General features: G+C 39.7%; 2 protein-coding genes and 1 long non-coding RNA gene across 3 annotated transcripts; 1 reads left to right on the forward strand and 2 right to left on the reverse strand.

Moving 5' to 3' along the window:
* The first annotated feature begins 27,319 nt into the window (after positions 1-27,319).
* On the forward strand, positions 27,320-33,366 carry LOC131229466 (formin-like protein 4). The gene is made up of 2 exons (XM_058225429.1): positions 27,320-28,693; positions 31,782-33,366. The coding sequence occupies exons 1-2, from the start codon at positions 27,357-27,359 to the stop codon at positions 33,082-33,084; spliced, it is 2,640 nt and encodes an 879-aa protein (XP_058081412.1). The 5' UTR covers positions 27,320-27,356; the 3' UTR covers positions 33,085-33,366.
* Positions 33,367-51,786: 18,420 nt separating this feature from the next.
* On the reverse strand, positions 51,787-52,939 carry LOC131228780 (DNA topoisomerase 2-like). The gene is made up of 4 exons (XM_058224646.1): positions 52,587-52,939; positions 52,288-52,476; positions 52,155-52,204; positions 51,787-52,074 (listed from the first exon to the last, which is right to left on the reverse strand). Exons 2-4 carry the CDS (start codon positions 52,421-52,423, stop codon positions 51,787-51,789), a joined length of 474 nt encoding a protein of 157 aa, XP_058080629.1. The 5' UTR covers positions 52,424-52,476; positions 52,587-52,939.
* A 75-nt stretch (positions 52,940-53,014) lies between these two features.
* On the reverse strand, positions 53,015-55,013 carry LOC131229480 (uncharacterized). The gene is made up of 3 exons (XR_009163360.1): positions 54,716-55,013; positions 53,210-53,332; positions 53,015-53,117 (listed from the first exon to the last, which is right to left on the reverse strand). It is a non-coding gene; the product is annotated as an uncharacterized LOC131229480 (long non-coding RNA).
* Between the last annotated feature and the right edge of the window lie 5,935 nt (positions 55,014-60,948).

Consider the following 60,948-nt stretch of genomic DNA (forward strand, 5'->3'; position numbering starts at 1 on the left):
CTTGAAAACATAATCCACACTAACTAATATATAAAGAAATCCAAAAGAAGATGGAAATGGGCCCATAAAATCAATACCCTAACAATAAAAAAATTTCAATGGTAAAACATGGGATAAAGGCATTATGTTACACCGAGACACTCTTCCCAATCTTTGACATCTATCACAAGTAACACAGAAAGTGTGGGTACTTTTAAACATGGTAGGCTAGTAAAAACAACACTGTAGAATTTTTGCAGTAGTTTTCTTAGTAGAAAAATGGCCACCACATGCTTCCATGTGGCAAAAGAAAATAACCCTATGAACTTCATCCTCTGAGATACAACGTTTAAAAATTAGATCAGTCCCATATTTATAAAAATACAGGTCATTCCAGAAAAAATTCCTAATATCGGTTTCAAAATGCTTTCTATCTGTGACTTCCAATGATATGAAATTTTTTCCATCATAAGATAGTTCACTATATCCGCATACCAAGGCAATTTGGAGATCGCAAATAATTGTTCATCAGGGAAAGTATCCTGGATATGAATCTATTCAATGGAATCATCTAACACCAATCTGAAAAGGTGATCGACCACTGCGTTTCTACTCCTTTCTTATCTTTTATCTCTAAGTCAAATCCTTGGAGTAGGAGGATCCATCTCAAAAGTCTCGGCTTTGCATTCTTCTTAGATAGCAAATATTTCAAAGCCGAGTGGTCCATAAAAATGACCACTTTGGATCCCATCAAGTAGGACCTAAACGTATCCAAAGCAAAAACTACTACAAGTAACTCTTTTTCAGTTGTTGAGTAATTCACTTGGGCAGAATTTAGAGTTCTACTTGCATAATGAATAGCGTAAGGCCATTTATCTTTCCTTTGGCCCAAAATATCCCCTATGGCATAATCACTTACGTCGCATGTTAGTTCAAAAGGAAGTATCCAATCTAGTGGAGGCATGATAGGTGCAGTGGTAAGGGATGATTTAATTTTATTAAAAGCACTTACCACTCATCCGTCCACTTAAATGGGACATCCTTTTAGAGAAGATTAGTCAAAGGTCTAGTAATAGCACTAAAGTCCTTGATGAATCTTCTATAGAAACCGGTGTGCCCTAGAAGTGATTTAATATCTCTAACAATTTGGGGAATAGGTAGATTATCAATAATGTCCAGTTTTGAGCGATCTACCTCGATTCCAATTTTGGAGATAACACGGCCCAAAACAATTCCCTTTTGAACCAAGAAATGACACTTCTCCCAATTTAAGACAAGGTGCTTCTCTTCATACCGAGATAAGACAAGAGATAAATTCTTGAGGTATTCCTCAAAACTACTCCCAAATACAGAGAAATCATCCATGGAAACCTCAAGAAACTTCCTAACCATATTTGAAAAAATACTTAACATACACTGTTGAAAAGTTGTTGGGGTGTTGTATAATCCAAATGGCATCCGTTTGAAAACAAACATGCCAAATGGACAAGTGAATGTGATTTTCTCTTGGTCTTCTAGGGCTATCTCTATTTGGTTATATCCAAAATATCCATCAAGGAAACTATAGAAGGAGTGACCTGCTATCCTCTTTAAAACTTGATCAATGAATGGTAGAGGGAAATGGTCATTCTTTTTTACCATATTTAAATTTCTATAGGCAATACAAACATGCTAACCAGTGGTAACATATGTTGGTATGAGTTCATTATTAGAATTTTGCACGATAGTTATTCTGAATTTCTTTGGGACTACTTAAGTTGGACTCACCCAAACACTATCTGATATTGGGTAGATGATTCCTACATCCAATAATTTGATCACCTCATTTTTTATAACTTCCATCATGTTTGGATTGAGATGCCTTTGAGGTTGTCTAATTGGTTTGGCGTCCTCATCGAGATAGATCCAATGGGTGCATATGGAAGGGCTTATACCCTTAATATCAGAAATAGTCCAGCCCAAGGCTCCTTTGTGGTTCCTTAGAACATTCAATAATCTAATCTCTTGATTATTGTCTAAAAATGAAGAGATTACCACAGGATAAGTTCTATTTTCACCCAAGTATACATACTTAAGCTCATTTGGTAGTGGTTTTAAATCAAGCTTTGGAACATTGGTTGGTGATGACAGAGGTTGTGAGTCCTCGATAGATAAAATTTGAGTGCGCGGTCTCCATTGGTACATACTAATGTCCTGGGTGGTAGTGCTCTCATTATCATCATAAATTTCAGTAAGCAATTTTTCTAAATCAGAATTTTTCAAGTCCCCAAAGACTTTAATCAATTCCTTAGATAGGCTAGGTTTCAATTCTTCATTCTCTATCAAGCAGTCCATAAAATTCAGCTCATGGATCTCATTATTTTCCATGGGCTGCTTACATGGATTGAAAATATTGAGTTCTAGAGTTATGTTGCCAAAAGATAACTTCATCATTCCATTCCTACAATTAATGATTGTATTTGAAGTTGCTAGGAATGGACGGCCTAAAATGATGGGAACTTGAGCGTTAGCATTTATACATGGTTCAGTGTCTAGTACAATAAAATTCACGGGGAAGTAGAATTGCTCCACTTGGACTAACACATCCTCTAAGATTTTCATTGGTAACTTAATGGAGCGGTCAGCGAGTTGGAGTGCAGTCGTGGTTGGTTTAAGCTCTCCTAACCTCATTTGTTTGTAAACTGAATAAGGTACTAAGTTGATACTTACACCCAAATCTAGCAAAGCATGCTCGATTTGAAAATTCCCAATAATACAAGGAATAGTGGGACTTCTCGGGTCTTAATCCACACCCCCAAAGACTATGAGAATATCGATTAGTTTACCTAATCCACAACCCCAACCTAAAATCTACATTGTCCTCAATGTAAAAGATATAAGCATGCAGTGCGCATGAGACAACGAAAAGAAAGGCGAAGTGATGGAAAGGTAGTACCTGAAGAAGGAGAATTGAAGCTTTTCCAAAGTTTTCAACATGTATATGGGTTAGCAAGAAGACTAAACTTAATGAAAAAAATTATTTTAATCTTAAATTCTTTGAAAGCAATAAACCTAACTACACTTCCATCAGACTAGGAGGTCAATCTTGGTACAGAGTTTAAACAATTGTTGGGAGATAATTTGCAATGTCAGCAAACTAAGGTAGTTAAGAGAGTTTAAACAATTGTTCTTCAGGGAATATGTCGGCTCAAAGGAATCGGGAAGGTCAAGCCTAGAGAGATGATTAGCCACTACGTTCTCTGCTCCCTTTTTGTCTCGTATTTCTATGTTGAATTCTTGGAGTAGAATGATCCATCTTATCAGGCGGGGTTTAACATCATTCTTAGAAAGAAAGTACTTAAGCACTGTATGATCATTGTAAATGATGATCTTGGATCAAATGAAGTAGGATCTAAATTTGTCCAAAGCCTACGGCTAAGAGTTCCTCCTCCATAGTGGAGTAGTTCACTTGGTCAGAATTTAGAGTTCTATTTGCATAGTGAATCACATAGGGCTTCTTCTCTTTTTTTTAGCCTAACATTGCCCCAATAGCATAATCAGACGCGTGTACATTATCTCAAAAGAGATGCTCCAATTGGGTGGCTGCATGATAGGTGCGGTTGTGAACATAACCTTAAGCTTAGTGAAAGCTTCCTGGTATTGCTCAGTCCACTCGTAAGGTATATCCTTTTGAAGGAGATTACATAAAAGACGAGAGAGATGACTAAAGTCCTTTATGAATCGTCTATAAAATCCGATGTGCCTTAGGAAGGATCGCACGTCATGTATGCTCTTTAGTGGAGGTAAGTTAGAGATAAATTCAATTTTAGCCTTGTCTACCTCAATTCCCTTAGGCGAAATTATGTGTCCAAGAACAATTCTCTTGGGAATCATGAAATGACATTTCTTCCAATTAAGGATTAAATTCTTTTCTTCATATCGTTTCAACACATTTTAAAGATTTTCCAGACACTTGATGAAGGATGGACCAAAGACAACGAAGTCGTCCATAAAGACCTCTAAATCTTGCCCCACCATGTTAGAAAATATGCTCAACATGCATTGTTGAAAGGTGGTGGGGGCATTACATAGTTCAAATGACATCCTTCGGTAAGCAAAGGTGCCAAAGGGACATGTAAATGTTATCTTTTCTTGATCTTCAAGGGCTTCTCTATTTGATTGTAGCCCAAATACCCGTCAAGGAAGTAATAGTAAGAGTGACCAGTTAGCCTTTCCAAGATTTGATTAATAAAGGGCAAATGAAAGTGGTCCTTCCTTGTGATGGTATTTAACTTTCTATAGTCAATACATATTCTCCAACCAGTCGTGACTCTATTTGGCACGAGTTCATTGTCATTATTGGCTACAATGGTGATTCCGAACTTCTTGAGAACTACCTGAATTGGACTCACCCATTAACTGTCAGATATAGTGTATATGATACCTACATCCAATAACTTAAGTACCTCAGCCTTAACCACTTCTTTCATGTTTAGATTTAATCGACGTTGTGGTTGTCGGGTGGTTTTCGCATTATCCTCAAGATGAATGCGATGAGTACGAATCAAAGGGTCGATTCCCTTAAGGTCCACAATCGACCATGCAAGGGCTCTTTTATGCTCAATGAGAGTGGAAATAAGCACACTCTTTTGTTCTTTCTCAAGGTGGAAAGAAATCACCACCAGGTATGTCTCTTCTTAACCTAAATAGACATATTTAAGATCAACGGGCAAAGGTTTTAAGTCAAACTTTGGTGCTTTGAGGCTAGACAGTAGAGGCACTACATTAGTTTAGGGCAATTCTCAAATTGTGGCCTCCACCAGTTAACTTCAAGTACTGGCACAAAATCAAGCATGACATCTATCTCCCTAATTGTGTCATCATCTAAATTAGGGAGTAGGTCAAGCACGTCTCTAGAGGGTCAGAATATAGAGTCAGAAGTGTTTTATCGTCCACGAAAGAATCTATCAAGTTATTGTTGTGGATATCACCAACATCCTCTGACTGTTTGCTCATGTTGAAAAAGATATTTAGCTCCAATGTCATATTTTTAAAAGATAAATTCATAATTTCATTCCTACAATTGATGATTACATTTGATGTAGTAAGGAATGGACAATAAAAAATGATGGGAATTTGAGTGCTCATATCTACAATGGGTTGAGTATCCAAGATAATAAAGTCTACTGGATAGTAAATTTTATCAACCTGAACCAACACATCCTTAGTCATCTATCTCGGTACACAAACTGAGTAATCAACAAGTTGTAGTGTGGTCCGGGTGGGTTTTTAATTCACCTAGACCCAATTGTTCGTAAACCAAGTAAGGGATCAGGTTTACACTCGCCCCCAAGTCAAGAAGTGCATGCTCAATCTGGTGATTCCCAATTATACAGGTGATAGTTGGACTGTCAGGATCTTTATTTTTTTGTGACACATTACTTGAGGATGGCACTCACCTTTTCTTTCAGAAAATTTTTCTTTTTAATGTTTTGCCTTCTTTTAGCAGTGGATAGATCTTTCAGAAATTTGGCATATGAAGAAATTTGTTTAACGGCATCCAGCAGAGGAATGTTAACCTTCACTTATTTTAACACCTCTAGAATATCCTGTGAGTTAGATAGAGGTTTAGGTGCAATCAACCGTTGAGGGAATGATGCAATCGGCCTACTTTGAGGTTTCAGTTCTAACCCATGTGGAGCTTTGATAGGTCTATCATTCTTAGTTTCTTTCGGGTCCTTAGGCTTTTAGCCCTCACTGAAATAGTTTTGTCAACAATCTTCCCACTCCTAAGAGTGGTGATAGATTTAGCCTACTCCATCTAATTTGAAGAGCTTGGGTCGCATATTTCATATTACGATTTTATATTGGGGAAAGGCTGGGCCGGAAGGATCCATTTTTCCCCAATTGAATTTTTTATCTCAAGCCCTTGTATGGCCTTTGTAAGGTCTTGAAAGGCTTGTATCATACATTGATTAAAAAGCTCTTAATTTTAAATATGTTTTAAGACCGGATCCTCTTGAGGTTTCCTTTGATTCAAAAATTGGTTAAGGATCCCTTGAAGAGTAGCAATTTATCCATTCCTCCAACTGAAATTTGGATGGTTCCTCCAACTTGAGTTATATGTATTTGAGGTAGGTCCATTGAAAGGTCTTTGGTAGTTGTTTACAGCATTTGAATGCTCATTTAATATCTCTTGGAAAGCAGAATTGTTAGACAATTCTCGATTGTATGTATGTTATAAGCACAAATACCAAAAACAACTTCTGCACCCTTTTCAGGTTCTACCTTCTTAAGTTTCATGGCCTCAACTTTTCTTATGAGTTTGGCTAATCTTACATTTACATCATCTTCCTCTTTTAAGACATAAATTCCTCCCCTTTCCTTTGATTAAGTAGGCTTAGAAGTGGTAGTTCTTAAGGAGGTATCCCATAATTGCACATTTTAAGCGAGTTTATCAAAATAATCCCACGCATCATCGGCTTCCTTGTTCATGAATTCCCCATTACACATCATCTCCACAAATTGGCGTGTGGATGAGGTCAATCCCTCATAGAAAAAGCTCGTTATCCTCCATGTTTCATAGCCATGTTGTGACATGAATTTATGAGATCCTTAAATCGCTCCCAACATTGGAAGAAGGTCTTATCTTCATTTTTCACAAAATTCATAATTACTTTCCTTAAGGTATTCATTTTATGATATGGGAAGAACTTTTTAAGAAACTCTCTTGTCATCTTAGCCCATGGGCCAATGGACCGTGGTCTTAAGGAATGTAACCATGATATAGCCTTTTCTTTCAATGAGAAAGGAAACAATTTCAGTCTTACCGTGTCCTCAGACACATTTGGGAAGTGTAATGTAAATATAATCTGTAAGACCCGTATCCTAGATTGTACCATTTCGTAGACTTTTGCTGTCCTCCCGGTCGAATTTTGGCAAACCACGACCTGTAATCGGCATTTACGCATGACCCTGAGTCGCGCGCTGTCATCTCGAGTCGACTCGACCTAAGACTGGTACCCTTGCAACCGCACCGTTGCCGCAGTTCCAACGCCGCGTCTCGCACACTGATGCAATACCCTAACCAGGAGTTGTGGGCCCGCATTCATTTGGAGGAAAATGTCACGCGTTGTAAATTCTGAGAGAATCTCTACAACCTTTCACATCAATCAATCAATGTATTAGTCAAGTACACACCCATCCCTCTCTCACCCAAAGTCAAAGCAACCCATGCTTAGCCCATTCTTTTCTTACCAAAGTCAAGAGAACCCATCCCTTTTCATCCCATCACCACTCGTTCATCTCTCATTTCTCACTCTCCCAAGCAACTCCCAAGGAGAGAAAATGTTCAAGCTCTCCATGAGAAGAGTCATGTGTGGCCCACTCCCTACCACCCTATCTCCCATCTCCACCCTTGAATCATCATCTCCACCATTGAAGGAGAACTTTTGGAGCATTGAAAGGCTAGGGAGGAAGAAGAAGCGGAATCGGTGGGTGATTTGTAGGTTAGATTATATTTTTTGATGGTGGGCCAAGTGGGGCCTACTGATTGATGGTATGGATCCCATTTGGGACCCATCTTGATGTATGTATTGTATGATCTAGGGGAGCTCATAGTGGCGGAGCTCCCCCGCCTCACGTCTCTCTCTCTCTCTCTCTCTCTCTCTCTCTCTCTCTCTTTATTCTTGATGATGATGATGATTGTATGGCCCACTTGATCCACGCCGTCCACGAGATGGACCCCACCTTGAAAGCTGATTGGCTGGAGTACCTCACACCAGCTATTTTGTTGCTGCTTGTGACGTCAATAATTTCTATGTGTCCCCTTTGACGTGTATGTTTTAAATCCATGTCGTTCGTGATATGCACGTGGGACCCACCTTGATAACATGTGTTGTACCTGCACCGTTCAATCCTTGGATAGTGGGGATCTGATTGGCTGGGGCACCTTATACCAATCAGTAAGTTCTGGTGGGCCACGCATGAGGGACCCACCTGATATGGGAAAACGGGTTAGCTGGGTACCTCACACCAGTTACATAGCTGGTGTATTAATGCCATCAAGCTCTGTGGGACCCACTGCTGTGATGTTAGCAAGGTCTGTGGGACCAGCTGGTGTATGTGTTTTATATATGTCGTCCATCCATTTCTTCAGGAACGATGGGTCCCACTGCTGCTGAAACATCAGCAAGTTCTGTGAGCTACAACCACCGTCCAGATGTTTGGACGGTGGACCACACCGTGATGTATGGGTCAAATTCCCACAGTCCATCTATTTTGAATCCAAACCGTCCGTCTGATATACGGTGAGCCAGTAGCCACTGCAACAGCTACTGTACGTGCAGTTGTGAGACCACCTTGATGTGTGATTCCATCCACACCGTCCATCTATTTTTATTTTCCTAATGGTGAAGCCCACCGATGTATGCTTTGTCCACATGTGATGTAGCCCACACGATATATATATATATATATATATATATATATATATATATATATATATATATATATATATATATATATATATATATATATATATATATATAGATCCGACATTAGTACTGTGGGACGTTGGATGAAGTGAAAACACAAACATCAGCTTTATCAAAGCTGGTGGGTCCCATACGTGTGGACCCACCTATGTTATATTTATATATATTTTTTATTTTTAATTCATGTCTTCCACCGTCCAAGGGTCTGGACGATTGAGCCTACCTATGATGTATGTGTTTTACTCTCATGTCGTCCATCCATTTCTGGCGTGGGATGAGGGACCCACCTTGATGAAGATGTTGTATCCACTCCGTCTGGCCCTTGGGACGTTGGGCGACCGTAATATATGTGTTGTATATTCATACCATCTATCCACATGACTCCCACGTAATGTACGTGTTTGATCCAAATCATCCATCTGATGGGGCCCATTTGGAATGTGTAGGGCCACCCCAATCTAATTAGTATATGAGGCCCATGTGTAAGGCCCAATCTGATTTGTATGAGGCCATGTTTGAGGTCCAATATGATTTGTATGAGGCCATGTTTGAGGCCCAATATGATGTATACCCGGCCCATGTATTGGGGCCCATTGTGATGTATATCAAGCCCATGTAATGCGGCCCAGTGTGATGTATATTAGGCCCATGAGATGTGGCCCATTGCGATGTGTAAGGCCCATGAGATACGGCCCATTGCAATGTGTAAGGCCCAGATGTCAAGCCCGTTGTAATATATTTATGGCCCATTGATGAGGCCCATTATGATATATTTGTGGTTCATTGATGTGGCCCAATGTGATATATATTAGGCTCATTGTGATGCCGCTAATTGTGGTGTATGTTAGGCCAATGTGATGTATGTGATAAGGCCCGATGTGATGTATATTGGCTCATATGTTGAGGTCCATTATGATGTATATGTGGCCCATGGTGATGTACATTAGGCCTTTGTATGAGGCCATGGTCCCACTATATGTTTGGCTTTATATAGGCCACTCCTTGGGGGCAATGTTGGTTAAATGTCCACATTGATGGGCAATGATGGATGAATGTCCACATTGTGACCTTCCCTTAGGCCCTTGTTAGGCCGATTATCGATGTCAGTCATCGATACCAATTATGAGTATGTGACAGCATAGCATCATGATACATGCCCATATGCATCATCTGCATGTTTGTTATGAGATGTGGATGACTATTGCATATGCCGTAGGGTAGGTTGTTTGTGGGACTCCCTGATAGTCAGAGTCGTCTCACATGAGTGTACGGTATGCGCAGGATTGATGCATAATTAGACTGTGTGACTCATGCATCTCGCATTTTGGGATATGACTACTGTACGCCCTAGCAACATCAGGGTCGTGGCCTCTACAGGCATATCGTGGATAGTCAGATGGGACACCGAAAATCTTTTTCTACATGGGGTGCCATAGATGTCCCTGGGTGAAAGTCTCTAAACCTCCGTGGCCAGGAGACGCTCCACCGTCTAGACCGAGTAGATACATGAGCGCCCGAGTGCCGAATACCAGTAGGTCGTGTCGTAGTCGGTTAAAAAGGGGTATAGCCTTACCCGCCTGAGGGTAGGGGGCATAGCTAGGCTGAGTTTGACCAGCTCGTAAATGGGTCAGCTACCGACGTGCTAGATAGATATTGGCTGACTACTAGCCAGGCGGATAGTGAGGTCTCTTTCACTTGCATGGTTGCGCGTCCAGTGGGCGGCAATCGTGTGTAAAGTATACTAGACCCCAATGATGATCTTAGAGATGTACAGTACTGATATGTGAACTTCTTGAGCAGGAGTTACATATTCATTCATTCACTCATTCACTATCCACTCGGGCTAGTGGTGCACAACTAATTGTTATGTGTACTTTCATTATGGTCAAGATTTCGGTTGGGGCACGTGACCAACCTGAGATCAGGAGTTTACCACATTGAGTCTGACTATCCAAATTTAGGTATGGGACTGGTTTGGATAGAAGTCCATTATGATGGACCCCGTAGCCTGCGATACTACATACTATCATCCCGACTTCACACCCCAGCTTGTTCATTTCATTCACAACGCATATTGCATTACATCCGCGGCATATGATATTTTGGATTGCTATATTTCTGCATTTACATGGCCTAGACATGGCTAACGGTATTCGTGGACTAGTCAGAATTTACATATTGCATTGCATCCTTAATATATGATATTTGGCTTACTATGTCTCTGCATTACATATAGCTGATCTACGTTGCTTCCTCAATATATGAAATTGATTTATTACGTTTTGCATCACATGGCCTGGATAAGGCTGATGGTATTTATAGACTTACCAGCATGTTTTCACATTACTCTGATATTGTACGATTTATGGATTGCCAGTATTTCCACTTACTTTGTTATTTATATGTTTGGCACGTGCATTGTACACACTTACACCACCCTCTAAGCTTTCTATAAGCTTATACACGATAGATGCGTGCAGGTGGCATTATGTCACAGCAGTGTTGAGCTTGAGGCATTCAACTGTCTTATGGAGATTTGATTTTCAATATATGATTTCCCTTTCAGCACTGTATTCAAATGTTTATATTAGTGGATATGTGATGAAGATTTTACCTTTGTGATTTGGGTAAACTTGTAGTTATACTTCTTACGAGATAAATGTACATTAAAAAACCCTCCTTATAGGATCCCAGGATCGGAATCTGGCATATGGGCGCTAGGAGCCAAGAATGGAGTACTACGGAGGCTGTGGCGCCAGATTCAAAGATTGGGAATTTTGTAAGCCCAGTTTCCGAGTTTGGGGCGTGACGTAATCTCATCAAACTCTTTCATTTACAAGTATGGACTTTCATATTCAAGTCCATGAAACTTAGGGAGGAGTTGAATCACCCCCAGTTTAACATCCATAGTTCTTGCATTCAATGGAAATATCATGCAGGACGGTGTGCTCACCCCCGCTGGTTGTAAATAATTTCGTAGAGTACGAGGCGAGGGTGCATTATGCACCTCATTTTCATCTTGAACTTCCTTAACTAGAGGTTGAGGTTGATTTGCAGCCATCACTTCTATTGACTTAGAGGGTCTCATGTGGTGTCTAATCCTGTGATGGATAGGCAACCCTTCGACTAATCCTCCTTCACTCAAAAGACATAGATTGTTGTCACGGACCCACTTGGGCATGACACACTCTCAGCCTTCAAGTAACTAAACAACTAAACCTAAAAAAGAAAACTAGAAAAACTAAAACAAATAAGAAATCTAGAAAAGATAAGAGAGAATTGGAAAGAGGTTACCATATTGGAGTAGCTATGTTAGGATCCTATAAAACAGAAAACAATGTTAGTTTCTAAAAATAATTTCAGAAAAAATACTAACCTAAAAACATTATAGAAAAATAAACCATAATCATAACCTAATTCTAATACCAATTAATCTATAAAAAAAAAAGGAGTCGTAGTCCCCGGCAATGGCGCCAAAAACTTGTTCACAACCCTAAGTGTAGGGTTACAATGTAGTAATAATTTCAGTGAGACCGAGGTCAAATCTACAGGGACTAATCTTGTACGTATTCTAAGAATAACTAGAATTAGAACTAGAAGAAGATCTAAATCTAAATCTGAAATATAAGGGAGTAATTATGGATGGTGCTGATTGAAATTATTAATTAAAAGGTAGGAACTAAGGTGCCAAGGATCCACATGTAGTTATCAAGTTGTTACCTTACTTGATTCAAGAAACACAATTGGAATCAGAGTCCCATCTTATCCAATTGGAAGATGAGATAATCAAATCTTTAAACTTTTCATTGATCTAGTCCTCAATGGAGGAGAATTATGATGATTGGAAGGGATTCCATCACCCTACCATACCTAGGAGACAATGGTGAATAACAGAATTTACCAATCTCACAATCTCAAAACAAGAAAAGAATATATCCAAAGCTATCACAACATCTATTGTAATTTGAGTCACAATAAATCATAGAAAACAGAAAATATTCTTTTAATATCAAAGTAAAAATCAATTAGGTACATCAAGAATAAGAATCAAATCAAGAAAATCATCCCAACGTGTTACAAGCTTCAGCTCTTAGCCCTAGCCAAGAGGATTAGCCAACCATAGACATTATTAGATCTAAAACCATAAAAGAAAGCATTAAAAATAGAAAATGAAAGAAGAAAAACTCTTGGGAGGCTGCTCCACCCTTTTGCTCTGCTTTTCAAAACCTAATTCATGTTTAGAAGTTCTTAAGAAACCTATATTTATAGCCTTGTCCGCCTAAAATCGAAAAACCGCCTCAAATTTACGCAGTCCGCGTAACTCTGCATAACACGTTCGATGTCATCAAACGTAACTTGAATCCGAAAGTCACGCCTTTTTGCACTACATAACTCTTCTTGTCATCAAACATACATTCGATGTCATCGAACTGCCTTTGAGCAATCGAGAAATGTGTCCAGAGAGTTCCAGCGAGTTGCTCCAAAAATTCACCAAAATATTGATGTCATCAAATTGCCTTCGATGTCATCAAGTAGGTCTTCAAGCAATTGAACGGGGCTTCGATGTCATCGATAAATACATCTAATTTGTCCAGCAACCAGACTTGATTTTCTGTAATTCTTCAATGTTATCTACCCGTGTTCGATGTCATTGAACATTGGCTTTCATGTCATCGAACGGTGGTCGATGACTTAGTGTGAATTTTTGCACTTTGTACTTTCAACTTCTTTCCTTCTTCACTTGGTTTCCTTGGATCTTAGGGTCTTGAAATCTTTAATCTTAGTCTCCTAAAATCCATCACTTGCCTTGGTGACTCTTAAGCATCAAATCTATGCTTTTAAAATTCTTTTCAATCCAAGCTCTCATATTCACCTCGCGATACAAATATGTATAAAACATACAGATTAAGCGTTATCATGTTCATCAAACCAAGATATAAATAGGGAGAAATATGCAATATTTAACACTCAACAATGCACATGTGGAGCAACAGAGATTTTTGATGAGGCATTCGACCCATTGACGAGAAGTTCGATGGCCGATCTGTGGCAGTCACTATCACACAGGACACGTGGCAGGGAGATATTATCCAACACCGAGGCAGATAGTGATGCGGTAGGTGGATCCGCTAATGGTGATAAGTCTAATGACAACGATGTGGGTGATGGTAACTCTGGCGATTGTAGTGATGATGGTGATGATGGCGACGGGGATGGTGGTGGCGAGGGTGTGAGTCAGTCTCAGAGGCCTCTTAGCCCTTTCGATGGGGTGGGGGATTTCAATCATGCCACACAGGACCCTGACCATGGTTCTTGTCCAGGAAGATCACTACCTCGTCTTATATACAATAAGACATACGAGTGCCAAAGGTTACAAAAGAAAAAAAAGACACAAAAACTTTCTGATTTTTAGGAGGAGCTTCTAGTAAAATGCATGAGGGACACAAGCATTCGTGGGAATTGAGGTGGCTTTAGTTCCGGTTCACGGACAAGTGAGGGGATCTCGAGTTATAAGCCACAACATGGATATGGATCACAAACATAAGAAAGTATCTTGAGCTCTATACCACAATATGGGTATGGATATGGAGTTAGTGGATATGCAAGGAGGGAATCCAACAATTATAAACAATCAATTTTCGACTATGGTCAAGACTTCACTTTCACATACGGGCAAGTATATGGGAAGCAGTATGGATGTGAAGAGTAGTATGGATACCCAGTAGCTCCATCTATGCCCATTCCAGATCCATATCAGCCACAGGCTATGACTATTATATAATACCCACGAATGGGTGTATTAGTTTAGTTCGGAGAGGATGAATACAAGAGTTATGTCAAGGAGTATCTTCATTGGTACCATTCTACTATGACCTGGGCACAATATTGTCGATTTGTGGAGGAGCGGTATTCTTTCCAGCCTCGTCGAGATGAAGACAATGATTACGAGACACCACCTAACTCTATGTGGGTATAGGCCATAGCCAGTCACATCATTGGTAGGTATGTTTTATAATTTCTACTACATCTTTTGTTTTTAAATGCACTGGTTGTGTTTTCTACATATCTTGATACATTTATAAATGTTATGCATCATATTTGAATATAGTTGTCTTAATTTAATTGGACAGTGCATAACTTAGGATCTTATACAAATGAAACCTATTATGTGCACTTTTTTTTAAAGATTTTATGATTTAAAAGTGTGTACTAAGGTCTTTTTTAATAATTTCTAAAATTTCGTTTAAAAATTTAACAATTTTCCCAATGTTTCCCCATATTTTCCAAAAAGTGCGATAAATAAGGCGATACAAATGATATATTTCGTGCAATAACCGATACATATTTGTATCCCAAGGGTGTGATATATTATGCGATACCGATATTTTGAACATTGGGTATGCATAGTACTCATTCTCACTGTAGTTGGGAGGAAGAGGGTTCGAAGGAGACCTATATTATAAAGGGGTAAGAAGTTGCTTATGCACCAATGTATTCATAATTTGGCTATAAACTTTGTGACTAGGATGAACTTCCTATGCTCCCTGGCCATCTGCATGTTCTGGTACAGGTACTAGGTATTACCCCTAGGCTATGGTTACGGTGGTAGAAGTAGTTCATATCTTTGTTGGTGTTGTTAAGGTTGGTATGGCCGATGTCATTGGTGTCCCTATTGGGGAGCATACCGGTTGCATTGGGAGGTGGTAATGATGTTGTTCACTTTTGTCAGGCGTTGGGCAAAGCCATTTCTGTTCCCAATCCTATATCCCATGGTTTTTCCTTCAACTTTATTTTACTTGACCAGAGCGTCTTACTAAGGCCACAGGGAGATTATCCCCATGTGAATTCTTGATTCTACTTACTCCCTAATGCAAATAAGCTAAGAGAAATTAATGTAAACATACAAGAAAAGGTACCCAGAGATGTTGAGGTTTTTTGAGTGGACGATCATAGAGATTTACTCCTCATCACCGATTGGGGTTCACATTCTAACAACCATAACTCACAAACGCTCTATGTAAGATGATAGCGTTTCGTCACTCCTCTGCCTAAGGGCTGTCAATTCTACTCTCTTAAGAAACATGTTGAGATTGTACTCGAATCTGGCGACAACCGCTTAGGAGAGGTACTCCCAAGTTTTGATGCGGTGACAATCCAATGAAGTATACCAGTATAAAGCATTGCCCTTCAGAGATTTTTGGAATAAACAAGGGCTTCTTCATTCCCAGCAATTGGATTTAACTCCTTGTAAAAATCCTTCAGGTGTGTTGTAGGGTAGCCACTGCCATCATGTCTCTTAAATTTGGGTACCGCAAAATTCAAGGGCACCCGTGCATCTGGAAGGGACATGGGTCCCTGAACTTTATTAAGGGGAGGTTTATCCCCTGTTGGTGTTAAAACTCATTTTGCATGACTTGAAGTTACTCTCGCAACTCCTCCATTTCCGTATGGCTCGTTCGAGAGACCGACATCTCTCGCGTAAAGGCTTGTTCCACTTTTTCAGTATAGTGGTCAATTTCTTCGATCATATGACTCCCGTTAGGAGGAGCCTATTTTGAAGGTTTATGTTCCTAGCTACAGAAAATTGCTAAAATTGAAAAGCACTCCCGGTTGGAGGAGGCAGAGATGTTGTGAAGCCCCTTGTTGGGTATTCATTACATTCCTCTTGTTAAATAAGGCATGACACTACCTCATTGTGGGCATCTGCCAGTATTATCCCTGCGCTTTCGATCAGGGAAGTTGATGTTATTTGAAATTAATTTGGAATCCCGCTGGGAATTGATTAGAGATCTTGGTTGTAGGACAGTTTGGAATTGATTTGAAACCCCGGCTACGAGGTTGGCTGGATATTCAATGGAAGTCCTGACTGTGGGAATGTTCTGGAATTGACTGGGAATCCCGATTTTGGGGTTATTTTGAGATTAACTTCTGGCTGCGAGAGGAGGGGGTATTGAAATAAATGCCCCATTGATGAGGATTGTGCTAGTTAGTGTCAGAAATCTTGTGCAGACTCCGACGGATGTGCATAAATTAAATTGGAAGTCGGAAGGAGAACAGATTGTTTTTGTTATTGGACGAGGCCAATGTAAGTGTTGTGATGTATAAAGAACCCTTAGTTGTCAAATTTCGATGAGTCAAACAGTTTAGAATGTGACTTATTCATGTGATGGAAAGTTCACCTTCAAGATCATCATATGAAGTTTGAAACTGCACGACATGAAGATAGTACTACAAGGTTGAGATCTACTTCTACTCAAGTTCAAGATCAAGCTAATAATTTAAGTACACTTTAAGTTGAAGATCTATTGAAAGCTACTGAAGATTCAAGTAGTAACTTCAATGTCCAATAATTTCAGGTATAACTGACACTAAAAAGACCCTAGGCTTAGGTCCTTTCTTATGCAAATTATTCATGGGCTTTTATGCTTTGGTTAGGCTTAAATTCGACTAGTCCAAGCCTAAGTTCGACTAGTCGTGGTTCTAGTTCGATCAGTCCAAGAAATGCTTCGACCAGTCTAAGATTCAAATTCAAAAATTGGGATTTTCTGGTAGTTCCTCGACCAGTCGAATGCTCGACCAGTCGTGGACACTCGCTCAACCAGTCATGGGGGAGCTCGACTCGAACTCTAGCAAACTATTTCATGCTCCCTCAACCAGTCGAAGGCTATGCTCGACCAATCGAAGGTCGATTTTATCTGATCGGGTCGAAAATTTTAAATTCTGGTTGAGTCTTTAGACCAGTCGAAGGAACCATTTTTTAGCCTATATATATATATATATATATATATATATATATATATATATATATATATATATATATATCTTTTCTCATTCTAAATCATTCAGAAAAGCCACAAAAAGCCTTTACTTTGAGAGAGAAAAGTCTCTGTCATTATCAAGCTATAGTCTGGTAATTTTAAATTCTTTTATAACTTATTTATTTTTGTGATTCCTTGATCTCTAGTTTATGAATCTGATATTTTAAAAGGGAGTTTTTACTCTACTTTGTGAGATCTAAGGAATTCAAACAAGTAGCCCAAGGTTTGAGTTAACTTAAAATATGTTTAGAACCTAGAACCCTTGATTATGTTTATTGGACATTGAACATATATACATCAAGCGAAGCGGTTCTACGGGCTACATCAAATAGCATCTTTAGAAGAAGATAAGTACGCTTTGTTTATTTTTTTTTGGTTTTTAAGATATTTAGAAAATCTTTGTATTGGTTTTGACTGAGATAAGCCAAAAAAACTCGGTGCGGGATTTTGATTGTGATAGCCCATTTGAAAACACAACTGTATACGTTTTAAGGTGAACCTGAGAAAACCTTGATTACTAGTGAACATCAATATCATGTGGGTTGTGATTATTGAGAGTATAGTAGGTGTGGCTGTTTGAGAACAGTTGGTGTACACACCGAACCACTATAACTCCTGGTGTTTTGTGGTGGATGATGAATGTGATGTACATGTGTTGAATGATTATAATCTTTTCATGTGCATGTAATGACTGCATGTAATAGATAGCTTCTTTCCTTTGCCTCTTATTTTAGTTTGCGATCTTGATCCTTATTGCATTCAAGAAATCAGGTTGTCCTACCTAAAACATTTGGTTTTAGTGTAAGGTTGTCCTTTGAACAAGGTTTGAATCAATTTCTCAATATTATTACAATTGAGATCTCAATTTGTTCTATTTTATTTAATATTTCAATTCATTATTTTTTATTTGGCATAGTCCTATTCACCCCCCCTCTAGGACTAAGAGCTCACCCTTTTTAACCAATTTAACTATTGGATTGGGCTTGCATGAATTAGAGAAACATCTCTCGAATTGCTTTCATACCTCGTGTCAGCTCCTGGATGCAGGAAACTGGCACGGCTTCCGCGGGCTATGTTTGTAAGGGTTAAGCGTTGTGCATGTTGAGAGCGGCGAAGTAGACTTCATCTTCTTAGTTAGCCATGGCTATCCAAGATCTTATGCAGATTATATTGCGAGGAGGGTCTATAAGAGGGCGCCTGGCTTGAAGAGGCGCAATGGTTTTGGATTTTGGTTTTTTATGAGTTTTTAGGCTTTAGGATGAGATGAATGTTGAATGTTGATGCTAATGCATAAGTGCTATCAATCCTCAAGGATTAGCAGAATTTTACCTTTCAAGTTGGGTCGTGACTAGTGCAAGTAGTGAGTCCCCAGTAGAATCATCATTCTGTGGACACTGGATCCTAGGAGGGGATTGACTCGTGCTTCCATTAGTGCCTCTATAAAGGGGCTTCTATTTTGTGTATTTGAGAAGGGTGTTATATATGATTGGAGTTTCCACTAGCCAATTACTTTGATTTTACAGTCGATTAGACCTTGTAGATACGCTTAAGAGAGAGAATATGAAGACTCTCGGTCTTAGGATGACTCATTGATCTGCGGCCGAAGATTCGAGGTAATGACCGCGTTTACAGAGAGGGAAGGTATTAGGCAGCCTACTCTGCCAATACAACTGTACGATCTCTACTTCGCAGGATTTAACTATCTTTAAGGATTAGTTCTAGTTTCTTGTGAGTTGATGATGTAACAATGTGTAATGTAGTGTTCAATACAAATCAGCATAAATTTTTTATGTGCAGGATTCAACTGTCTTCAAGCCATAGAGCATACTTTTGTATTAGCTAGGTGCAGGGGTGCTTATGTATGTGATGTGATGCTTATGATGTAATGGAGTATATGCTACGCATTGTCAAATGCAACGCCTATGACAGGCTTCGGTTTGGGCAAGATAAATCTGCCCTAACTCCTCCATTTGCCAAAGTGTGAATTAATCAACCAGGGTTTTTAATGGGCATGATTTGATTATATCGACAAGTTGCAGAGCATATGCCTAGATTAATTAGTTGTAAGATGCAGTGAAATGCTAAGATGATGAATCTGACAAGCAGAGGGGCTGAGAAGAGAATATGTATTCCATAATGTTATTGTTGGGTTGGACGAAGTCGATTAACGATTGGATGATTGAATGGGCGGATGTTGTCTTAAGGATGGGGTCGAGTGGCTTAGATTGGACTTGGTTAGCTCAAGAGGCTAGAATTAGGGTCAAACTAGATTGGATTAGGGCTAGACTCTTTCTTCCACTTTCACTCTCCTTATGAAGAGATGGGATTGCTAGGATGGCTATGGAGGCTTGTTGGTTTCTTTGAATGAGATTTGAAGATCTAAATGGAAGGGGACGGGGCTACCCAAACTTGGTTTTTCATAATTCCTGGTAAGTCTAGGTTTGAAATAGGGTTGAGTGGCTGAGATTCTAGATCTGCACATGGTACAATCCATATGGCTAGATCAGTTGGTAAAAGCATGATTTTGGGCTCATGGGAGCGGTACGAAGGTATTTTCTAAAGATGCACACAAGTAGGGCCTTCTGAGTGAGGTCTGACACGTGTGAGGAGCTCCCTACCAAAGCAAGGGAATTGTCACATGACGAGCGGTGGTTAGACCACCGCCCAAGGCATGGGTTTCCCCCTATTTTGGTAGGGGGTCTCCCACATGTGCGAGTGATCTCTAGCTATTGTGATGTTTACTTATTGTCTGGGCTGTCGGCTTTTATTGGGCCTATGGGCTTGTGTCTTGGACTTGGTTTTGGGTTGATTTAGGGGTTGGGTTGAATAGATGAGTCAACTGGGTTTTGGCTCAACGAGTTGACTTGGTATGACTTAGTAAGTTGACTTGGGGAGCCAGTTTTTGGGGTTCTTAAGATTTGGTTTTCTATGGCCTTTAGACTTAGGATTAGAATTAACGTTTAGGATTTGGACCTAGGGTTCAGATTAGGGCTTAGGTTAGGGTTTGGGTTTTAGGGTTTAAGTTTAGGGTTTAGACCTAGGATTTGGATTAGGTTTCGGATTAGGGTTTTGGACTTAGGTTTTGGTCATCAAGTCGAGTTGAATTTTGTCCAATTCTAATCGGCTTGATGGTCTGGGGTGGGTTGTCTACAAGTGTGTATCCATATCAGACAATGAAGAAGACATCAAGGCAACGTGAAGATGAGAGACTACGTTGAAGAGATAAGAGATGAAAGTGAGGGAGAGAGTGAAAACAAAGGAGACAGCAAGGGAGGGGAGATGGCGTGACTGACCGGAGGGGAGACTACGAGAGAGATGAGAGCAAGAGAGAGCAATAAGAGGGGCCAAAATATCCTCTCTTGTTTTAATTACTTTGCCCTAGGTGCACTTTTAGTTTTTCACAAAAAAGCAGTATACAACTTTTCAAAACTATAGACTCATATTTGAAAACTCCCATAAGTGGGCTTTGATTTGCCTTTAACTTAAAAAGATAGACTGTTGTACTGCAATGTCTCAAATTTGTATAACACATTCTTGTATAGACTTGATCAAAGAGTCAACATAAGGAGTTTGTCTAAATAATTAAAATAACATTTTTAATAAACCTAAACCATTTTTTTCACAAACTAGGCTAACTTGACATAATGGGCATGCCTAGTAATATATGAATAATGTGTGGAGGAAAATGTGCATGAAATTGACCCATCCATCAATCAGGCCGTCATATTTTCACCATGGAACCTAAAACGAAGTTCAATACTAGTCTTAAATGAGCCACACCATAAGAAACCATATAAAATCATGCATGAAACTTCTAAATTCCATAAGTTCTAGAACTCAATGGATCAAGTCAAAAGCTAAGTCAACTTGATTTGGTCAGATTTCAAGCTGTCTTATGGACCGCTAAATAGTGTGACTCAGTCAAGCCTCAATGAGATTTGTTGAGTTAGCTTAAAAACTCAGCCGCATCCATGCAACACGGTGTGACTCAACCAAGTCCCTCATTGGTCAGGATATATATATAGAAAAAAAAAAAAAAAAAAAAAAGAAAAAAAGAAAAAGAAAAAAAGAAAGACAATGCAGCAACTATACAAGGTAGCATTTCAATATTTATCCCTATTTTAAATGCTCCTTGTTATTCTAATATCACTAAATAATTTATTAAATATCAAGTGGAGTATATCTAGTTGAGTCCAATTTTTGAGTTTTTGAACCGTGCTGAATTCCTGCTGTCTATCCCACGTGAGTGTTGGAATGTCCTGATTTTAGAGGCGCCCCTTAATTGCTTCAGATGAACAAATTAGATTTATAGACCATGGTGGACCCTCACATAATTTGGAATATTTAATTGTGAGGGCTTTATCTTGTATGGTTTACTCGGTCTCATTTTCGGGCCGTCCAAACCCAATGTGGCACACTTGATGGACGGGTGGATCTCACCCACATGAAATAGGGCGCGGATTAGGTACTACCCCCGCCTGTTCCCAGCTCCGGACAGGCAGAGTCTCTGAGGGCCACCGAGGGGCCACCATGATTTATAAGTTTTACCCACACCATTCATTCATTTTCAAATATCATTTTAGTTAATGAAACCAAAAATAGCAAATATCCAAAGCCCAAGTGGACCACACAGTGAGACTTAAATTCCTACCGTTGAAAATTTCTTAGGAACCACAAAAGTTTTGGATCAAGACTATATATTTTTTTACAGGACCACCGTAATTTATATATTTCATCCAATCCATTGTCATGACTCTTCTCACCATGAAGAAGGTACCCTCAAAATAACACCATTCTGAAATTCAGGTCGACCACAGACTTTAGATGTTTTATTCAGATTTTACATTGATTCCTATGGTGAGACCCACATGACTTTGGGATCAGTGTGATATTTGCGATCAACGCCTAACAATGGGTGGGGTACCTGATGGAAGGAGTGGATTTCATACACATGAAGCCGCCATCCACGTCAGCGAATAGTCACACCCCCAGAAGAATACTCGTAATCGCGCAGGCTTTTCGACCTCCACTGACAGATGAGTAAATTAGATTTTAATCATTTAAATGAATTCTATTACTTGACATTATTCCAGGTGAACGCGGATTACATACTGCCCAGCTCGGAACGGTAGGGGGCTCTGAATGGCCATCATGATGTATAGGTTTTATCTGGACTGTTCATTCATTTCATCGTGTCATTTTAGGATATGGCCTAAAATTGAGACAAATTCAATACACAAGTGGTCCAAATAATGGGGATTAAAATATTACCATTGAAAATTTCTTGAGAGCTATAGAAGTTTTGGATCGAGCTGAATTTTTATTTTTATTTTTCCCTTCATCTAAGTTTATTTAAGTTTATGAATAGGTTCCATGGCTAAACATCACATTGAGCCTTAGGAAATCTTCATCCGTGAGCATCATTACCACCATTGTTTCCTATGGTGTGGTACAATTGTATAATGGATCTCTCTACTTTTTGGTATCATATCCTAGAATGATATGGAAAAATGGATGAACGGTGTGGATAATCCTATAACTCACGGTGACCACTCATAGAAACTGTATGTTCCGACCTCAGAACAGGAGGGGTAGGACGCAATCCGCGTCCTTCAAAATTTATATTTTAAAAAAAATTATATAATTTCTAGGTTTATATCTGTAATTTTCAAAATAACGGATAATTGAGGTAATTATAATATAACTACAGGCATTTGACCGTGATTATTATTATTATTATTATTTTGCTATAAAACGGAAAATCCAAGAAACGGTCCAATGAAAAGGTCCAATGAGGAGTCGTCGAAAACGAAGCCGCAACGAGAGCAGATTCCGTGCGGCCCCCGCCGGATCCAATACGATGCAGCCCACACTATGGAACCCACACTGATGTGTGTTTTGTATATCTATGCGGTCCATCCATTTTGCAAGTTTATTTTAGGGAATAAGACTAAATATTAAGTAGATCCAAAAATCAAGTGAACTACACCAAAGTAAACCGTGGTGATTGACTATTAAAAACTTCTTGTGGAGTTGTATCAAGCTGATATTTATTTTTTCCCTTTATCACTGACATTTTGACCTTATCAAAAAGGGTTGGATGGAAAATAAACATTACTCTAGGAATCATAGTCTGCTATTGGGAGTTTTTAATGGTAAGCGTTCAATCACAACTTTTTTCTATGGTGCGGTCCACCGATTTGGATATGCTTCATTTTTAGTCTCATGCCTTAAAATGACAATGAAAAAACAGATGGACCGTTTGGATATACAATTAATACATTCAAGGTGGGCTCCACAATCGGGACCGAACCGTGTTGAATAGGGCTGGAGCTGCACCAAACCGCGTACAGCTGGGATGCGGTGACGGAGTAAACCACTACAACCACCGTCCAACTGTTACTCTTCCATATTTTATATCCCGAAAACGTCAAATTACTAAAACACCCTTCAACACAAAAAACACAAAAAGCTTTGATACTGTGGTGCAGTGCGATGGATGATGCGCAGGCCCCAAGCAAATGCAAACGTGGCATATGTTAATTCAAATCAGTCTGTCCAAATGGTAAATTCCCATCTAAGTGGATCATAACCAAGTTGACTCTAATTTGATTTTCTAACCATTCGGACTGGTGCAAATTTATTGAATGGATGAGATTAAAATAATCCAACGGTCCTATTTCAGCATATGTGCTTTCAAGAATCAGAGCTTAGGATCGTTCAAACAACCTGAACTTCAGAGTAAGATATATCTACAGTGGATCTTAGAAATTGGACATGTTTAATTTGACTTTCCGTACGAAAATTACAAGTTATGAGTTCGTGCGTATTAACCATCACACCCTGCCGGAGTATCAAGTAACTCCAATGCCAACAGCACCCCCACCCAAGCGGAAACGGATTGGCTACTCCCCCGGCCACCAGCCAATAGCTGAGGCCCCACCATGATGTATGTATTTCATCCATTCCGTCCATCTATTTTTATAGATCATGAAATTTTATGGTACTACACAAAAAATGAGGTATATCCTAATCTCAAGTGGACCACATTACAGGAAAAAGTGTTGAATGAATGTCGACCATTAAAAACTTTTTGGGGGTTATAAAAGTATTGGATCACGCTGATCTTTGTTTGTTCCCTTCATGTGGGTCTTTATGACCTAATAAACAGATTGGATGTCAGATAAACAGTACAGTGGAACTTAGGAGGATTTAAATGAGGGATATCCAATCACTATTGTTTTCCTGCAGTGTGGTCCACCTAAGGTGTATATACCTCTTATTTTTAGGACTAAGCCCTAAAATGATCTTTAAAAATGGATGAACGGAATGGATGAAACACATACATCATAGTGAGTCCCACAGACCACTGAACACCAGCCACGCGGCTGGTATCAGGGGGAGTAGCGAATCCGTTCCCCACCCAAGCACCCGCCTCGCCAGGGTGGGACGCGGATTGCCTGCGACTAGGTGGGGCCCACCGTGATGTTTGTGGGAAATCCACCTGTCCATCCATTTTTCCATATCATGTCATGACATGGACTCAAAAATGAGGCAGATCCAAAGTACAATTGGGCCGCACGATAGGACACTGCGACGATCCAACGCCCACCGTTGAAACATTCATGGGCTACAGAATTTTTGGATCACACTAATAGTTTTTCAGTTTTCGATTAATTCCAGTAGGAATGACCTTATGAATGGTATGGATGGCATATAAGCATCACGGTGGACCCCAGAAAGGTTTCAACGGTAGGATTTTTCCTATCCACTTTTTTATATTGTGCGGCCCACTTGAGTTTTAGATATGCCTTATTTTTAGCAACGTGTATTAAAATAATCTTGAAAAACGTATGGACGGAGTAGATTTATCACGAACATCGCGATGGACTCCACTTAGAGGTTTTAGGTGCGATTTTACAATGTCTCCGTTGATATTGCCAATCGGGGTTTTATATCAGGCCAATTTCTTTATGTACAGTTAAAATATGTTTTCTCATCTAATTGACGGAGTGGATTTAATCTAAGATATGGTGATCTTCGTAGATCTTGGGTGTTTTAAGCGCAGCATAAAATAACGATGTAGACTATTCCGGCTCGTAGAGGGCGGCAAAAGGCAACCTCATACAAGGACATTGTGGTCATTTCATAAGACACTAATAAACAAGAATACTAACATAGTTTCTAGGGTATATTCGCGCGCTTGAGAGATTGAAGAAGTGAACAGCGACACATTTGCACACGTATCTTGATTTCGAGAGATCTCTATTTTATAAACAAGATGGGACTCTGTTTGGAAATGTCCTGTGCCAAATCCATCTAGATCATCTTATCATATGGACCACCAAGAAGGTAAAATATTCATCATGTTGATATTCTTTCTAACCGTCCATTTTCCTGACTGTATTCTGACATACCAGATGGATGGATTGTCCTGATTCATAAAAATGAGAACTATCATTGTATGCCCTAGTTAATGATTGTTCCAGATTTTGTACAAACTGCTTTGCTGGCGCATGTGAGTGATGCATATCTTCAGTCTATCCTTGCGCGAATCACGTTAAAATTCCGATGATAGTAAGGAAAGCTCATCGGCAACAACTACTCCATCGTCTTTGAAACTGTCTGCGGACCTAAAACAACTACAAAGCTTACAAGAAGGAGAAAAACTTTTCTACTCGGGAGGTGCATGATCGATGGTACTCCGGCACTTATAAATTACTTAGAAATTCAACAGTCAGCATACTAGTAATCTAAACGAAACTATCAAAATTTTGGATATGTATCATCAATCAAAAAAATAAATTTAATTTATTACTTCTGACCATCGGAATGGCGATGGGGTACATTTATTGGACGGTTAAAATTAAAAAATATCAGATGTCCGTATTCAACAAACAAGTGTCCACGAATGGGAGGTTCGAGTTGCTAAACCAATCTAATTTTGGGATTCTAACCTAATATTATTAGTTTCATAATTTGGTTGGTTTAATGTAACTCTAACACACGTACAAATTCTAAGTGACTGAGTATCAAGTGTCATGGGTTAACAGAGTATGAAACAACTCCTTAACTAGAAAATTAAGGAACGTGGATTGCGTCCTGCCCTGCTAAACAGACTCGGTCCAGGCAGGATCTTTGTGGGGCCCACCGTGAAGTATGGATTTTATCCACTCCGTCCATTCATTTTTTCAGATGATTTTAGTATAGGATGCCGAAAAAAAAAATCAAGGTTGAAGTGGACCACACTACTGGATGCAGTGGTGATAATGACGCTCACCGTTTAAACATTTCTATGGCCCAACGTGATGGTTTTTGGTCATCCAACTGTTCATAAGGTCACATAGACGTGGATGAAGGGAAAACACAAATATCAGCTTGATAAAAACTTCTGCGGCTCCCAAGAAGTTTTTAACGGTGGGCGTTCAATCCCCACTGTGTGGTCCATTTCAGCCTTAGATCTACCTAAATTTTTGGTCTCATGCTCAAAATTATCTGGAAAAATGGATGGACCGAGTGGATTAAAACTATACATCGATGTAGGCCCCACACCCCTTCATATGATGTATCAGCTATATCCATTGCCTTTATCCGTTTCGCCTGCTAAAAAGGCTTAGGCAGGCATCCTACTGGAACCAGAACCAGAAGGAGTAAAGACGCCCACAGTCAAAGCCTCTCTGGCATGGCGCCTCTCTGGCATGGCACCTCTCTAGCACTTAATTGATGAACGGAAAACACGAATTTCTGCTTGATACGAAACTATCATTTCCCTTGAGAAGTTTTCAACGGTGAAGAAATAATCTGATTTTGGAATTGTGAGATAATGACGATTGGTTCCTCAGTTTGGTCCGTTTAATTTGACTTAAACACGTGTACAATTTTGAGTGGCTGAGTATTAAGTATCATACGGTATCAGATTAAGAAATACTCCGTAACAAGAAAACTAACCTCTCTCCCGATTATTTTTTTTTAAAAAAAAAACCACGCGTAACAAAAAAACAACAACAACAGCAAACAACACCTCCCTCCCTTTCACCATCTCTCTCTCTCTCTCTCTCTCTCTCTCTCTCTCTCTCTCTCTCTCATGGCCATGTTCTCGCATGGCCATGTTAGATACTTCTCTTTCATTATCTTCTTCTCTGTTTGTGTATTTCCATCATCTTCTTCTCCTCCTCCTCCTCCTCAGATGCAGTTTATTCTTCCATCGAATTCTCCTCAGAATATTGAAACGTTTTTCCCGACTGGGTCGTTTCCTGCATCTCCATCTCTTTCTCCACCTCCCTCCTCTCCTCCTTTCAGTCCTGCTACGATTCCCATCTCTCCCACTCCCATGAGGACTGCACCAATACCGCCACCGCCCGACAAATCCAAACGAACCACCGTCGCCAAGGCTGTTGTTGCCACCGCCGCCAGCACCCTCGTATTTGCAGGTCTCTTCTTCTTCCTTCTTCAGAAATTCGTATTCGCCCGCCGCCGACGCCATCAAAACGAGAAGACCAATATCATTTCCGGTCCCCGCCGTGACGAAGAGACGGCAGTTTCTTACGATGCTCGCAATCTCTATAATGGGACCCTCAAAGGATTAGTTGTCGACGAAAACGGTCTGGACGTGCTGTATTGGCGGAATCTTGAGAAGGGCGATGGAAAGACGGGATTCCGTAAAGAGGTCTTGGATCGACCGAAGAAAGAGAAGAGAAACGGTGTTGGTAGAGGAGTTTCTCATTCGAATTCCGATCCCATGCCGAAAATCAAGTCTCTCTCCTCCCAGTCTTCGGATTCGTCATCTCGATTTTCTATCTCAGAAATAAGACACCCAGATCGTGTTCTCTCCCCTCCTCGCACTGCAATCACTGCCATTTCAGTCCCCACCGTGGGATCTACAGCTCCGCTTCTGGTCCCACCAACGTCACCTCCAAATTCAAAACGCCCGCCCCCACCACCACCAGTTGTAGTTAATAAAATTCCAGCAGCACCGCCGACGCCACCACCACCAGTTGTTGTTAATAAAAGTCCAGCAGCACCGCCGCCGCCACCACAACCAGTTGTAGTTAATAAAATTCCAGCAGCACCGCTGCCGCCACCGCCTATAATAGAAAAGAAAAATCCAGTCCCGCCTCCACCGCCACCTATCCCAGCAAAGAAAAATTCAATCCCGCCTCCACCCCCACCTATACCAGCAAAGAAAATTCCAGTCCCGCCACCTGTATTGCCTCGGGCAGGCAGTTCGAAACGGCCACCTGTGCCTCCAATGGGTTGGAAAGGGAAGGCAAGCAGCAGCAAGACGTCAGAGGCTTCACCATTGGAGAGCTCCAAGGAGAAGGTGGCAAACCAGACGAAGCTGAAACCGTTGCACTGGGACAAGGTGACGGCCAACGCCGAGCATTCAATGGTGTGGGACAAGATCGGCGGCGGTTCTTTCCGGTAATTTCATATTTTCTTTTCACATATTTATATTTATTCGATATTCGTAGAACTGATTAGTAATGACTCAATAGAGATTCATGGTCGCATAAATTTAGATTAGAAGAAATTAATCTGTATAATACAGCATAAACACATGCTCTAACCTTTGATGACTATATAACTTATACGAATTAAATTCATATATAATATATTTTTTGGAAAACCATTGATAAGCCCCAACAACATGATAGATTGATTTCGTTGAGTCAACAACTACAATAGAAACATGGCTAGAAGAACTGATGTAGAGCGGGTTGTGGACACTTTCATAGCCAAGGTAGATCAAAAAAGGTAACGACAGAAGTGATCCGACTATCAGAACTTCCAACAAACATATCTTGTGAACTGGAATGAGCTATCAGACGTACCATATGTGATTTTGGATAGGTCAAGCTACTTTAGCCACCTAACCCGGGTTGCTCATGCTGAATTTGTGAAATTCCATCCGAGTGACGGTTGAATTCCTGTTTTAATTTTGTTTTTACTATAAATAATAAGTTTTAGTTTGGTTATAACTCTTCGTCTAGCTTTCGGAATCGTGTTCAACATTTTTTGTTATAACTCTTCGCCCGGCTTTAGGAATTGTGTCCAACATGAAAATTGCTTAGAATAATTAGGGTATAGCATGTTTGAGGTAAATAGGACAACTTGTTACGAATTTTCTATAGGAGTTCCATGGATTCAAAATAGTTATTCCCAGGAAGATGGTGCTTGACCTTACATCCTTCTCTTTATAAAGAACACAAAACCTTGCTCAAGTCCAGGATTTTCATACATGTGCTCCCCCTAAATGACTACTGTAGATTGCCCGTTGGATCTTTGGTCTAGTTTATCTTGGATATGGATAATTGCTGAATTATTTTCTTCCTAATCGAATTTTAGGTCACTAATCAAACGGTTATGATATTTTAATCAGTAAGAATTTTAGGCTGTTAACAATATCAAAACCATGAGTTTGAGAAAATCCTCAAAACTAATCAAATCGTTTGAGGTTGACTATACATGGGTGAAACTCATAAGGTCTCCATCGATCACACGGTATTGACATCCAACAAAAATGGGCTGATCTAAAACTCATATGGGTGGGACCTGATGGCGAACGGCTTGGATGGTAAATATACAACATGACAGGCCCGGTACCGAAACCTATGGTAAGCTATTCCTTCTTCATTGAAAATGGAATAATTCTAGGAAATTCCTAACTTGATTGATAATTATCTAATGTGTCTCTTTTACACCATTAGTAAATAAATAATAAATAAAATTCATAATTACCAAAAATATAAAAATTCTAACTCTAATAAAAATCTTAATTCTAATAAAACTCTTCTAAAGCCTAATTTTTAAAAATAAAAATTCTAAACAATTTTTTGCTAAAAGAGTCCTATCACGATTAAAAGTTAATTTCTAAGAAAGAAGAAAATTTAAAACTCTAAAAATAAAAAATCAAAATATTAAAAAATCAAAATTACAAAAAATAGTAATTTTTTTTCTAAATTTTTGTTTTTGAGCTAAAAGGGCGCTTTTTCTAGTGAAACAAACATATGCCCATTTCAATAAAGATTGATAAGTTGTGCACCCCGTAATGATATCCTGATCAAAAGTTACGGTCAATTTATAATTCACCTTCTTTTGGCCCAACTATGCTAAGAATGTATCTGTGATACATTCTCCATCACAAGTGAACCACACCACAGGAAACAATGGTCGTCAAACGCCTACCATCAAAACTTCCTAAACCTACCATAATGTCTATTTGTCATATGACCTATTGATAAGGCACATACCCGAAGGAAGGGAAAACACAAAAACCAGCTTCATCCTAAACTTTTGTCTCCCTAGGAAATTTTTAATAGTGATCCACTTGAGATTTGGAGCTGTTTCGTCCAAAAATGAGCTGGAAAAACGGATGAATGGCGTAGATATTAAATACATACATAAAGGTGGGCCTCCGTTAGAGCAACACTCACTATCTAGCTTGTTGCCGAGGTGACACAAAATCCGCTCCCTTTTTTATTACCCAATATCAATGACGTGTGAGTGGTGAAGCAGGTTATCCAAACTGTTCGTCTGGTAACATCTATGATTCGATGGTCTAAATTTGCAGATCACAGCACGGGAACAATTATAGCCATCTGTTTTTCTCCTGTTCGAAGTTGACTATTGGCCATTTTCATTCTGACTGTCCATTTGAAACCGACTATTGGTAAGGTAGGATATGCCCATTCTTCCTGATTTAATTTAATTAGATGAAGGCCCTGGATCCATCGGCCCACCTGTCACATGAAAGGTATTTGATGATGATAAACACCCCAAACCTAGCTCCACCAGATTCTTTAGAATGTAATTGCTTCACGAATCTCAGCTGAAATATGAATAGCCAGTGAAATTGGCATCAGATTCATGGCCACGTCTATGATGATGGTATGACCATCCATCTTGTAGGCCCCACTTTGATTACCCCTATTCGACAACCCAAACTATTTGATTCATCGACTGCAAACAAGATCATGCAATGCATCCATTAATTCATGAGAGTGCTAGCTAGGATCCTACAGTTGGTGAGATTATTGGGTAATGGCACATTCACGTCATGGGCCATGTGGGATGAACGTACGGTCAGATTACCATCAAGTGGCTATGCATTAAATGGTGATTGATTTTGAAAATTGGCTTTTGAAAAATTAAAATTTTAAAATTTCATTTTGCCACTAAAATGATATTTAAATTTTTAAATAAAAAAGTGCAGCTCTTACGTCGAGTTGTATTCCCAAATCAAAAATAAAAATTTATATTATATGTGGAGGTGTATATATATTTTTCTTACGTTGAGTTTTAGAGATTGAGATGCTCGGGTTGCATCACGTAGAACGCAAGGCATGCGGTCACGGACATGTCAGCAAATAATTTATTTTATTTTTTTTGTTTTTTATTTTTGGGTATTTCCAACGTATTTCCCAACAATAGAGTGATACAAAATAAAATGCTTCCCATGATTTCTTTCTCTTTCTTCTTCAATGAATTTCCTTCTCTTCTCTCGACACAGCTTCGACGATGATCTCATGGAAGCTCTATTCGGCTATGTCGCCAGCAACCGGAAACCCGCTGACCAAAGCAACAACTCCACCAATCCCAGCCGCAGCTCCAACCCTAACCCACCAGCTCAAACCTTCCTCCTCGACCCCAGAAAGTCTCAAAACATAGCCATCGTGCTGAGGTCACTCGCCATCAGCCGCCAAGAGATCCTCGATTCTCTCCTCGACGGCCAAGGACTTCACACTGATGCCCTCGAGAAGCTTACTAAGATCGCCCCGAACAAAGAAGAAGAAACCAATATACTCTCTTTCTCAGGCAACCCTTCGAAACTCGCCGATGCTGAGTCCTTCCTTTTTCATCTCTTCCAAACTGTACCCTCCCCATTCCTCCGACTCGACGCCATGCTCTTCCATTCGACATATGATGTCGAGATCCTCCATCTAAAGCAGTCATTACAGGCTCTCGAATCCGCATGCAAGGAACTCCGCACCCGCGGGCTCTTCTTGAAGCTTCTAGAAGCCGTCCTCAAAGCTGGAAACCGCATGAATGCAGGTACCGCGAGAGGCAACGCGCATGCATTCAACCTCGCTGCACTCCGCAAGCTATCTGACGTGAAGAGCACGGACGGTAAGACGACACTCCTCCATTTTGTGGTGGAAGAAGTCGTGAGGTCGGAAGGGAAGAGGTGCGTTGTAAACCGAAACCACAGCCTCAGTCGAAGCGCTTCAAATTCGAGTCCAAGCAATCTCATGGGAAAGGAAGAAAGGGAGAAGGAATACATAATGCTGGGGTTGCCAATGGTGGGAGGACTCAGCGCTGAGTTTTCCAACGTGAAGAAAGCCGCAGTTATTGACTACGATGGTTTCATCACAACAGGCTCTTCTCTAGTGAAGCATGTGAGCAGCATCCGTCAGTTCCTCGCGGGGCAGCAAGTGAATGGGGAAGGTGGGGGGTTTGTGAGGGAGATGAAAGGATTCTTGGAGACAGCAGAGGAGGAGTTGAAGGTGGTGAAGGCAGAAGAGGCAAGAGTGATGGATCTTATTATCAGAACTACAGAATACTATCAAGCAGGAGCTTCTAAAGAGAAAGGAGCCTACCCATTGCAGCTTTTTGTTATAGTGAATGATTTCCTGGGCATGGTTGATCAGGTTTGTGTAGACATCGCTAGGAGCCAGCAGCAGAAGAAGAAGGCTGTAGGCGGCGTATTAACACAACCAGAGTCATCGAAGAGAGTTCCGATGAGGTTCCCTAACTTGCCAGCGCATTTCTTGTCAAAGACTTCTTCTTCCAGCGACTCCGAAGATGAATTCTGAAGTATTTCCAAGTAGCATTTCTACGCCAACCTGCTCGGTGCGGCATTGATTGATTGCCTCTCCAGAATTGATCATCCGGGGCTTCTTCTTTTATCTTTTTTTCTTTTTTTTTTTTGTTCTTGAAGCTTCGTCCAGTTGCATTCTCACAGCATCCAAACAGGTGACGGGACTTTTGTATATTGTAAATAGATATGTATTGTGAAGGGGATTAGAATCCGAAGGAGAAGAGATGACTAAAACGTAGGAAATGAAATTTTAATTTAAGTTTGGTTGATTCTTTTACTTGTTCTTGTAGACTAGACTCACTGAGATGGTGGTACGATAAGTAGCCAATGCAGGACTGTACGTCGCTAGATGCCAATTAGGTTACTTTCTGAAGCATGGAGCATCTGGATTAATTTCATCTCCGCTGTCGATCCTCTTACTGTCTATGATCAGGCCGTTCAAAAGGCCATATTTTCAGGGCATTACATATATAGAAGGGATTTTGACCTTACTAGCTTGTGGTACTATTGCCAAACGCTACAAAAATTGCGAGGCTCAAACATATGCTTTATTTAGCTCCCCTGAACCTTTTTCAAAAAAGTTAAGCATGAAATTACCTTTAGCAGGAGGTTAGTACCCTGTTACCTTCTTCTTCTTCTTCCTTAGCTATTTTTAGCGGATTCGTTTTCTTTCATTTTACGTATTCTTTCCTGAGCATTCTCTAGTGTATTGTTAGTGTCATCAGCATCTCCAGCAACAATTTCTACAGCCCTAAAAATGAATTTTGTTTCACTCTGACGATCACATTTTTTATGATTAATTACATTTTTTAAAGACAGAATCCACTTTTGGTTGTGAATAGAGAATGATGGCCATGGTTGTTTTCGTGAAAAGAAGTGATTATCAAAAGTAATTTGATGTGGATATGAATAGTTGTAGTTATCATGTGGAATCCAATAAAAGAAATAAAATTTGAATTTTATAATGTATTGCCTTGAAAGATAATGAACTTATATCATTTGCTAGGGGTCAAGGTTGTGTGTTAGGTGTCTGGGTCATGGTTGCTATGTGATAAAGGTTGAAATTGTCATGTGTTAAGGGTTTGCGCCATGGTTGTCATGTGTTAAGGATCAAGGTTGTCAAGGTATGGGTCATGGTTATCATGTGTTAAGGGTTGAGGTTGTCATGTGCTAAGGGTCAAGGTCATCATGTATTAAGGGTTTGGGTCGTGGTTGTCATTTGTTAAGGGTCGAGGTTGTCATGTGTTAAGTGTTTATGTTGTCATGTGTTCAGGGTTGTGGGGTCTACCGTAGGACGTGTGTTAAATCCACTCCGTCCATTAGATTCAGAATTTAATTTAACGTCATGGGCCAAATAATGAATTACATCCAAAAAATTTATGACCCCCAAGAAGTTTTCAATGGTAGGCTTTCAATCTTACTGCTTGCTGTGGTGTGGTCTACTTGAGCCTTTGATATGCCTCATTTTTGGGCTAATGCCCTAAAATGATAATTTAAAATGGATGGACAGTATGAATAAAATACACACATCACAGTGGGTCCCACGAGACCATCCGTCTTTAACGGAAGCGGATTGGCTTGTGTACCCCACACCACCAACCTTGGTGGTGTGTTAAAGTCACCAAGTTCTTTGGGACCCACCATCAGGTAAGTGTTATATCCAAACCATCAATCAATTTGGAGAGATCGTTGTAACGCTTAAGGTAGAAGATAAGATAGATCCATATATCAAGTGGACCACACTGCAGAAAGCAGTGGGAGATTGAACGTCTACCATTGAAACCTTCACAGGGTCCCATAAATATTGGATCAATTTGACAATATTTTTTCCCTTCATCCATGTCTATGTGACCTTATGAATAGATTGGATGGAAAATAAACATCATGGTGGGCCCTATGAAAGCTTTAACGATGGGAATCATTGTCCCCACTACTATTTGTGGTGTGGTCCACTTGAGCTCTAGATATGACTCATTTTTTAGCTCATAATCTAAAATGATCTTGCCAAATAGATGGACAGTGTGGATATAATAAATACATCATCATGGGGTCCACGTAACTTTGATATCCTTCCCATTGTTCGTAAAGTGCGGGGCTTAAGGAGCTTAAGTGCTCATCTTTGGATGCCACATACACACACCACAGAAGTCATTGGTGTGTCATACACTAGCTAATCCGCTTCCATCTCTGACTAGGTTCTACTACCCAATCTGTGTGACATCCCCATGTTGACGTGGATTTCTAGCAAAAGCCTTTGGCGGGAAGCTCATGCCACCAGAATGTATGTTGGGCCCACCGTAATGTTTGTGGGAAATCCACTCCTTCCATCTGTTTTGGATGAACATGTTAAGACATGAGACCAAAAATTAAATAGATCTAAAACTCAAGTGGGCCACATGATTGGAAACAATGGAAAGGGGTTGCTCATCGTTCAAAACTTTATTGGCTCCACTGTGATGTTTATTTGCAATCAAAACCATTTATAATGTCATCTAAATGCTCATAAAGTCATTACCACAGGGATGAACAGAAAGAATAAAAATATTAACCTAATCCAAAGCTTCTACAGCCCCATGAATATTTCAACCGTGGGCACAATCTCCACTATTTTCATTTGTGTGGCCCACTTGATCTTTGGATCTACCTCATTTTTTGGCTCATGTCATGAAATGATTTGGCAAAACATGTGAACAGTGCAGATTTCTCATAAACACCATAGTGGGCCCCATAGTGTTTACCCTATCTAAATCCCTCCCGCCATTCTGGTCTCAGTGCAAAAAAATAATTAGGGGAATTTGTCCCAAAAATTTTTAAAAAGGTGTCAAGGGTCAATTTTGTCTTAAAATTTTTGAAAAATGTGTCAAGGGGCTAGCTGGGGTATTTGTTTAAGCCTTCTGATTTTTGGGGTGTTTGGCAATTCCACAAGGCTAGTATGGTCAAAATCCCTACATAGAATCATTATCATTGACATTGAAGGACCACTATTTAGATTATCTATATCGAGCAACTGTTAAAGATTATTATTCATTCAGATGAAGATCTACATTTGCAACCGTAAGGACAAATTTAATTGTTTGGATTGTATTAAGCGTTTGATCCAGTTAGGCTCATTAGATCTAATTAAAAATGTAGATTATGACAAGGTGGGTCACGATCTCAAGCAAATTATTATCAAATTTTAGATGGAATGGACCCTAAATTAGAAAGATAGACCCCCTTAGCCCAACCATGTATCCAAACCCATTATCAATCTTGTTGCCCACTTTTAAAGGTTCAAATAGCGTTAAAAAGATGGGAAATTGGTTTGGTTTCAAAGATTATCAAGTCAACTCTCCAAAGAGCTAAAGAACTAGTGAATTCGATTAAGTATGAAGATCATATTGATGATTTATTGGACTCCTATTTGGAGTAACATAATTTCGGTAATCCTTCACCAACAACAACTCTTTTCCTTTGGTGTCATATCTATTTTTATTGGTTATTAGGTTTGGTAGTTTATTTTTATTGGTTGATTTTTTTGTTACTATTTTTTCATTAGTTTTGAAGAGATAGACTTTATTTTGATCGGTTAAGGAGATGTGATGAATTTGTTTTGGCAAGGTTTGTTAATAAAGAAAGGATCTCTTGCATAAAAGGCTGTAGTCGGGTATTTTATGCAAAAATTATTTTGCACTTTTCTACGTGTGTGATTGAAATATTGCTTACTGATTTATTTGTGGAGGTCCAATTTTGAGATTTTGGTTTTCCATTATTGAATCATACGTAGGGTGTTGAAATTCAACCCAATTAATGTGATTCGTTGCCCAAATGGCATTATTTAACATATATCCATCATCGGCTTCCATTGTTAACTAGTGTCTCTTCCATTGTTAACTAGTGTCTATCATCCCTAATGAGTGGATTGGAAGGTATATAGATATCAAAATGGACCCTTACAATGTAACTTGGGTAAGTCATGTCACTAGTGACGGGACATCCATCCAAATGAGCCAATATGTATAACGGCTTGAGATGTTGTGTCATGTCACTGGTGGATTTGTCTATGATCACCATGTCAGAGGTGTCATTGGATGCTACAATGACTGTGTTGACTTGCAATGCTCTATCTTTTCTTTCTTCTTCAAAGGGAAAAGAGGTATGTTGTATGATTACCGGGGGAGTGTGCTCTTCTACATTCTTGTGCATGGTGTTTGGTTGAGTTGCCCTAGCCTGAAAATTAGATAGTAATGTAAACACCATATTATAGTGGAACATCACAGGCAGCAACAAGCCAAACATAATCTCACCATCCAAACCTTGCCCCCCTAGTGTATCAGACTTAACTTTCTTGGTCTGATCGGGGCACTCGTCGGTCATAGAATCGAATGGGACATCGGCTGCCATATTCTTCAGTGTGCTTGTAGTAGATGTAAGTTCCTTGAGCAACCATTCTTCTGTGGGGAAACCATCCTCACTAAAGTAACCTAACAAGTTACTAGCACTGTCTTCTTCTTTAATGCCTCTCGACTTCTCCATGCTTTCGAGGGGATGTTCATTTTCACGATCAGTAGGTGGTATAACAGCTTCGACTGTGTTTATGATCACTGGTTCGTCAGGTGAGGGAACTTTCCAAAATGGACATGGCAACTTGGGCTTTGGTCGAGGAGGTACTTCATCCCCTTCTCTTTCTCTTCTCGTCGTAGCTCTCTGCCTTTGCCATCGGCATTTCTGGGTCCTGGTCAAAGCTTTTAATACCGCCAAGAACTTTGAGTGTGTGAGTCGCCTACATACTCCTTGCGTAACAGGGGGTTTAACCATCCTAACTAAGGCTAGTCCCCACCGCGATTGGCGGTTGGATGCTAATTGCCTCGACCGATAATGATATTGGTCATGGCCAGAGTAGCTTCATGCCATCCGGGAATGATCTCTCAAGAGCGTGGAGAGTTGTAACACTTCGACTATTCAGGACCCGAGTACACAACCCGTTTCCCTAAAACCCGAGTGTTAACCTTAAAGGATAGTCAAATTTGAGTGTACATTTTTTTCTTCATTCAGAGTAAGCAGATGAGTGTAGTATAGATCAATCGACATAAAGAAAATTTTCATTTATATTTGGAATATACAAGAAGCTGCCCATAATGACTTATACAAGTAAATGTCTCAAACTTACAATTTCAAGTGAAATGATGTTATATGTAACCAAAGCAAAATATAACAAATCTGAAACTGTAAACCATGTAGCAGCTCTTAGCAACACAATCATGCATCTTCAATAGTGATACTCTGCTCCTAATCAGTCTGAACCTGAAACTCAATTAAGCCACCTGTGCTACCTGTACGGTTATATATTTGATGGATGAGTGACCAACTCAGTGTGAATTCCCCTCAAGATTATACACTGCCGCATTAGGTAAGCATAGCTATAAAACAAAACATACAAAACAATACATGATGTAGGTCTTATTATGTGCATGGATGTGTGTATGCAATCATCGCCCCGAGGATGCTCATCCGTGCGAACAGTGGGCTCGTCACCCATGCAATCATCGAACCTGGGAAAAATCATCTAGTCGGAACAATACGTACATCACGTACGATAGCAATAGATGTTTGTCTGTGTCATGTATGCATGATTAGCCAATTCATTATTAATTTAATTACAACCAGCCATTTTAAATAAGCTCAAAGGTCACTACGGGGGCTTGTCACCAACATAGGCTGATAGCTTGAGCATGGGTCCTATACCACCATCCCTAGCTCATAAGACTATCATTTTAGGATATTTAATGGAAACTTGTCGACTAGTGATCAATCATATTACAGTATATAGGGTTTACCATCACATGGTTGTACGGTATAAAACATCAAACCCATGTAGGGAAAATACCCAAAACAAAACCACATAAAGTGATATCAAGACAAGCCACACACGACAAATATCAAAATAAGCCACATAGGGTGAGTATCAAAACCATGCGATAAAAGACCATCCTTGAAAACCATTGGACACAACAACCTGGATGGTAGGCCCACATCAATGGTCAATTTAAACCATCATTCAATAACCACTAAGCCGAAGGTCTATTACAATCACAACCAGTTGAGTTACATCTCAAGTATGAGTGTACATTTATAGGTGGGGGTCTCCCACTGATGTACCAGTTTAATTACCATAAGCAATCCACAAGCATGAGATAATATGCAGGATAAATATTAAGCATGAAATCTAGCAATTTGATTCCAACAATTACACATGTGATTTAAGATGGAGATTTCAATTGTCAATTCAAATTAAAATAAAACTATACTTAAGCTAATGGAAAAATAGAAAGCTCAAGGGGAAGAATCATCACCTTATACTTTGAATCGCTAACTGATGTTATTAGGAAACACGTGCACCCTCAAAGTTGAGTCCTACCATGGATTGTGAAGTTATACATGAGATCAATGTTCTACCAAGTATCTATAGTCAAGATTTATACAACATAAGGTTTGGATTACTTTTAGGGTTTTAGTATAGAATTAGGACTTCATCCTAGAGTTTAGTTATAGGCTTTACATTTAGGATTTTGAACTCTAGTTGGGGTACCATTAACTATGAAGTAATTTAATAGTTACAAAATAATTATTAGCATTTGTGTTATTATTCACGTTGGCTAACATAATAATAATTGCTATGATGTTATCTAATATTATGACCTACTATTAATGATAACGTTTAAGAGTGATAACCAAAGCACTAGGATTTAATAACGGTATTATTATTATTATTATTATTATTATTATTATTATTATTATTATCATCTACCTACAATAACTATTACTAGTATGGAAGATTTACTAATGGCTATTCATATCTACCACTAATAAACCTAACAATGATATCAACAATGCTAATAGTAATCCAAAGAATCTCAAAATGGAGGAAGACGTGGACTCACCTTAGTCGACTTGGTTCGAGTTGAGTTGACTCGGCCCAACACAAGCATCCTTCTCTCTCTCTCTCCTTCGTTTCTCCTTCTTACTTTCCCCTTTCTTTATTCTTCTTTCCCCTCATTTCCTCCTTTATTTTCTTCTTCTCTTTCTTCCTACTAGAACCTAGCTAGACCTAGGCCAGTCCCTTTGTCAACTCGTCCCAACTAACTCAGCGAGTCAACCCATAGCTCAAACCCAAACTCTCTCTTTCCTCCTCTACTCTCTTTCCTTTCTCTCCTTTCTTCTTTCTTTTGCTGCTGCTGGAAGTATCCAGCCATGGCCGTCAAACTCGGCCTGACTCATCCCTGGTCAAACTGAGTCAACTCATTGACTGCACGAGGATGGGCAGCGAGGCAGGCCCGACTCTGATCAGGCTGGTGCAACCACCCACCAACCACCTCTTCTCTTTCTTCTTCCTTCCTCTCTCCTTTTCTGTGTGTGGGTGCTGGGACTCCAGCAACCCCCAAACACGGAGCAGATCCGAGCCAAACTCGACTCAGCAACGGCTGCAACTCGAGAACACTTGCACTCACTCCCTCTCTTTCTATCTATTCTTTTTCCTTTTCTTTTTTCTTTCTTCATCCTGTTTCCTTCTGTCTTCATTCTCTCCCTCTGGCCAGCAGCAGCCAGACCAAACCCAAGCCCAACTCAAGCCGAACTCGGCAAGTCGAGTGCGGTGATGCGAGGAAGGAGCTATGGACGATAATGGTGGATTTCCTTCCGCAGTTTCTTCCTTAAATCTGATGGATTGGGATGGTTCATATGGACTCTAGGAAGCTTAGAGATAAGCTTTTTCGAAGCTTTAGGATGATTTGGGTGGTGGGTTCGCTGGTGGAAAGGAAACGGCTTCTTTCTAGGGTTTTTGCAAGAAAGGGAAAGAAACGTAGCTATAGTCCGATTCATCCCTCCCTTATAGCAGCTTAAACTCTCCTAGGACCATTAGATGAGGATGGAAGGCCAAGATCAGATTCCGCTATCCGGTTTTCTGGAAAACAGTCGACGAAAGGGTGGTTTTGTTGTCGGTTTTCCACAGAAAACCCTACATCACGTGAACAATGAATGGGTGGTTGAGATTTCTCCATTTGGGACTGTCGAGATGAGCCCTTGCTGGCTCACACAGATCGCCAAGTTGGCACACGAAAAATAGTTTTCATTTTTGGAAACAAGTGTTTGTAGGATCTGTTTGTGTTAAGAACCGTGCGCATGCACATGTGCTTCCAGGTGTGGGACTAGGTGGGGTTTGGTCAGCGGGACCGTCCGCACTAGATGGACGGATCAGATCATAAATATGGGCCCCGCTAGTGGGCCACCATTGAAACAAGTGGATGGCCTCCATTCGCTGGCTAAATGCAGAGAGAGAGAGAGAGAGAGAGGAGAAGTCGCGGGTCAGCCCGCTTAAACCGGACTGCCCGGACCCGTGCACATCGAGTGCACCTCTTTTGGTGCACATTAGAGATGCTTGTGGGTCCCACAGGGATGTTTAGATGAAATCCACTCCGTTCAATTGGTTCGTTCACTCATATAAGGCCATGATTTCAAGAATGGGGCTGACTTAAATCTTAAGTGGGCCATACAGATTGATTTTAGGTTTAACTTATGGATTCCTGCCTGGTTTGTTGGTCAGATCATTCCAAATTTAATTGTGAGCGGTTAAAATGGTCCCAGGGGTCGTGTGTGAGGCTCTTATAATGTATTGCTAATCATATACTAATATTAATATTAATTTTAATTTTATAACTATCATTGTTTTATCTTAATAAAAATTACATTAATTAACAAGTAAGAATTTGTTATATATAATTTATGTTATCACATATTGTTAATATATTTAATTTATGTGAATATTAGTGAGAAGTAACGAAGGTTAATATGTATTATTTGGGTGTTATTTGTACAATTGTATATGTCTTAAGTTTTAATTTTATATATAATGTTAGAGCGTTTGAAGTATGTCATTTATCATACCTATATATGTTAGATGTGGGCTACTCATTGTGCATCATTTAGCTGCATACCCTTATGTTAGGGTTACTTGCATTAAGGTGAGTTACAACTCATGAACCTCTAATTACTAAATCATGATTTGTTGAGCGTTCCAACACTCCAATGATTACATTGACTATTATTTAATTATCAAAAACCTTTGAGATCCTAAGGAATGTCTACGCATGATTAGGGAGTTGGATGTGAAACTAGACAACTTGATTTGTGCTTTTAAATGATGGATCGCCCTCTGAGATGTTGTAAATATGGTGAACAGTGGATTTCATGATTCGGGTTTGTATATTCGTAATACAGTTAGATTTGTCCATCAGTGGAGTTGGGTTTAGACTAAAATGAACATGAATGTTTACTTAAGCTTGGCTTGTGTTTATACTAAGTTTGGTTATACGGTAACACCTGAGTACTGGAAAGTATGGGGTGTTACAGGAGATTTCCTGAGCACGGCGATTGCGAAATTGACATTCTCAACATTTCGTCTGATCGTTTAACAAACGGATGGCTTGATAACGGGGAACCCATCATCGCTTTGGCGCGGACTGACCGAACAGTCTTTGCAGACTTCTTGAGCTAAGATCAATTTTTACCCTTGACTGGTCCCTCAAGTTGGTAGTGATTGTATTCACCTCCATGTCGATCGGGAATGGTTCAATATCGATCAACATGGCCTCCCTCTCTTTTTTCGAAAACTTAAGCAATCCACGATCGATGTGGTCTTGGATGAGATTCCTTAAAATAACACATTTGTTAATGGAATAAGATCGAGACCCATGGCATTTGCAATATTCGACCTTTTGCAACTCATCGGCCGAAGGTATTTTATGATTAACAAGCACTTTGATGAACTTTGCCTCCAACATGAAATCAAATATTTCTTCAGCCTGAGTGATGTTAAAAGTATGAACTTTCGGGGCCTTTTGCGCAGTCAGAGTGGTCGATTCACCTTTGACCAATGTCGAGCAAACTAGTAGCTTTTTAGCCATCACTTTAACAATTGCAATTTCGTAGTTAGGATCAATATTATAATACGTTCCTACTGACGAATTAGCTCACTTGGATCCTTCCTGGAGTAATTCCTCATAACGAGAAACCTTCTTAGTAAGGTCATAAAGTCGACAAACTCCGTGCTTACAAATTTCTTATGTAGTTTATATTCCAGACCGTCTTGTGCTGGTCATGACTACCTTATAGTGGCTTTTTGCTTGCTTGAATCGCGTGATGTAACTTGCTTGACAGGGAAAGTAACTTGGAGAAAAATTGGGCATGGAATTTTTCCTCAAATTCCTGCCAGCTATGTACTGAATCTAATAACAAGTTCGAATACCACGTAAAAGCCGTAACAATTAATGAATTGTTGCGCGGCCCACCAACAACGCAATAAACCAAGATCCAATCTCTGGTCTCACACACAAACGATAAACAAAAAGAAATATAAACTAGAAAAAGAATCAAAGCATTCCAAACAAACCACAAGACAAGATATATGTGAAAAAACTCCAACAAGGGTAAAAAACCACGGACGCAAACTTCCACTATAAAGAAAAATGAAGATTACAAGGCAATATACTAACCTCTCCCTTGGAAGTACATAGAAAACTCTTTGTCCACACCTTAAAATTATTTTTTATACCCTAGAAAAGCCCTAGAGACACCTATTTATAGTTTAAGCAACTTCCCTTTCGCACCCTTGCGAAAACCAACTCAAAAATCCGCAGTCCACATCAAATCCGGAAAAGGAATTTGCGTAACCTCGACTGGTCGAGCATGGGCCTCGACCGGTCGAGTACAGCGGAACCAAAAAACCTATGCTTTCTGGACTTTGAGTCGAGTCAGTCCACGACTGGTTGAGTGGGCCACTCGACCGGTCGAGCAGGGCACTCAACTGGTCAAGCGGCCCCCAGATGTGGCTCTAAATATCAACAATCTCCCACTTGGAGACACATCATCATAAACCTTCGTCTTCTACATCTGGAGTACACCACCTCCCTGTCTTCAAGCCTGAAAACCAATCAAAGCTAAACAGAGCTTCATCTTCTGTCAGCATATCCACAGGATTTTCACTTGTATAAATCTTCTCCAGAGTAATCGATCCATCTTCCGGTAACGAACGTATGAAGTAATATCTGATGTCAATATGCTTGGTTCTTGAATGAAAGGCTGAATTTTTAGCCAAGTGTATTGCACTCTGATTGTCACTATACAGCTTGCAATTTGTTTGCTTATTACCCAACTCTTCCATGAAACCTTGCATCCACACCATCTCCTTGCATGCTTCTGTAGCCATAACATATTCTACTTCTGTCGTACTGATAGATACTATCTTCTGTAACTGAGAGACTTAACTGACTGCAGCACTACCCAGAGTAAAGACATAACCTATAGTGCTTCTTCTACTGTCGATATCTCTGTCAAATCTGAATCCACGTAGCCTTGTAGCTTAATTTCCAATCCACTATAGCACAGCCCTACATCCTTAGTACCTACTAGGTATCTGAGGATCCACTTCATAGCTTCCCAATATTCCTTCCCGGGGTTGTTCATGAACCTGCTAACAACTCCTATTACTTGAGCAATGTCTGGCCTCGTGCTCACCATAACATATATGAGACTCCCAATAGCTGACGCGTATGGGACTTTAGCCATGTAGTCCCGTTCCTCCCACGTCTTTGCACCTTGCTCCTTAGATAGCTTGAAGTGGTTGGCTAATGGAGTGTTAACCGGCTTAACACCTCTCATATTGAATCGATCAAGTACCCTGGCTATGCACTCTGCCTGTGACAAAATCAGTTTCTTGCTCTGTCACACTTTATCCTCATGCCTAGGATTTATTTTGCAACTCCTAAATCCTTCATGGCAAATTCTCTAGAAAGTTTTCTTTTGAGATCTGAGATGTCCTTCATGGTTGAACCGACCACAAGCATATCATCAACATACAGAAGAATAATGATGTATGACGTATCAAACTTCTTTAAATAGCAACAGTGGTCTGCATGACATCTGTCACGCCCCAAACTCAGAAACCGGGTTCACAAAATTCTTGATCGTCGAATCCGGTGCCGACAACCTCCATAGTACCCCATTCTTGCCTCCCAGCGTTCATACGCCAGATTCCGATCCTGGGATCCTACGAGGAGGATTTTTCAACTTACATTTAACTCGTAATAAGCATAACCACAAGTTTACCCAAATTACAAAGGCAACATCATCATTATATATCCACTAATATAAACATTTGACTATAATGCTGAAAGGGAAATACATATATCAAAATCAAAGCCCCAAAAGTCAAGTACATGCTCCAAGCTCTACGCTGCTGCAACCTAACATTTCATACACACATTTATCATGCATAAGCTTATAGAAAGCTTAAAGGATGGTGTAAGTGTGTGCATAAGATAAGTTTAAGCATCCAATATAATGCCATAATCATACAATATCGGAAATACTAGTAAGAACATGAATCATACGATATCAGAGTAAGCGAATATATTGACAAGTCCAGAAGTCAATCAATATCAGAATACGTAATACAGATCAACTATGCAAATAAGGAGTTATAAAGAATCAAATATCAGATGCCGAGGATACAATGCAATATGCAATTCGGAAGAGCTAACGAATACCATCAGTCTCATCTAAGTCACATGAATACAAAAACATAGCAACCCAAAATGTCATATGCCGAGGATGTAATGCAATATGCAATATATGGTGCAAATAAAATAACCATGCTGGAGTGTGAAGTCGGGATGATAGTACATAGTATCGCAGGCTATTGGGTCCATCACAAGGGACTTCTATCCAAACTAGTCTCATACTTAAATTTGGATAGTCAGGCTCAATGTGGTAAACTCTTGATCTCAAGTTAGTCGCGTGCCCCAACCGAAATCCTGGTTATTGCGAAGGTACACGTAACAAATAGTTACGCACCACCATCCCAAGTGGATAGTGAATGAATGAATGAATGAGTATGCAACTCCTGCCCAATAAGTCCATATATCAGTATTGTTCATCTCTGGGATCATCACCGGGGTCTAGTACAATCTACACCAGCTTACCGCCCCATCAAGTGCACAACTGGGTAAGTGGAAAAGACCTCATTATTCGCCTGGCTAGTAGTCAGCCAATATCTACCCGACATGTCGATAGTGGACTCATTCACGAGCTGGTCAAACTCGGCCTATCTATGCATACTCCCTCAGGCTGGTAAGGCAACACCCCCTCCCAACCGACCACAACACAGTGGGAGACACGACCTACTGGTATACGACCGTCATGCACTCACATATATATATATATATTATATCCACTCGGTCTCGACGTTGAGGTGTCCTCTGATACCAAGAGGGTTTAAGGATTTTCACCCAGGGCCATCTATGGCAGCCCAATGCTAATAACATATTTTTGGTGTCCCATCTGGCCATCCATGATATACCTGCGGAGGCTACAGCCCTGATGTAGCTAGGGCGTACAGTAGTCATAACACACAATGCCAGATGCATGAGTCATACAATTCAGTCATGCATTAATCCTGCGCATACCGTGCGCTCATGTGAGACAATCTCCGCCTATCAGGGAGTCTCATAACAACCTGCCCAATGACATATGCACTGGTCAACCACATCTCATAACAAACATGCAGATGATGCGTATGGGCATGTATCATGATGCTATGCTGTCACATACTCATAATCGGTATTAATAACCGCCATTAATAATCAGCTTCGACAATATGGACATTTAACCAACATTGCTTCCAAGGAATGGCCCGCATAGAGCCTAACATATGTGGACCCATGACCTCACACAAGGGCCTAATATATAACACCATGGGCCTCACTCAAGAGTTTGATATACCTCATGATGGGCCTCTCACATGGGCCCAATATACAACACAACAAGCTCCATTGTCTGGCCCTCAAATACACCACAGTGGGCCTTATCACATGGGCCTCACATACATTACATAAGCCTCAAATGCATCCAGTTGAGGCCGAATGCTCATCAGAATAGGTCTCAAATACGGGCCGCATATACATCATAATGGGCCTCGTCAATCAGCCTCGTCAATCGAAGTCGGCCTCAATAATTAGAATCACCAAATCGGCCACGTCAATCAGAATCAGCATCAATGTAGGGTTCATAGATGGATGATCGATGATGGTCCAAGCAATATTAATGGAGCCTATTCGTTTGGATTAATCCACTAGAGAATGATGAGAATGGGCTTAACTAGGCCTAAGGAAAGGTTACAATGTGGACATTTAACCATCACTGCTCCCAAGGAGTAGCCCACACAGGGCTAAACATATAGTGGGCTCGTGGCCTCACATAAGGGCCATAAATACATCACATCGGGCCCCAACATATGGGCCGAGTATACATCATATTGGACCTCAAACATGGGCCTCATATACATCTAGTGGGACACATCGCATGGGCCTTTCACATCGCAATGGGCCGCATCTCATAGGCCTCTTATGCATCACAATGGACTTCATTACATGGGCCGTAACAAAGGGCCTCAAATGAATCATAGTGGCCGTTGGCACATCAAGTCAGACCTCATCATATGGGCTTCAAATGCAAAATGGGTGGACCCCATCGCATGGGCCAAAAATACAAACAGGTGGGTCCCGCACATGGGCTAAAAATACACCACGATGGGCCTTGCCCATAGGCCTCGAATACATCACAATGGGCCACAATTCATGGGATTCAAATACGCAATAGGTGGGCCCTACACATGGGCCTAATATACATCACAGATGGGCCCTGCACATGGGCCTCATACACATCAGGTGGGCTGCATCAATGGGCCACACTAATGGACCTCTTGTATATCAAATCGGGCCTAATCAAATGGGCTGAAACAATGGGCCGAATTAAATGGGCCAAGTCGAATGGGCCAAGTTGGATAGGCCTAGTCAAGTGGGCCGAGTTCAAATAGGCTGAACCCAACTCATCTATTTTTAGAAATCAATATATATAAAATGAATCATATCAAAAGATTTACTGGACTGCACTCCAAATAATAGTAGTGACAATGATTTCCATCGTTAAAATCTTACAGGGCCCACCATTATAAATATATATATATATATATATATATAATATTTGGGATCCGATCTATTCATAAGTTAACATGGAGATAGATGAAGTGAAAGCAGAAACATCAACTTGATCGGAACTACCGTGGCCCTTAAGAAGTTTGAATGGTGAATGTCACTATCCCCACTATTTTAAATGGTGGGGTCTACTTGAACTATAGATTCGACTCATTCTTTAGCTCATGCCATAAAATGAGCTTTCAAAATGGTTGGACGACTTGGATGCAACACATGCATCATGATGGGTCCCATAAATGAACGGCGTGGATGAAGTAGGTGGGATCCACAGGCTTGGTGACGCCACTACAGCAGCTATATAGCTGGAGTGAGGTACACCAGTCATCTCACTCCCATGGACGGTGTGGGTTAAAACACTTACATCAGTGGGTCCCACGTGGGGCCCACCATAACGTTTATCTGCCATCCAATCTATTGATAAGGTCATGCAGACCTGGATGAATAGGAAAAACAAATTTCGTAATGATCCAAAACTTCTGTGACAACCCAAATGGGTTTCAATGGCAGACGTTCAATCCCACTGTTTCCTGCCGTGTGGGCCACCTGAGTCCCACATACAGCCGATTTCTGGGGTGGCCCACTGGTCAGAGGGGACCCAACAAATGCACGGTGTTGATGATCAACACACATCATGGTGGGGCCCACGGCTGGGACCGTGGGTCCCTGCCTGTCCGTCCGCCAGCAGCGTAGCAGGATGCTGCTGCGCGTCCTCTGGCGTCAGCGGCAGCACTTGTTACCCCTGTATTTTATTATTTTTTTGTAAATCTACAGTTTTTCCAAGGTGGGGCCCGCATCAGTAGAATCCACCTCGTCCACTGGCTTATATGGCTCAAGACAAGCCAAACAAGCCCAATATCCGAGGTATTTTGGTGTATAGGAACATCGGGGTGGCTTTTAACGGTAAAGACCACCATTTTCCAAGATACGGCCCACCAGATACTCGGATTAACTTCATTTTTCGACTCAACGCCTAAATTGGGCTGAGAAATAGAATGAATGGCGTGGATTAGATGTACACATCAAGGTGGGGTCCACATGAGCGGCCCACCCAAAAGTTTTGAACCAAGCTGATATTTTTGTGGTGTCAGTACACCACACCATCAGTTCACACTTCACGGCCTGCCTGGCCACGTCTAGCGTCTCTAAACACTGGACGGTTTGCACACAACACAGGCATCATGGTGGGTCCCACATGGACGTGGCCTACCATGCATGTATATATATATATATATATATATATATATATATAAATATAATATAAATATAATATAGTATACATCATTTAGTCCAGTGTGGGGATCTCCATCGTCCCAACATTAGATGGTGTGGACCTCCACCTACAATGGATGGTCTGGGCCACACCGTCTGATGGACAGTTATATATAACACATATTTATGAGACCCACTCCAATCATGACAGATAGAGAGAGAGAGAGAGAGACGATGATAGAGGGACCCCGCTATGGGCCCCTCATGGTTACATCACATACATCAAAATGGGTCCCACCAATAAGTGGGCCCTAAAATAAGAATCAACGTTGGATCACCCATCTATTACATGCTTCCTTGATCCCTTAGCCTCCTTAGCTCATTGCCTTCACTTTTGATGGAGGTTGATGGGTATTGGAAGGTTGAGATGAGAGATGAGAAGGTGGGCCACACTTACTATTTGGGAGATAGCTTAGATGTTTAAGCTCTCATGGGATTTTGAGAAATTGCTAGAGAATGAGAGGGAAAGATAGAAATAATGGATGAAGGGATGAGTGGAGTGGTGGTTGTAAGGAAAGGAGATGGGGAAGCATGGGTGTGTTTGAAATTTTGTAAAAGAGGGATGGGTAGGGAAGAGAGAGAGTTGACTTATGAAAAAAGGAGAGATGGAGCTCGTACTTGAGGTATGGGGTGTATTGATTGATTGATTGATTGATTGGACATGTTGTAGAGATTCTCTCAAAATTTGCAATGCGCGGTGTTTTTCTCAAAATGAATGCGGGCCCACATATTCTAGCCTAGGTATCGGATCGGTGCGTGAGTCACTGCGTTGGAATCGCGGGGACAGCGCGGTCACTAAGGTACAAGTCTTGGGTTGAGCCAACTTCGGTATGCAGGCCTCGGCTTAGGATCGTATGTAAACGTCAGATACAGGTCGAGGGTTACCAGAATTTGACTGGAGGACCATGGAAGCCTATGAAATGGTACGGACTAGGTTACGGGCCTTACAACATGTCTTAAAACCGTTTCCCAACATGAAACTATCAAACTTTTTATACCATTGCCTCGGAGCCTACTTCAGGCCATATAGACTTTTCTTCAGTCTACACACCTTTTTCTCCTTTCCTGGTGCCACGTATCCTATCAGCTGATGCATATATATATATATATATATATATATATATATATATATCTTCTTCAAGGTCCCCATGAAGAAAGGCTATCTTAACATCTAGCTACTCTAAATGTAAGTCCTCTGTAGCCATTGTACTCAAGACCATGCGAATCGTAGACATTTTCACTACCGGTGAAAATATTTCACTGAAATCGATACCTGCCTTTTATTAAAACCTTTTCACAACCAATCTAGCCTTGTACCATTTTAAACCATCATGCTCCTCTTTCAGTCTGTAAACCCACTTGTTATGAAGAGTTTTCTTACCCTTGGGTAGAGTGATTAGCTTCCATGTACGATTAGACTTAAGAGAGTTTATCTCATCATCCATGGCCTACTCCCACTTAACCCGTGTATCCGACTGTAATGCCTCTTCAAAACACTCTGGTTCACCATTATCTATCAGCAATAGATAATATAAGGAGGGTGAGTATCGAACCATGAGTCTCCTCCCTCGAGTAGACCTCCTCACAACAAATGTCTGCGGCTCTGCCTCATAATGCTCATGTGCATGATCATCCTGTGGCGTTGTAACACCCATGTCTGGTAACTCTTCCAACTCTACGAATTCTTTCTCCTTGACCTTACTTTATTACATATTCACTACCAGAAAACAGGGAAAAGGCTACGGATAAAAACCGTAGCTAAAAGCCTATGGCTACGGTTAAGATTCGTAGCACGACCGTAGCCATTAATGTCGTAACCATAGGTATCCATAGCCATAGAGATAATAGATACTGATTAAATTTGTAGCCGTTGCTTCTGTTGCGCTAAAGTATTTATAGCTACGGATTATATCTATAACTAAAAGTTGAGCAAAAACTGTAGCAATAGGCTTAAATTAGCAACAGCTACGGTTTTCAGATACAATGCTACGGTCAATAGCCGTAACTAATGAAACTATAGGTACAGATTAAAGACGTAGCAATATTGTTCGTAGCTTAAAATTATATACAGCTACGGATTTTACCTAGAGCTAAAATTTGAATGAGAACTGTAACAAAAAGCTGAATTTAGCAAGAGCTACGGTTTCAACAAAGGGCTACGGTGAATAGCCGTAGCTAATGCTTGTTGTTAATAGAAAATTTAATTAGTAATGGCAGCTCTTACCATTATAGTACACCCTGATAAATATTTCATTCATTCATTCAATCAAACACAATCATTCATTTCCATTCACAAAAGTACAATGCCAATATAATAATAGTTATATGTCTATTTAAAGTTCTCATTAACAACAAGATCCAATCGGCATCGACAGTAAATACTCATAATCACTTGCTCTTACAACTATTCCCACCTCCGGTGTCTCTTCATTTTCTTCTGTTTCCATTGCCTCGTTGGTATTACCGCCTTTGGTTTTAGGGAACGGTGTGAAACCCTTCTGCTGCAACTCGAGGACCAGATCTGCTCTCTTCCTATTACTCATAATAATCTCTCCTTCTACCACCCCAATGATGAATCTGACTTTGTTAGACAATCTCAACAGCTTTATTTCAAGATTATCCAACATTACTTTCTGCATGAAAGTAGCAAGTCAATACTACCATCTTCTCAATTACCAAAAAGAAAAAATGGGGGGCTTAGATCAAAGCTCACCTTTCTCTTTACATAGAACTCAAGTCTTAAATGAAAGAATTCTTCAAGAACTGCAAGAAAAGAAGGCATAGTGATGAGAAAGCATATATAGATTTAAGAAATTCATAGCAGTACATAGAATAAGCAAACTTACTTTGTTCGGGACTGTCATATTTCTTGATGACGCCCCTCACGTCGAATGAGCATATCAATGATCTTACCGAGACTGAACATGATGAGCATATCAATGATCTTACCGAGACCGAACATGGCCATCCCAAGACCTGCATTCGACAAGATCGTGACAAAATTTTTCATGATTTGAGGCTTCTTAACACCCCATCTACAGTAAGAAAGATGTTAGAAGAAAATCAGATTCATATGCAAAGAGCAACACATCTAAAATTCAAATCTCTGCCGGAAAAAAAGAAAACTATAATTCCAAATACCCACTTCCAGTTCATGAAGAAAGACTAAAGATCACATCGAAATCCATCGCTCTCCCCAAGGACCTGAAATTCCAAACTCTCAACCTCAAATTCAAGAAAAAAGAGGAAAAGAACAAAGCTAAATTCAAATATCTATCTGAAAATCTGCAAAACCCTTCACCAACTGTTCTATACAACAACAACTGTTCAACTAAACCCTTCATACCCCAATAACTGTTCCACACACTTTAAAAATCTGCTACCATTGTTCTGTACAACAACAACATTAAGATATATTTAAACAACAACAATGAGTGAAGGGCCAGTGAATAATCATACATTTTGAACTGTGTTTGGACAGAGATGCTAAAAAAGATTATTTTCTGTTGATCTGAAGAGACCAGTGAATAATTAGATATGATGCATCATGTGTTGATGAATTTGTACCTCCACCATTTTGCAATCTTGGATTAGCATGCACAGATGATGCCCACAACCTTCTCAATTCCTTAGAAAGTTGGTGGGAGATGAGCTGGCCAAAATGGGCTTGAAGGACCTGTGAAATATTCCTGTAAACTACAATATGCATAATAGTTCTTTATGACGCTGTGTATAGGTAATAGAAAAAGAAATTTTGGAAGCAAAAACCTTCAAAAGAGTAGAACTTGTCTCTAAATAAAGATTCATGACAGAGCTGGAATGTTGGAAAGGATTGGCAGATGCATCATTTGTTGCTGTAGAAGGTATTTCTTTTAAGAACTTGAGGCAATCCTGGGAAAAAAGAAAGAAAGACATGTCCATGAGTGGACTCTAAACATTTTCATGTTCAAGAAGCTTTAAGAGAAAAAAAAATGCAGCATATATTGAGGATAAGTTCATTCATACAGTAGCAAAGAAATAACGCATGTGAATCACCTCGAAAAAAGTATCCTGGTATGTGCAAAGAAGTTTTCAAACAAGCTTATAATTTTGTTTAAATGGACCACACCTCATGAAACAGATAAAATGTTCTACGGTTGAAAATTTCTTGGGGGGCACAAAAGTTTTGGATCAAGCTTATATTTTTGTTTAAATGGACCACACCACATGAAACAGATAAAATGTACTACGGTTGAAAATTTCTTAGGGGGCACAGAAGTTTTGGATCAAGCTTATATTCTTGTTTTCCATTCATCCATGTCTGTATGATCTTATGAACAGGTTGGATGACAAATAAACATCACTGTGGGGTCTAGCAATCCAATTTCCTTAAAATGTCATGTCCACATTCAATTGGAAAAGTCAAACTGCATGTGCAAGATTTTCCAGAGGTGAACTTTGGGAACAAATTCATGATGCCGCCACCAGATGAATGGTCAGGGTCACAAAAATGTGGAGGCCAACAACACCATTGCTAGCAAAACCAAAAACACCTTTTTGTTCGGCCAAACATCATCTCTATCCTTGTAAATTCATCAGAAATTGGGTCAAGTAAAAAGAATTGATGTATTTTTTAAACAGTTAAGATTTATCCTTCAAACTTCATCAGGTTTGAGAAATCAAGTTCTGTTTACAACTATTCTCATCTGAGGAAAACATTAAGATTCATGCATTCCGTGTGAAAGCTGACCCCAAATGGCTGGGACAAGGCTACTATTATGATGACAACATGCCTTTACAGTATATCCTTCTCTTCTGATCGATAAGCTAAAGCAGAAAGATTTCAATGCAATATCACAATGTGGCAGAGTCAGATCCATTTATCTACTACTACTGGGGCCAACTAAGAGTCTGGAACAAGACAGTGACAAGAAAGGAATGCTAATAATAGTTCATCTATGACCAGAAGACGCTTGTTTTTTGTCCAGTAATGACAGAATTTCATTGTTAGGAAATGAATGAATGACCAACCAAGTTTTCAAATAAATCAAAGTTAGATTATGCTGCATTTGGACTAAAATACCCAAGAAAAATTTATCAACAGATAGCTAATCCCATGATATACCACATAAGAAAAGCATTTTTTGTTTCAAATGCCACCCACTCTTTACAATATTGGCAACATTGGACTGGATTGGACTGTCCCACATGAATTTTTTTTCTTGGGGATTTCAGTCCAAAAGTAATTGAAACCTCTAGCTCTATAATTCAAGAAACGAGAGAATGGAGACTTACTGCAATACATCGACAACATGACCACGGTCCATTAAGAACTCCCGTAGCTGCAACAGAGCATCAAGACGATCAGACAATGCTATGAATTATATTAGTCTTTGTTGCTTGTAGCTGTCACCTTTATCATTACCTTCGCATTCTCCTCTGCTTCCTGCTGAAGTTTCTTTGACTCTTAGACCACCCTTTCCATGATGAGTTCTTGTTCAGCAAAAGAAAAAAGAAAAAGATTCCTCCTTTTCACGCTTCTCCTGTTCAGCTGCTACCCTTTCTGCCTCTGCAGCAGCCAGTCGGGCTTGGAGATCTCGGCTCATCTAGTATAAAATGCAAGATAAGGTTAGAGAAGAGGTGAGGTCTGAAAATCTTAATATCTTTCTATCAAAACAGCGGGTGGCATTTGAAACAATTGATACTATTAAACATAATAATTGCTGAAATTAATATATTATTTAAAACATTTGGCTGAAAGCATTTGGCTGAAAAAAGCCATCATTAGTGACAGATTCGTTTTGTTGCAAATATATATAAGCCATCATTAGTGACAAGTTCTCAATCAGGTAGCTACACATTCCATAGAATTTCAAGTTTAAAGGCTATGACAGATTACAAACACTGATGCAGAGATTGGTGCCATGTCTTTTTCTTTTCTTTTCTTTTTTATTTTTTTGCCATTTTTGGTTTCATGAAAAACGGAACCCAGATTCAGATAGCAATGAACTGAACACAACAGTATTCATGTAGTGCTCATACCAGGATCATGATATGATGATACCAATGCCAATCACTGTTCAAATTCACTGTTCAAACTAGATTAATGTTCAAATTCACTGTGCAAAACCTTAGAATTTGATGGCGTGTTTGCATGGTCCGTCGCAAAGAATTCGATGACAGGCATGCATCCATTTTAAACCAATGCTTTGGAAATAAATAACCTACAATAGGTGGTTGTTTGATTAATTCAAACTAGGAGGAATTTACCAAGGCCTCTAATTGAATGCACAAATAACCTCCCTGACTGCTGTTGCTGCTGCCACCATCAAAGTCCCAAACAAGAACAACTTGCACCACAAGAGCTTCACTTCAAGTCATCATAATTTGGAAACATTGAAACTGTTTAAATCAAATTCATTCATGGTTGAAAAGAGATGTCTACTTCTCACAAACTTTCCTAGGAGCCTTCTGTATGTATATCACAAAGCTGACCTTTAGAGAGTATGTGGAGGCATGGACAGCTTACAGAGCACCATCACTTTTCATCCTCGTTTGGTGGCTTATCTTCATCTTTCTTTTGCTCTATTTGACCTTGAAGAGATGCCAGCAAATCCTTCACTGAAGGATCATTAGGGTCAACTCCACGAAGCAAAGCAAGAATAGATGACACGAAAGATTGGTCTCCAAGCACCTTGCTCATGTCATTTTGGCTCTGACATATCTGTATCTCCCACAGGCACACCACCAGATTGATTAGGTCTAGGATCATCGATTGACATTGCTAGGGCTTACTCAAGCAAGGTAGTCTCATCCTGGCTTAGAGCTGCTCTTTTAACACCCTGCCAATACAATTCATATAAGAATTCAATCAATTTCTATGTTAAGAAAACAAAAAAAAAAAATCCTAACAGATGGCTCACAGCTGATCTCTACTGTCGCCTGGAGCATGCAAAAAGAAAAAAGAAAAAGAAGATGAATATGCTAAATGGGTAGTAGTCAAAATCGCCATTTCGTTTCATTTAGGTGGGAAGCAGGCCCTTAATTTCAATCAAATTCAAAAAAGCATTCACTTTGACAAAAAAACCAGTAACAAGCACGCTGCTAGAGGGGAAAAGGCCGAAACTGCAAATTCAGATGATTTTGAGTCTGAATTAAAATACATGATATGCAATGCCAACCTCATTCAAATTAGAATAATGATACCTGATTCAAGATTGTTTTTTCCATTTTTCTTTGTTTCCTTTAGTTCAATTCAATGAGCATGCCTTGCATCCAAACACGCCTTACGTTTAATATAACAACCCATCACCTAAGACGAGAACCCATACTCCCAACAATGACTCCCTTACAACAATTAATAATTTAATTAGCAATGGACGCCCATTTAGACTGATGTCAACTGAACATCCAAGATACAATGAACCAGCCATTTTCATCACTCGACTCAAAAACATGAAGGACAATGTGTTGTGATACTGGGTCTAGCAAAAATAGATCACGCTGCCACCTGTTCAGCTTGAGGAGCTACAGGTGGTGAGTTGGCAATCATACCCATTTTCTCTTCAAACAGCTGCTCAATTTCTTCACTCTGCCCTGCTTTCCCAAAAGCATCCAATACAGACTCGTGAGTGCTTTCCCAAAAGCATCCAAAGAATTATGACTTGCAAATTACAATGCTTTTGGATTTTAGAGTGTGACTGTCCCATTGTATTGTTTTTACGAATAGCAAATTTTTAACAAAATGGGACTTTTCATGTTAGAGTGAACTAATCTCATCACTGTGAGAGGAAGTTCTAAGATTTTTAGGCAATCTTGCAACTCTCATTGCCTCAGAGCATTAGTTGCTTTTTCTTCTTCTTTTTTAATTCATTATGGTGTTTTTGGAGTTATAAAAGGTTATAAACATTTTCCTGATTTAGTTAAATTGGAATCCATTGCAGAGTCGATTTTGAATTCTGAACTGACAGTTGGGTGTACTAACAAGCTAATAAAAAAATAGCACTCAAACCTCAGATATATATAACCGAGGAGCAAAAAAAATCAGATGGTTTCAGAATCTAATGATGGATCAAACCACGAAGTCCTATATATACTGATTCTACGTTTTCTTCATGTTACTCCCTAGAGCATGTCTATCTCTGTGTACAAATAAAATAATCATGTTGATGGTTTGCCTTTATCTCCATGGTAGAGTTCAGTGGACCCTCCTTCTAAATAGGACCTCTCATCCCATTGTTGAGAACACCAACCCAAGAATGCTACATTCATTACATGATTCTATTTTGTCTTCTGAGTTTCAACCCAATGGCTTTTTTTTTTTGGTAGAATTAGTTTAGGTTGTATGTTCTCGCGACTGTGATACTTCTAATCCAACACAAACTGACTATTTAGGCAGCATTTGGATGCACTATCCAATAAAATTGTAATAACAAGTTCAATAAAGTGGAAATGACCAAATTGCAATTAGTTAGTATTCATATTAAATAAAGTAGAAGTCCACTATCAAAAGCAGAAACAAGTAGGTTGGATATCTACCAGGATGACTTTAGAAAAACATGGAACTGGAAGATGTGCAGAAATGAATCTACTCGATGTGCAGTCTCATGAACATATAAAAACCTGCCTCCATACACCTAGCCATACTACATAGACATGGAACAGGAAGTTCCCCGTCGTCCATAAAATCAACTTAATTTGTACCTGCCTTGGCCGAGAAAGAAGGACATAGTCTCAACTTCTAATCAGATGGACCATGCATGTATTTTGAATGTAGGCTGTTTTTCATTTCCTTAGATGCCATTTTGATGAACCACGCCTAAATCTAAACCAAAGTAAAAATAAATCACAAAGCTCAATCTAAATTTGCTTTCACCCAATTCCATAGATCCATGAACAAACCTCATTTCACAACATCCATTAAAAGACACGTATATATTCCATTATCTGCACAAGAATCCCAACTAAGTCATGAGATGGAAGGAGTTTGATTTGAATCAAACAAAAAATTACAGCAACAAATTCCACATTTCCATTGTTAAAATGGGGGAACATGTTATATACATGGCTAGTATTGTAATGTGCACGGGTTGGCTAGTATTGTAATGTGCACGGGTTGTCAATTACAGGATGCCCCATCCACAATGACCGTGCCTGCTTACCTCCAGAAATCTCGACATGGTTTGCAAAGTAGATATGATTTCCAGCTAAACCACCTACAACCAGCAAACCAAGCAAATGCATTTGTTTTTACAATGCAACAAAAAGGAGAGGGAGTTACCATTATTGATCGAACTTCATATACAACAAACCCACAACCTGCCAAGAAAAAACCACAACCAGTTAAACTAGCAATCAAGTAAGCAACTAAAAGAATTCTTTAATCATATACAACAAACCCAAATTACTCTTAGGCAAGATTGAGAACAAAATCATTATCTCTAGCTTTGCCTAATGACAACAATCCATTTTACAAGGATCAAGTGGAGAGACCTGCAAGCTATCATGAGTCGAAATGGCGTGATGGTTTAGGATTCTCAGGACAAGAGCATGGTTATTATGATCACTTGAGGGAAGAGAAGAATGATGAACTTGGTATTTCCTCAGGGAAAGAGAGAACTCACACATGGGGTTGCAACAGATCATCCCATTGCTCCTAATATTGTTCATAGATACCCAAACTATGATGGAAACATTCATCAATTTAGTTTCCATTCATTGCATGAAGCTCAGTCAGAAAAAAAAAAAAAAAAAAAAAAGATCGCTACCTTAATAACTAAAACCACAAGCTTTGCATACATATCAATAACAGCAAATGAGAGATGCTGGACTTGTTGTGGTGTTTGTAGGGACAACGAGCTTGGATTAATCATGTCAGTGGCCAAACAATTTACTACAGAAATTTCCTGAAATTATAGGTAGAAAGAGAAGGAAAACTCTTAACAACTGTGAGGGTCTGGAGGATTCTCATGGAAACATAATAAAAACCACAGAAAAAGTTTACCATGAGGATTCGGAAAAAGCGATCCGTGTGATCATCCTCTTTAAGTAACCCGCTTTGTTGTAACTGTGAGATATAATGGGTATAAGCTACATCATACACAGTCAACTAAAGTTCTGCATTTAGCTTTATAAAAATTTAGACTATTTAAATTTGAATTTGAATTTGTTTATGGATTCTTTAAATATTTTCACACTTTTAATTGGATAGTCTTCTGTTTGTTTAATTCATTTTAAGGTTTTTTAAGACTAATCAGGTTATTAGCTTTGCAAGAATTCCAAGTATGCTACATTAGCTTTTTTGTTTTTCCTTTATCAGGAATACATGGACTTCAACTCAAGAATACACATGATACACTCATGTATTCAGTTTACACTAGTGAGGTACATGATTCATTTACACAGAGCATCAGTCTCAGCTTGGCAGGAGGGGAAAAGGAAGGTGGGTGACCCAACTAGAAAATGATTCATTTATACCCATTTTTTTCTTTCACATGGCCTTTACTGTTATGCAACTGTAACACCAGCCAGCTTTTCTGTGGTCACAATTCCATTTGCTGACAGGAACATTGTCTCCTAATATGTGCTAATTGACTGGCCTATGGTACTTGTACGTGGATACTAATGGAACCTGCATCAATGGTTGTCTGGGAATTTATATTTGAGATTTTGTTCAGACCCTTGTTTGAACCATCTCTACCGGTGCTGTTGCAGTGATGTGAGCGGGACAATAACCTCTCAAGAACCATACCGGACAACATTGGGAATTGTACGAGCTACAAAATCTTGTAAGATGGCTGGCATTCCTTTTGGTGTGGGTGTTGTGCTTGTTCTTTCTTCAATTGCTTATGGTCTATTGACTGCTCAGTTTCAAGGGATATTTCATACAATCAAATCACTGGAGAGATTCCTTACAACATTGGTTTCCTGTAAGTAGCTACATTGTATGTTTCCATCTCTCAAAAGCTCTGCTGTATCTCTTTTCATCTGCAAATAACTATTCGTTTCATCTACTAATCAACCAACTAGAATCATTCAGCTACTGATATTTTCGAACTCTTCTAGTTAAACTGCTTGCTGTAGTATACTCCACTGAATCTCTATTACAGCTGACAATCTGCAACTTTTTTTCTTTTATTTTTTGCTCCAGTTGTCATCCATTCTTGTTGCATTTAATTAGGTTTGTTTTTCTTGATAATGGTGTGCTGACCCTAATGAAAAAAAACTTTCTATTATTAGGTCTCTTCAGGGAAATAGGCTTACTAGGAAGATTCCAGAAGTGATAGGACTCATGCAAGCTCTTGCTGTTTTGTAAGTTTTGTACTGTCTTCTCAAATTCTTTTCATTTTTTTTTCAAAATTTCTTTTCTTCCTAAATAACTGCATGCATGCATCTTTTAAGAAATAAGCTCACATAAACAAATCCAACTATAATTTTGACTATAGTGCAATTTTTTTTAAAAAAATGAAAATTCTTAACTGACCTTTCAGAGGGGATGGTGTCAATATCATCACTCAGTTTTAGCAATG

This window comes from Magnolia sinica, chromosome 16 (assembly GCF_029962835.1).
Source record: "Magnolia sinica isolate HGM2019 chromosome 16, MsV1, whole genome shotgun sequence".
Lineage (NCBI taxonomy): Eukaryota > Viridiplantae > Streptophyta > Magnoliopsida > Magnoliales > Magnoliaceae > Magnolia > Magnolia sinica.

Coding starts and splice junctions, on each gene's coding strand:
- LOC131229466 (XM_058225429.1), top strand. CDS start 27,357: ATGGCCATGTTCTCGCATGGCCATGTTAGATACTTCTCTTTCATTATC. Junction 28,694..31,781: donor ATCGGCGGCGGTTCTTTCCG/GTAATTTCATAT, acceptor CTCTCGACACAG/CTTCGACGATGATCTCATGG.
- LOC131228780 (XM_058224646.1), bottom strand. CDS start 52,423: ATGCAGGTCTTGGGATGGCCATGTTCGGTCTCGGTAAGATCATTGATA. Junction 52,205..52,287: donor ATATGACAGTCCCGAACAAA/GTAAGTTTGCTT, acceptor CTTTTCTTGCAG/TTCTTGAAGAATTCTTTCAT. Junction 52,075..52,154: donor AGTTCTATGTAAAGAGAAAG/GTGAGCTTTGAT, acceptor ACTTTCATGCAG/AAAGTAATGTTGGATAATCT.